The sequence below is a fragment of the Bidens hawaiensis genome, unplaced genomic scaffold (assembly GCF_021521415.1).
Source record: "Bidens hawaiensis isolate Kalapana, Puna unplaced genomic scaffold, B.hawaiensis_p1.1 tig00029548_1, whole genome shotgun sequence".
In the NCBI taxonomy this organism is placed as follows: domain Eukaryota; kingdom Viridiplantae; phylum Streptophyta; class Magnoliopsida; order Asterales; family Asteraceae; genus Bidens; species Bidens hawaiensis.
In genome coordinates this window covers 125,533-197,621 of record NW_027494886.1, presented here as the reverse complement: position 1 = coordinate 197,621, position 72,089 = coordinate 125,533, and the positions used below count along the sequence as shown (strand labels likewise).

Here is a 72,089-nt window from a genome sequence, read left to right as displayed (position 1 = left end):
TTTGCCCCGTCGAGTATCGCTATGGGACGCAAAATCAGAATATTCCTTTTAAGCCCTGGAGGTTTAGATTTTGACATTTTTGGTCCCTTGACTTTTGAACTTGGCAACTTTGATCCAAAATTTTCACGATGTTACAAAAACAATTTTTGATGAACCATTCGTTGATCAATGCTCTATTTTTGTTATCATATAATAGTGAAATTACTTATTCTTTTGGTTTTTAAACTTTCATATTTTAATATTAAAAAAGTCACTATTAATTTGTGGGCACAATAAAAAAATCACTTTCATATTTCAATATACTTTACATATATATGAATAGAAAAATGGTGGGAATTTAGAAATGATGAAAGAGTAATTTTAAAAGGAATTAAAAATAATTTATTAGTAGTCATGTATGGAAGGAAGATTTAAAAAGGAATAATAGAAGGTTAAATATAGTAGTTATTACATAACTAATATTAAATATTAGTTTTTTAAGAATATTCCATAAATAAATTGTCCTTATATGTGCCCTTAGGGCATATATTTGAAAATCCCTTTAACCAAATCTAATTCCAAAATAAATTGATCCATTAATTAAAAACATGGTCTTTTAACCATTTTATTAACCCAAATCCAAGTTCCAATTTTTTAAAAAATAAGTCATTTCTTATCTGACCTGACTCGATATTTAACAAATATGAATGTGATCGGCATTTAGCTCGACATTTAACAAATCCGATTGGGGATAATAGAGTCTAATTGGGGATAATAGAGTCCAATTGGGTATAACAAAGTCCAATTGGGCATAATAGAGTCCAATTAGGTATAACAAAGTCCAATTGGGGATAATAGAGTCCAATTGGGTATAACAAAAAGTCCAAGTGTGTATAACAAACTCTAATTGGGGATAATAGAGTCCAGTTGGGAATAACAATGTCCAATTGGGGATAACAGAGTCTAATTGGGGATAACAAAGTCCAATTGGGTGTAATAGAGTCCAATTGGGATAACAGAGTCCAATTAGGGATAACAGTGTACAACTGGGGATAAAAGTGTCCAATTGGGGATAAGAGAGTCCAATTGAGGATAATAGAGTCCACTTTGGATAACAGAGCCCAATTATGGATAACGGATCCCAATGGGGTATAACAGAGTCCAATTAGGGATAACAGGTTCCAATGGGGTATAACATAGTTCAATTGGGGATAACAGTGTCCAATTGGGGATAACAAAGTCCAAATTGGTATAATCGAGTACAAACTGGTATAACATAGTCCAATTGGGTATAATGATGGTCGGTTAATTTGTATATGTTTTAGTTCGTTTATTATTTAGTTTTAATTGTTTATTCTAGAACTTTCGATACTTCATACGTGTGTTATTGGATTTCAGGTCACAGGTGTTAAAGTACTTAATATGGACCTGTTGAGACACAGAATGAAGACCCGGGATGTCCGGCACGCGAAACGATGATTATTATTAAAGATTGCTGGTAACAAGACCCATCGCGGTACGCGATGGGCTTGCTAAGGACCCATCGCGTACCGCGATGGGAGATTAAGTGATGTTGACTTTCTGGTCAATCGCGTACCGCGATGGGGGGTGCAGACGGGAAAATTAGGTTATATCATATTATTCATCAACAAATAACCCTAACTCGGTTTTGACGAAGAGAAGGCGATTCCAGCAGCTCCAAGAGGCGATTTCCACCATTATAGCTTGTGCCAAGACCTTCCGCATGATCCATGTCGAAGATTCAATGATGTCAAGGCTCGGCTAATCTCCTAGAATCACACCCGGGATGTATAGTTTGTAATCTTTACAGTTTTTCTCATGTGATTAAGAACACTTGTGTATAATTATTGATGATTGATATATGATTATTGATGTTTGGTATTTATGTGTGTTCGGTCGGTTTAGGTTTACGTTGGTCTAAACGATCTGTTACTAGTTGCTAGATAATTAATCATATAACTGTTTGGTTAGATTGAATACGATAAAACATACAATTGCCCTTAACTGAGTCACACTGGTAAGCACTGTTTGATAACCAGTGCCGTATTTAAAGTGATTGTTGATGTCTAAGGTTTTGTCTGATTGATCAGTTTTCAGTTAATCGTTAATAATTAATTTGTTAGGTTGCATGAGATAACTGTTGGTTACTTACTTGAATTCCCGGGTGTGATTTGTTTTGTTAACTGCTTAAAACTCGTTTACTTGTCCGTTGCTTAGTTCTCTAAATTCATTTCAATTGCTTGTGTGATCAGCACTAAATACTAGTTACTTCATAATATTAAATTTGTACACGAATTACATTTACCACATACTCCTTGTGATACAATACCCTACTTGCTCTAACTATTTAGTTTAATTTGGTTTTTGATAGACTCAAACGATGGTCATCAAAATGGCGCCGTTGCCGGAGAGTTAGTGCGCTTAGTGTTTCGTGTTATTTGATTTTTGTGTTTATTTTAATATTATTCTTAATTTTTGTTTTCAATTTTTAGTTTAAATTTTATTTTTCTTTATTTTACGAGGGTTGTGTTAGTTGTGCAGATAACAGGTTTATGCGCACCCGCCATTCGGGCCGACAGTCTCCGTTAATTTACGAGCCCGAAATCGAGAGGTTAGCTCGGCAGAACCGAGTACAAAACAGAAATTCAGAAATGGAATACCAGAACTAGAACCAGAACCAAAACGAAAACCAGAACCAGAACAATAACCAAAACCGAGACCCACTCCCACAAAATAACGCGTTTCACCCAGACAACATACCAGACCCACTAAACTTCAATAACCAAAATGACCAGAATCACTCGGCCCGTGCTTCCAGAACCCGACATCGAAACCGCAACCTAAATCGAAACCTAAACTTAAACTTAAACTTTGACCAAGCCGGACCATCAGCTCCAAATAATAAACCCAATCACAGAGTTCGGATAAGTATTGATTATGTTCAACCGAGTATTCTGACAGAATATGAAGAAGAGGGGGGAAATAATAATGATGGGAACGAGGGTTTTGAAGTTGAGGATGAGGTAGGTGGGTTAGGAGAAATCGGGCGGTTGAGCCCGAGAACGAGGTTGTGGAGCCGGAAGAAGTGGGTGATGATAATGGGGATGAAGAGGTAGAAGGGCCAGTTAATCGAAGACGGGCTGAAGCAGTTAACAGAAATGAAAGGGGTCGAGATAGGGTGAATCGGGCGGAAAGGCCCGAAAGAGTTCGTGGTATTCAGGTTAACCGGGGCGGTTTGGGAAACCCCAGGGGGCCTAGGAGGAATTATATGGCCTCGGTTCAGGGTGTTAATAGTCGGTTCAGACCGGCTATTTCGGATGGAGCATCCCCGTTGGTCTTACAAGAACGAGTGCCGAGACAACCGACTTTTAAGTCTCGACCGTCATACATCAACATCGTACCTCATTTTCACGGTATGGCTTCTGAAGACCCGTATTCTCATTTGACTGACTTTTCAGCTATCTGCGGGTCGATTGGGGATGGTACTTATGATCAAGATGAGGTTTGGTTGTGGTTGTTCCAGTTTTCATTAAAAGACAAGGCAAAGAACTGGTTTAACTCGCTACCGATGCACAGTGTCGGGAACTGGGCCGAGATGCGACAGTTGTTTTTAAATGAGTATTATTCGCAATCAAAGACAAGCGAAGCCCGAATGGAGATCCAAAACTTTTCACAGTTATCGGGTGAATTATTTCACGAAGCCTTTACCAGGTATAAAGATATGATCAGAAAATGCCCACATCATCAAATCGATCTGTGGGAACTTGTGAAGTGTTTTGTTGATGGTTTGACATACGAGGATCGAAATCATCTTAAGGCCTCGTTTAATGGTCAGTTGCTAAATCAACCGGAAGAGGATGATTGGGATTTCTTGGAACTTATGTGTGAAGATTCAAAGGAAGAAGCAGCAGGTGAGAGACGAAGACATGGTACTTCTTCCAGGTCAGTAAAGTCAGTCACGAGTGAGTCTGAAAGAATTGCTGAGTTAGAACGTGAACTGGCTGGGTACAGAAATGGTAAGAAGAAAGAAGTCGGGAAAGTTGGAGTGAAATTCCCGGTTTGTGAAGATTGTGGTAAGCTAGGGCATAAGGCAAAAAATTGCCCCGAATTTTCTGATGACGAGGAGGATGAACCCGAAGAAGTTAATTATGCTTACGGGGATTCCAATGGTCAAGGGTTGAATTCAAATACCTATCACCCGGGCCTGAGGAATCACCCGAACTTTCGTTACGGGAAGGCGTCTACACAGTTGAACCCGAACTTTCAAGGATCGAGCCAGAATAGGTCGCAGGGTAATTACCGTCAGGGCGGTTACCAGCAGCAGCAAGGTTCGTTTGATCAGAAACGGGGGTATAACAGAGACGGTAACCGGGGTGGAAATTCATCGATAAATCAGGACCAGCAGAGGGGGTCCTCGGGAAATGCGGATGAGTCTGTGCACTCAAAGTTGGATTCATTGATGAAGATTATGGCAGATCATAAGGCTAAAACGAAGAAACAGTTTGAGTTACATGATAAGTCAGCAGAGGCAATGTCAAAGCAGATTGGTCAGCTCGCAGTAGATATGGCAAAGTTGCAAAAGAGCACAGGTCAACTCCCGAGCGATACTACAGTCAACCCGAACCATTATTGCTCAAGCTCTAAGAAGGGAAACAATGTGCACATCAATGCTATAAGTCTTTTACCTCATTTTGAAATTACTGTTGTTGAAGTTAATTCACCACCACAGTTTGTTGAGGGGGTGGTGGAAGATGTTAGTGGTAAGAATGATTGTGTCGGTCAAAATGAATCAATTTTCCAAAATGAATCAGAACCAAAAACATATAAAATGTCTTTTGGTGAAAATTGCACATGTGAAAATTATTTAAATGGTAAATTGACCAACACGAGAGATGAGGAGGTAGAGAATAATACCACCTCAAGTAAACTCCAAGACCCAGGAGTGCCGCTTTTATCAATTCAAATTGGAAATTTTAAAACTGATCAGGCACTTCTAGATCTTGGAGCATGTGTTAGTATCATGCCCGGTAGTTTATATGATCAGTATGAATTTGGCCCATTAGAAAGGGTAAACACCACTGTGGTGTTGGCGGACCAAACTCGTACACTTCCTCGGGGCATGGTGACTAATGTGATGGTTCAGGTGGAGGAATTCTTCTACCCAGTTGACTTTCTTGTACTTGACTATGCTAAACGTGTGAATAATACACAACCGCAAGTCATATTGGGTAGGTCATTCCTTGCCACGGCACATGCGGTAATTGATTGTGCTAGTCATTCAATCCTTGCCATGTGACATTCTCATGCTAGCTCCGTATACATAATTACATGCGTGCATACTAAAAGTCAGCTACGCTGAGTGAGTTGTAGTTAATTAGGAAACTTACCATACAGCCATTTCATGCATTTATATATACATATGTGTCCGAAGACACATAGTCGTTCATCTAACTTGCTCACCTCAACGCTAACCTCTTTACTGCCCCTACATCTTAGCCACTTAATTATGGAAGCACATTAAGGCTTGCCCTCCCACGTACTTACGTATTGACACTTATTTAACGAAGGCACTTAGAGGCTTGCCCTCCCACGTACTATCATTGTGCAATTTAATAATGAAGACACTTATAAGCTTACCCTACCACGTACTATCGTCATGTCTCTTACACTTTTACCAACTTGTTACCACTTCTACCACACTTTAACTCGACGTGCCTACAACACCCTTCTTATAATAAACAAGTCACAACATAACATTCATACACACTGATTATTACTTGCCATTCATTCTCTTTGGCGATACGTGCAATATCCGAAGATCGTTCACGCACCGACAAACATTACTTTCCCTATCTACACGTGCAATATCCAAAAATCGCTCACGCATCGCCACACATCCATTCATAACATCTATATATATATATAACATTATAGCATACACTTACCACTTAATGTAAGTGTATTCACATTTCACATGAGTATGCACACAGCCCCGAAAACATAACAAGGAAGTAGAGCTAGAAACTCACCTGAATGCGGTTACGCTCGCCGTTAACGGTTATTCCTTTCTTGAGCTGTGCACGGCTAACTGCATATCAATTAACAAGCATCACTTATGTACTCCTAATTATATTATACTTCCGTTTTATAAACGTTACCTTTACTTATTAATTAATTACTTATCTTCATATATCATATAAGTTCATATATATCGTTTACGTATGTATACGCTGTTTATATTTGTTTATTTGGAAAATCATTTTAACGTGTAAGTCCTTATTGGCGTGTAAGTCATCCAGCGTATAAGTCGTCTAGCACGTAAGTCTTACATATACGTCTTATATACATATACGGGCATTCGTACATATTCGCCCACATACATATACGTTTATATATTTACACGGTACTTGCATATATATATGTTTATATACATACACGCTACATATATACATATACGTTTATATACATACACGATGTATGCATACATATACGCTACATATATACATATACGTTTATATACATACACGGTGCATGCATACATATACGCTACATATATACATATACGTTTATATACATACACGCTACATATATACATATACGTTTATATGCATACACGGTGCATGCATACATATACGCTACATGTATACATATACATTTATATACTTATACGGTCTCTTCTACTTATGCGTTGCTTAGACATATACGGTTACCACACTTATACGCTAACATCATACACGTCCAAACATATGCGCCCGTATAACTCGTTTCGTTCCAAACAACTCGTTTGCGTTCAAGTTTAAATTTTTCTCACATAATAAGGTCCGACTTACTATCCCACCAAGTTTCATGTAAAACCGACTTCGTTTACCCGTCCTTTTCACGAACCGAACACTACTCGTTTTACCCGAAACGAACCAACAACCCGTTTACTATCAAGTTCATTACTTTATCAATAATAATGACCCGATCTATCATCCTACCAATTTTCATGTAAATATGTACACGAAAACTAAACCTTTTTAACAAAAACATACATTTGAGGTTTTTGTCTAAAATCACTCGAGAACCTAAAGCCATATCAAACGAACTCCGATTTTAGTGATTCAAGCTGCCACGGAACCGTCTCGCCCAGATCTACAAAGCCATCAGCTCTCCTTCGCCGGAAACCGCCGCTACAGTCGCCGGAACAGCTGAACAGTCGTCGGAATCTTCACTTTTGAGCGGCTACGGTTTTTATGATAAAAACCGGACTTCCCAACCTCTGATCGAAGATCTAATCTGTTGAATTCTTCATTTGTATATCATAAACACTCAGTTAAAATTTGAGACCGATCCGACGGTTAGATCTCCGGGAATCTTTGTGTCTTTTTGGGTGGTTTTCTCAAAAACGGGAATTGGAGAAGTGTGTGTTTTTTATGGTGTAGGCTATGGTGTAGATATGTGTGAAAATGGAAAGGATTAGGGTTTTAAGGGATATTTATATTCCTTTAAGCCCATGGACCTTAGGCCCATCTTTCTTTTTTGGTCAATAATTAATCACATCTAATTAGCCTACTTATCATTCCATCCTTATTATTGTATTATTTCTCTATTAACTCAAGTAAATTTTTTCACCGAAATTAAATAATATATTAAATATTATTCTTAGAAATTTCGGGATGTCACAAGAGTCTAATTGGACTCTGTTATCCCCAATTGGACTTTGTTATACCTATTTGGACTTTATTATCCCCAATCGGACTCTGTTATCCCTGATTAGACACTATTATCCCCAATTGGACTCTATTATCCCTATTTATATTTGTTAATTTAAATAATTTTAACTGCTATGATTTTGTTTTATTTGTTTTAGTGATTAAAAATTCGAAACCTCGGTTACATAATACTAGGGGTGGCAATCTTGACCCAAACCATTTCAAATTGGTCAGTTTGGGTTGTTTTAAAAATGATAATGGTCGGTTTGGGTCATAGATTTTAATAAGATGTGTCAAAATGAGTCACTTGAAATTCCACCTTCTTATTTTTTGGTCTAAATTGGTTGACAAATTTAAAGAGATGGGTTGATGTGGTTTAGTGTCTTAAAGAAAAAGAATGTTCGGGTTGAAACGGGTTTTGGATTGAAACGTGTTCGGTTTGGATTGGAACGAGTTCGATTTTGGATTGGAACGAGTTCGGTTTAGGTTTTGGCTCGGATCAGGTTTCAAGCCAACAAGATTTTTCGCACTTAACGAGTTGGGTTTTGGTTTCATATGTTTCTTTTTGGACGATTTCTTATTTATTAAATTTTTGAATTTTTTTCTGAGGAGTTTTCTGTTAAAATTAAAAACCCTAAAATAATATTCAAAACTAATAATAAAAAAATCATAAATCAAAATATAAATCAAAAATTAAAAAATTAAAAAAACTAAAACGTTTCCTTTGTTGTCCTCGTTAAAAAAAAAAAAAAAAAAAAAAAAAAAAAAAAAAAAAAACTCGACCCTAACCCGTTCCGACCCATGACCCGTTTCGACCCAACCCATTTGACACCTCTAATACGACTATATGTCCTTGCCAACACGGACATGGCCCGTTCGATTCGTTTACATCCCTAATCCCCAATTGGACTTTGTTATACCCAAACCCATCTCATTAGCAATTTATAAACACATCACACGTAGGTTCCAAATCTAAACCTATGTGAGAAATACAAAGTAAGGTATGTATTATTTCCTTCTTTTTTATTAGTAGAATAATTATGTTGTTCGATTAGTTGAAAAGAATAATTACTTGGTTGGTTTAATTATGAGTAGAATAATTATGTTGTTCGATTAGTTGAAAAGAAAGTAACTACAGAACTTCATACCTAAATAAATTATGTGAATTTGTTTACACTGGTGATTTCAAATATGGACAAGTTTTGGATGACAATGAATAGAAACAGAAAGTTTTATATCGATGGAGTTCTAAGTTTTATAGATTATGCAGTTAGCAATTTAAATAAATCGAGCAATAAGACAATAAAAAAAATCTGTGTCCATGTCAGACTTGTTTAAACCACATATCACTCAGTCTAGACGATGTGAAACATCACTTATTCAAACATGGTATAGATCAAAACTATACCATATGGTCTATGCAAGGAGAAAAGGATGAGCCCAAAATTAGTTATCCGGTTTTGGAAGACAACTATGATATGCACACAACCGATTTTACATCGGAATTACCAATTGAGGCCGCCCAAACAGTAAATATGGTTGAAGCTACAGAAGAAACCTTCACGGATGACCGTGATTATGCAAAGTTCGTAAAACTAATTGAAGATGTTGAGAAGCCACTTTACAAAGGTTGTCCCGACTTCACGACGTTGTTTACGCTGGTACAACTTTTCAACGTGAAGAGCAAGTACAGAGTTTCGGATAAATGCTTTACAAAATTCATTCTTGTCTTTAAGAATATGCAACCAGAAAGTAATAAAATAGCTAGTACTACATATGAGGTTAAGAGAACATTCAAAGCAACGCGGTCATGTTATAACAAAATACACGCTTGTATTAAGGACTGCATTCTTTACAAGGGACTGTACGAAAAATATGAAGTATATCCCACTTGTGGAAAATCAAGATGGAAGGTGGATGATATTAAAATAGTAACATACAATAAAATTCCAGCAAAAGTATTATGGTACTTTCCCATAATTCCACGGCTTAAACGACTTTTTCAGTCACTGATGTGCTAGAAACAGTCAATTAAATATTAACTAAACTAAACAAGTAATAAAAACTAGACTTAAGACTCAACTACACAAAAGACCGGCAAGTGAACCGGTCAATTGTACTAAAGCTAAGTAAGTCCGGAATATCGAACCCACAGGACTCTGTAAATTACTTTAATTAACTAATTAGACTCGACTTACGACACGACTATTTATTATTAATATTTAAAGGGGGGTTTTTAAACTAGGATTTAATTAAGAAAGCAAATAAACAAGTAAACAAGAAATAAGCAATTAAACACAAGATCGAAACCAATCAGAGAAGGAATCTACCTAGGTAAGAATCCCATGCATCAACAATCATCAAGCAATTGACAAATAACATGATATGGAAACTGATTTCTAAACGTATTCATCTAACAAACCCTAAAGGACCCTCAATCGTATCAAGTAAAATCCTAAAGAATGAATATTAGATTATTAAGCAATCAGTTGTATTGATTTCCTCACGGTTATCAAATATGGTTAATTAATAGTATCTAAAGCAAGCAATCTTACAAAACACAAAACTCTAGATAACTTGATAAACTAAAATGACATCATGAACAAGGATCAACACATTAAGCAAGAATATTGTCACTACTATCCTAGCATGCAATTGACCAAGACACATGAACAACCCCTCACCTTACAACTATTGGAATTTAGCAAAACATTTAAAACCCTAACCAACTATCAACAAGCTTCTATGATCTAATAGGCCTATTCAACCATAATAATCAAGACACCAAGTAATTGATTAAACATAAACCCTAAATCTAAGAACACAATCAATAGATAAAAGATCCATGCGAAGCAATAGTTAACAATCAATCAAGATAATAAATACTTATACGCATCATGAAAACAAAACCAAGTCTTTACTATTAAATAACGAAATCCATAATCAAACAATTATCCAAAGCAAGAATCATGCATCAAACATGTTCATCAAACCTAGGTAGACATGAAGTCTAGCCTAGCATAGTTATAATCAAAGAACTAAACCAAAGAACAAAAGGAAACATCATGAGAGATAATGAACAAGAACAAAGATAAAGAACGAAAGAACCCGTCTTAATCGATTCTTGAACACCCGTATGAAAGCTCGATGATCTCCCTTGATTCCTAGCTCCAAAAACACCTTCAACTTGGCTCTAACCTCTCCAAAATCGGCTGGAATAATTGTGTCTTCGGCTAGGGACATAATGATGTTATATAAGCAAATATCGGGCTTGGGCTTGCAAAAACGCGCAAACCAGTAGGCCTAGGCGCCGCGCGGCCCCACCCTAGGCATTTGCCTTGCGTGCGGCGGCTTGCTTTTTTTTGCTGACCAGAAGGCCTAGGCGCCCCGCGACCACCTTGGCCCTTTGCCTTCGCGGGGCACGGCGCCCATATGAGTAGCCTATGATTTTTTGCTTGTTATTTGTTATTAAATCACCTTAGATCTCTTTCTTGAACATAAAGTAACGTTAAGAACCTTCTAGATCATTTTTTCCTTGACTTTCAAACCACCATCTACATGAAAACAAATCGAAACGCTAAGTGGAATAATCATGTAGTCATTAACGAACAAAACGAACTCAAACTTCGCATGAAAAGATAGAAAGAATTAAGGCTTAACATTCAAGACACCAAACGATATAAAACATGTAAATATATGAAATACTTGACTCAAAACCTAAATTAATAAAAGATAAACCGAAACACGAACTAAAACGAACTCAAAATATTAAATAAACATAACTTTACAAGGGATCCAAGATGTATAAATAGACGTATATCAGTCACCAACGACTGCACAACATTTGAGATGGCACACGGAAAGAATAAAGGACAGTGTTTCACGTCACCCGGCGGATTCACCCGCATGGGCCTATAGATGACTGATATGAATTCATTAAACAAGATCCAAGAAGTTTACGGCTAGGCATTGCAGTTGATGGGGTGAATGTTAATAGGGGAAATCGACACCACAGTTGTGCATGTGGTTACGATATGAGGTACGTACGTATACTACATATATCATAACGGCCTTAATAGTTAAATATTTATTATATTTGATCGCGTGGAATTGAAGTTCACCTTTGTAGTATATATGTATCAGGTTGAGAGAGAGTTAGCGGAATCACGAGAAAGTATATCAGTGTAAGGCCCCGATACCGGTGCCTCACTTTGGACGTCGGATTTACTCATAAACACAGTTCTACAAATCATAGTTAATCAAAACTTTTCGCGGAAATGTTAACTTCAATCATTCATTACAAAAACATTCAAACTTGCTTTTTAAACATATCATAAAAATCATATTTTAAACATCATTTCTTCCATCTTCGGATGCCAGCCGTTCAATCCATGCCATGTGTCATCCTCATGCTAACTCATTAAACATATTTACCCGCGTGCATACTAAAAGTCAGCTACGCTGAGTGAGTTCTAGTTAATCAGGCGACGTACAATATATTCCCATACATTCACGTATACGTATCCGAAGATACATATTCGTACTTATACTGAACTTCATTCCTGACACTTTATAATTATCCATAGGAGGACCATTGCATAATATCTATTACAATTACTATTATCCATAGAAGTAACAACTTGTATCATCCATAGATAGATCTATATAAACTATCCGTAGAAGGATCCCTAGATATTATCCATATGAGGATCCTTAAACATCACCCATAGAAGGGACCCTATATACTTTCCATAGAAGGACCACTACATATTATCCATAGAAGGAGCCCTATACTTGATCCATAAAAGGAACCATATATATTGTTCATAGAAGGTACTCCATAGAAGGAACCCTATACCTGATCCATATAAGGAACCATATATATTATACATAGAAGGTACTCCATAGAAGGAACGACTCAATTATATAATATCCGTGTAAGGAACGCTAATAAGGTTCACGGTCCTTATTTACTCTATCACATATCGAGTCTGTAAGGCCCCGTCACCGGTGCCGTACATTTCATGTCGGGTTTACTCATAAACAGAGTTCTACAAATCAGAGTTAATTAAAACTTTTCGCGGAAATGTTAACTTCAATCATTTGTTACAAAACATAAAAACTTGTCTTTAAAACGTATCATAATACATTATCTTTAAAACATCATTTCTTCCGTCTTTAGATGCCAGTCGTTCAATCCTTGCCATGTGCCATCCTCATGCTAGCTCCTTATACATATTTACCTGCGTGCATACTAAAAGTCAGCTACGCTGAGTGAGTCTAGTTAATCAGAAAACTTACCATACAACCATTTCATGCATTTATATATACATATGTGTCCGAAGACTCATAGTCGTTCATCTAACCTGCTCACCTCACCGCTAACCTCTTTACTGCCCCTACATCTTAGCCACTTAATTACAGAAGCACACTGAGGCTTGCCCTCCCACATACTTACGTATTGCCACTTATTTAACAAAGGCACGTAGAGGCTTGCCCTCCCACGTACTATCGTTGTGCCACTTAATAACGAAGACACGTATAGGCTTACCCTACCACGTACTATCGTCATGCCACTTACACCCTTACCAACTTGCTACCACTTCTACAACACTCTAACTCGACTTGCCTTCAACACACTTCTTATAATAAACAAGTCACAACATAATTTCCATACACATTGCTTATTACCTGGCGATCATTCTCTTTGGCGATACGTGCAATATCCGAAGATCGTTCACGCACTGACAAACATTACTTCCCCTGTCTACACGTGTAATATCCGAAGATCGTTCATGCATCGACATACATCCATTCATAATATCTATATCTATATATCTATATATATATATATATATATATCATATCAAACATTATAGCATACACTTACCACTTAAGGTAAGTGTATTCACACTTTACATCGAGTATGCACACAACCCCGAAAACATAACAAGGAAGTGGGGCTAGAAACTCACTTGATTGCGGTTATGTTTGCTGTTAATGGTTATCCCTTTCTTTAACTGTGCGCGACTAAATGTATAACAATTACATGTATCAATTAACTATCACTACCCATTTCGCGTTTCAAGTTTAATTATAACCCTCAACGAACGGGTGTCCAGGGGCAGCGCCCCTGGCTGGGGTCGAGTTGCCAAGTCAGCTTGGAAAAATTATATTTCCATTAACTGTCTTAACACATTTTTCATTAGAATTCTAATTTATTACTTAATTTGCTAACTCAAAAGGTTCGAGGGCTTCTTTGTAATTAATCCATTTTATTGTAACAACAGGACCTTTCTGCCATTCCTTCATAGTATAATTCGTTAGCCAGTTCCCAAATGCTAATTTGTTATTCAGTTCTTTAATGAATGGGAATTCTATAATGAACTTGTCTTTTATAACGAACTGGCCTTTATGACGAATTGACCATTATAACGAATTGGACCCTTATAACGAATGACCCTTCTGTAACGAATGAGGGTTCATTCATTATATCTGTAGGAACCCATTACGGATCTAGCCGCTAATACGATACAACGATTATATACAAGATCTAAACATTAAATTATTACTTTATTGATAAATATGTGATGAATACATTATGGTGGATGGAAATAACTTATGGAGAGCATAATTTAGATCTAGATCTCTCTCTAAATATGTACATACTAATTATGAGCATGGAACCACCTATTTATAGGCCACATGCTCCATTTACAATAAATAAACAATTTAGACTATGTATAACTTATTCGAATGCTACAGACAACCATTTCGTGCACTAACAGACACCCCCTTTCCGTAGCTATCGAATAATTTAATCTTGAATATTTTAACTGCAAATAACCAGTCACAGAACCGTGCACTAACAGACACCCCCTTGACTGATGATTTTCGGGCATGTGCAGACAGACAATCTTTAAATTTTTTTTAGCAAACCAACAACTTGTAGCTTCTCATATCAGATCACCCCCTCAATGTGAGCAACTCTTGGAGATCATCCCGATCATCCATTGGCGTATGATATGGTTCAATCTTTCAACAAACAGCAACAAGTCATCAGCTATCCGGCAGCACCGGTAAAGAAAAACATATCTTTACGTTTAACCTCGTCACACATCTTCATGAACAACTCGATCATTCAACATCTTTCACTTCGGTTTTCCCTCTCTTGATAACGTGTATCCAAATATACTCTTTGAAGCTCTTCCACATCTCGTTCGCAAAGATGCACTAATGTTTGGGCATCATAAGATTCAGAGTTCCAACCTTCATTAATAACCCTCAAATGATCAAATTCTTCACTCCAATGATAAGACTCGTATATTCTTCAATAAGATCATCTCGTTCGAGAATCGTCCCCCTCAACATAAGTAATCCGCCATTTACTCGTAGCCAACATAGTCTGGATCAAGTCCCTCAGAAAGAAGTAAACGAACAGACACTCGTATCCCACATAGTCAGGTTTCAATCTTTGAACAAATCAATCACCAATCGAAGAACAACTGCAGTCTTGAACTCAGTTAAACGCAACTTTTCAAACGCGAATTACCACCCGAATTGCAGTAATTTTTCAAGAAACCTTGCAAATGTAGGAAGATACAAGCCAAATAATCTCAAATGAAAATCTCCCCCTTTTCTTGACAAATTCGGCAAGGTCTTAAATAATCTTCAAGATTCTCAAACTAACACACTCCTCCTTTTATTACACGAGATCTCCCCCTCGGCCAGTCGAAACGCATAAACAGTCAGCAGAAAAATATATTACCAAAATTTGCACGAAGAGTCTCCAATACATTGGAACATCCCAGAAAAATTTCGATAAAGAAAATTTTTCCCGATTTTCCCGCCAAAAATTCACCGAAAATTTTCGAAAAATAAATTTTTAACGACAAAATTTTCAAGAATGAAAACTCACTTACGAGGAGTATTCAGGAAAAAATTCGGGCAAGAAAATTTTTCCCGCCATTTTACTCTTTTTTTTTAACGAATTGCCTCTCTAATTCGTTATATATATACACCCCATTCGTTACATTAGTTCGTGCTCTCCAATTCGTTATAAATTAAACTGCAATTCGTTAACCAATCACCATTCGTTATACACTTAACGAATCAACTCAATTCGTTATAAATTACCAACTCCAATTCTTTATAACAGTTACACGAATGGCCTCCCATTCGTTAAGATTTCACTTCGTTATAACAGTTAACGAATCACCTTGATTCGTTATCAATACCTTAACGAATCACCTTCACGAAATAACTTAACGAATTGCCTTAATTCGTTATCTTTAACTTAACGAATCAGCTTCACAAATTGCCTTAATTCATTATCTTTAACTTAACGAATCAACTTCACGAATTGCCTTAATTCGTTATCTTTAACTTAGCGAATCTCCTTAACGAACTAATTTAATTCGTTATAAATTACCTTAACGAATTAACATTAATTCGTTAAATATTCCTTAACGAATTAGCTACATTGACCATGAATCGCTACAGTAACGAATCAGGTTGTTGGATCTGTAACTGCTTCACCGGAAAAGTTGTTACATCACCGAAAAAGCTCAGATCTGGCTGGAATCTGGATTTTTTTGAACTTCATCCATGGTGAAATCATCAAAACACCATAAATTACCATGAAAATCACACCGAACCCTCAGTTTTTCACCACGATTCCGAATCCAACAACAATTTACCTTAACAATTACTTATTCATCTCCAAATAACTTAACCCATAACATGCTCTTCAATGTTGAGAATTTCAATTCACCATAATTAACCACCAAAATTCACAGGAACATGTGAATTTCAATTCTAAACACGAATCCATCATCCAATTAACTTAACACTCACTAAATCTTCATAAACCGAATCAAACCATAACCATGCTCTTCTATGGCATATCACTCAATACACCATAACTTAACACCAAATTACACAGGAAGCTTTATCTTCCATCAATAAAGACGAATTCATAAACAAATCCACCAATAACACACTAATTTACTCCAGATCTGACCAAAACCCGAAGAACACGAAGAACACGAAAAATTCAGATTCATACCTTAATCGAAGAATCGAGAGCAGCTCCTGCTCTGATACCAATTGTAGAAACCCGTTACGGATCTAGCCGCTAATACGATAAAACGATTATATACAAGATCTAAACGTTAAATTATTACTTTATTGATAAATATGTGATGAATACATTATGGTGGATGGAAATAACTTATGGAGAGCATAATTTAGATCTAGATCTCTCTCTAAATATGTACATACTAATTATGAGCATGGAACCACCTATTTATAGGCCACATGCTCCATTTACAATAAATAAACAATCTAGACTATATATAACTTATTCGAATGCTACAGACAACCATTTCGTGCACTAACAAACACCCCCTTTTCAGTAGCTATCGAATAATTTAATCTTGAATACTTTAACTGCAAATCACCAGTCACAGAACCGTGCACTAACAATATCTCCATTAACGGATTACTTAATGACTGGCATAACGAACTACTTCTAATTCGTTACCTCTTCTTAACGACTTTACATAACGAATCAGCCTAACGAATGAGAGCTCATTCGTTAACTCTCCATAACGAATTAATTCTCCGTAACCAATTGCCTAACGAATTCGTAACACACGCGCCTAGGGTTAGGTCAGTTCGTTAGGGAACACTCTCTGACATCCTTACCTCGTATGCCGCCTTTTCGGCGCCGTCTTTCCGGCGCCACCGTGCCGGAAAACCGGGCGGTGGCCGGAAAAACGTATTTTACCCTACCGTTTTTCACTAGTTTTCGTCCCGTTCGATCCAGATCTGAACTAGGGTGACCCCTAAGCTTATCTTTTGATTGGTTTATACCCGATTTCATCTGGATCTCGTGACTTTAACGGTTTAGGGTGTCGGATCGTCGTTTCGCGAATAGATCTAGCGGGTTTAGATCCATACAATATCATACTATCATTACCTCGGGTCAGAATCGATTCTTCTTCTTGGGTTCGGTTAGAGAAAGAGAGAAATATGGGAGAGGGCTTAAGTGTGTGTTTTGGATGGTGTATGGAATATGTGAAAATGAATGGATTAATGGTGATTATGGTTTATATATTATGGGTCATGGGCTTAAGCCCATGGTCTTTCCTTTAATAACCCAAGTCCATCACCCATATTACTTAACCCAACACAAGCTCATCTCATAATAACTCACATTTTACTTTATTAACCGACACGAGAAACAAGAATTATATTATTATCCATCTACTATATCAATTTTATTCTTCCGAAGTAAATAATATATTAAATATTATTTATAGAAATTTTGGGATGTTGCAGAGTCTAGGTCCAATAGTAGTTTAGAGGGATTTGCCATCCTAACTTACTATGCTGGACGTAGATCTCACATACCTTTCGTGTACCTGCTTACACATACCTCACATATACGAACACTCTAGGTGTTCTTCACATCATTCATCTAACAATCATAATCTTGGACGATACGTGCAATATCTGAAGATCATTCACGTACCGACAGGCATTCGTCCATTCATACATTCTATTGCATATATCATATATAGCATACACTTACCACTTAAGCTAAGTGTATTAACATTCACATTGAGTATGCACACAGCCCCGAAATCATAACAAGGAAGTGGGGCTAGAAAGTCACCTGTCTTCGGTTTCTTTCTGAGTTAATAGTGATTCCTTTCTTCAATTGAGCACGACTAACTGAATATCAATTACACATATCAATTTCCTAATCATATACTCTTCCTTTAGGTTGCACCAGAAATGGTTAAGTCTGTTCTATTCTAATAGCCTTGTATTCAAATACCTTTGTATTCGAAAGGCATGTAATTAGAATACATTCGTATTCTAATGGCATGTGATTAGAATACGTTCGTGTTAGCATTCAACTTGTATTATAATACCTTTGTATTCGATTGGCATGTGATTAGAATACATTTGTGTTAGCATTCAACTTGTATTAGAATACCTGTGTATTCGATTGGCATGTGATTAGAATACATTTGTATTCTAATGCCATGTGTTTAGACTACATTTGTGTTAGCATTATATGTAACACCCCGGCTAAAGCGGAAACACCTGAGTGTGACGTACAGATTGCCCAAAACACATGTGACACTATTAAGTGACAATATTATCATTAATTGATTTAAACATCAAGTACACAAGTTTGTAACAAGAAATACATGGAAAATTACAAGAACAATTTCACAACATATCCATTTATTGATATACCCTAAGTTATAAAGTCTTCTTCATGTGTCAACTTCGAATAGATGTACCTGTAGCATATATATAAAATAATGTCAACTATATGAATAGTTGGTGAGTTCACAAGTTTTGATATAAGTACATAAAAATCCACAATTTCATGAACAAGTGTAAATGAGCAAGTAAGGTCATTTCTAGTTGGGATTGTGCACCAATGTACTCGGATAATAGAGCAAATAAGTGTCCTTTCCGTTGGTAACAACCAACGTACTCGGATCGGGGGTCCATTCCACTCATAACATCGAGGTTCTGAGTGCAAAGGGGGGCGTGTGATCATACTTAATGAGGAAATCATTAGCACGTAATCTTTGAGAAATTAAGCAAATCAACACACAAGTCCATGTAACGAATTGTAGTTTGTAAATAATGAATAAACGAAATCATAATGTTGATAGGATATATATGCTACCCCCAAAATATGTGAAAGCGTTAAAAAGGGGGTGTGAGAAACTCACCTTTGATATTGGAGACAACTTGAAACAAATAACCGAAAGCGAGTTAACAAACGAAGCAATTGAATCTCACGAAACTATAAATAATAACGAAGATACAAAAAAATCAATGACTTGTAACCAGAATTATAAAGTTAATTAACTTATGGTAAATGGGGACTTGGGGATTTTTAATGAGTTTAACAAAAATGAATAAATTTAATATAAATCATTTGATGTTTATTAGTTTAAGAATGATTTGTAGACAAATAATTATAACTTATTAATATAAGATTAAATAATAATATTAATAACAATTTATGATTAAACATTTGTTTCCAAGTAACATAATTAATTAATTAATTATCATAAATAGTAGTTATGTTATAATAAAATAAACAATAATTAATTTACTCATCTATTTTTATTTTTTGAACAACCAAATACATTATTATTTACAAACCATCTATAGTGGGTATTGAACCCATGGCCACCACTTTGAAACTAAACCACCTTTGCCACCACACCAAATGATGTGGGGTAATTACTCAATTATTAATTCAAAGATATGAAATATGTTATATTTATTGTAAAATATTTTAAATAAAAGAAATTTTATACATAATCTTATTTAAAAGAAAGTTTATAAGTTATGATGATCAACGAATCATAAGATTTAGATAAATATATATTCATGTTTGTTCTTGCGAAATAACTAGGCTTGATCCAAGATTTAGAAAAATCAAAGGGTTCACCTTAGATATCCATGATCATAATGATTCTTAAAACCAAAATATAATATTTTTATGACAAAAGTAACATGATCATGAAGAACAACTTATGAACAAGTATGAACATTCAAGATAAAAACAAAAGCTATAAAATGCTTGAAATAGTAACAACTTACTTGTTAGTGCTCTTAAACTTAAGAAAAGAATGGATTGAAGTGTGAAAATAATGGATGATTTATTCTCCTTTTATATTGAAAATATAGAGTTGTTATGTTTTAAAGAAATTATGAAAATTAATCATATTTAATATAATTAAAACATAAATTAAAAATTGTTTAATAGGGTATTCAAAAGGTTTGACTATTTTAATAAATTTTATTGAATTAAAACATTTATTAGTTATTATTAATTAAGTAACATATGAAAAGATGATGATAATAATAAAATTAATAATAATAATAATAATAATAAAAATATAAAAGTAGTAGTTGTAGTTAAATAATAATTATAGTAGATTGCATGGGACATGTACTTAAATATTTGATCTTGATTATGAATGTTTTAAATGAGTATGTAATACTACAAAGGTGGTGAAATGTATAATTGCATAGAAATGGTCACATAAATACATTAATGAAAATTGAGATTAATTAATAATATTATAAAAATATATAATATATAAATTTAAATAGAAACAAAACCGGAAATTTAAAACGGGTCGAGTTTTCGGGTTTGAAAAGTAACGAATGTTACATTATAACACACAGCTTGTATTCGAATGGCATGTGATTAGAATACATTTGTATTTGAATGACATATGATTAGAATACATTTGTGTTAGCATACATTTGTATTCTAATGACATGTGATTAGAATACATTTTGTTAAGATTCAACTTGTATTCGAATGGTATGAAATTAGAATACCTTTGTATTCGAATGGCATGTGATTAGAATACATTTGTGTTCTAATGGCATGTGTTTAGAATAAATTTATGTTAGCATTATAGCACACAACTTGTATTCGAATGGCATGTGATTAGAATACATACATTTGTGCTAGCATAAATTTGTATGCTAATGGCATGTGATTAGAATACAATTTGTATTCTAATGGCATGTAATAGGCCTTGTATTTTCCTTCTGTCTTTTTCTCTTTCAGGTATTCGAATAGGGCACTTGTCCCATTTGAATACACCCACTGATGGGTTAGTGTTGACACTTTTATTATTATTATTATTATTATTATTATTATTATTATTATTATTATTATTATTATTATTATTATTATTATTATTATTATTATTATTATCATCCAGCCTCTCATTATAGCACCATATCACTCCTTAAGCATTACCATATCTTCCTTAGCCTAAGATCTAGTCCGGGTGTCCATAATGCTTGAACCTTTATCGATCCCAAACCCTTTTTTGCTTGATCTAGGGTTTTTACATGAACCGTACCTACTAACGAGTCCACTAAATCCATTTTTTAACATAAAGTTTACATTTTTATGTTATAACAATATCCGATTTGCCTTATTACCAAGTCTTAGGGCAAATCTTTCTTAAAAACATAATCTTTACGTGTAAAGAACATACCATTAAACGCTTTTAGGCTACGGTTAGCTTTGGTATGCAACAATAGGCTTGTATCTTGCTTGTATAGTCAAGATCTATCAAGATCCAAGCTTGGTTCTTGGTCTTGAACCTTGGTTGATTGATAGAGGGTGTAGGCTATGGTGTAGAGATGGATAAGAATGAAAAGGATTAGGGTTTAAGTGGTATTTATACTCCCTTAAGCCCATGGACCTTAGGCCATCTTTCCTTTTTGGTCCATAATTAATTCCATCGAATTAGCCTATTCCACCTATCCTTAAAATTTTATTATTTCTCTACTACTTCAAGTAAACTTTTCCATCATAAATAATAATAATAATATATAAAATATTATTCTTGGAAATTCCGGGATGTTACAATTAGAGATCGTAAGGTGGATTACATATGGACCAAATAGAAACGTATTGAGCTACGAAGTCTATGACATCAACGGTTTACATTTCGTACAAAAACTCGAGAAGGTAAAGTGCACCACAACTGTGGGGTTAGTGTAGTAGCAAATGACTTGCACATTTCTAGAGAAGGAAAAACCTACACCGAGACAACCTATTATGGGGTTTTACAGGACATATGGGTACTTGATTACCATTTTAGAAAAATCCTGTGTTCAAGTGTGACTGGGTTGACAAAAAAACGGGGTAAAGAAAGACGACCTTGGGTACACATTGGTTGAACTTGGTAGATTAGGACACAAGAATGATCCTTTCATATTGGGCTCACAAGCACAACAAGTTTTTTATGTGACAGACCAGCGCGATAAAAACATGTCAATAGTAATCAAGAATCCTCCAACAACTTATACGCATGCGTACGAAGATGAGGAGTTTAGTATGGTGATTAGTTATGAGAATGAAAATGTATTACCCCCTGTAGACAAAAAAGATTTGGGGAAGGAATCCCGAGATGACTATTACCGCAAAGACGGTCGGGATTTAATTATACGTACTAAGGTATGCATTTCTTTCTTGATAATCTACTGATGCATTTGTTAAATCTGAAACGTTAAGTTGTCAACATGTACATTTGTACAAGTGTAGCTAACGCTTATATTTGATTGTATCAGGCACAAGTGGACCCTTTTTTTATTATCACGACAACATCATTTCAAGAATCAATAGATCATCAGGAAGACGTCGATCATTGGCTCGCATCGTTACTTAATATTAGACTGGTATAATATAGTTGTAATATATTATGTAATATATTCTCATTATTTGTTGAATCTCATTATTAATTATTATGTAAATATGCTTAAATTTGACTTTGGAAAGAAATGGTATATTAAGCTATTTATAAAGCTGATTGGAAGATATATGAACTAGATCATCATGGCTAGATTTTCGGCTTGCAAGGTCGCCGTAATTACCTATCATGTACACATTAACCTAAGTGATTTGATTTATATCATAATTACCTAGGAAGTATAAAAGGCAATATTTAATTGACAATAATATCTTGTTTTCTTCCTATAAAAGATAATATTTTATGGAATTTGAACCATAAAATACTAACACTAACACAAAGACATCATTAGTATTAATTTTTAGTTATCACTATTAAAATGAAAGATTGCCATATTAGACTTATACCAAACATATAATAAAGTTAGGTGATTATTTTACCTTAACAACATCAGGCCAACCATTAACATAAATTAATACCATATCAAAGCTAAATTTCATGCATATAATTAATAAGTATAAGATACAAAAAGTTAATATCTTACGACATTTAAGTGATTAGAATATATATTCTTATATAAACATAAAATATCTAAACAAAATAGATCGTGAACAATGAGTGGTCTTGACTCCAGTTGAAACTGACCTTCACCCCCACATCCAACAAGTTCTCGTCCAGAAAATCGCCCCACTTACGAACCTTGTAACGACGCGACTGACATTCTGGCGAGCAAATGTTTCAAAAACCTCCCCTAAATCACCAAGTCTAAACTTCAGTTTGAAGTTCCTCGACTGGATGTCGAATCGGTTCACAAATGCAACAAGTAGTTTCTGCAATATTGAAACAAAATTTCAAGTATAAATTAGCTTATTATACAATAATGTTTTATTGAAATTATAGTAAATAAGAGAATAATTATATGTAAAACTAAAGTAAAACATATAACTGATCGCTTAACTAAAATTTGTAATCAAAATTTAGTATAAATAACTTACCAGAGAACCCTTAAGCACCCTCTTGAAGGTGTAATTGAATTCCAACCCTTGAACATTCATGTATTCTTCTAGAGTAAATCTAAAAGTACATGCATGCATATCAAATAGTTTGATCAAACTTTAAAAAATCAAAATTGGATTCATATAATAGATTGTATAATTAATAACCCTAATTCATTTATTAACTACATTCATTACGCAAAACACGAATAGAAAGATGACGAAATCGTGCATGGTTGCATACACTGGTTATTTATAAATCAAACGTGTAAAGCATGAAATACCTTGGTTAACCATTCGAAGAAAACATTGTATGCTACCAGGAAAGGTTGGTACCCATTCTATAAAGATTTGTACGAGGTCTACCTTACCTTATTGAGCACTCAAGCTTTGATTGAGATTGGTGATGCAATTGTTGTGGAGTCGAAGATTGTGGATATAGATAGTAGATTTAAAAAATGAACATTAGATATCCAAAGCAAAAGGCAAGAACTAACCAAAGTATGTGAATAGGTAGAGATGAAAGCATTGGGTAGACCATGTTTGAGAAACTAAGTCTGAGTGAAGATAAGGAGTACCGTATTAGGGTAGTGGTGTTTAAAGTGGATTCAATTGGTAACATATGCAACAAGTCGGGACAAGTAGACATACACACCTTATCATGGCTTACCAACCTTATACTGAATTGAAGGCAATAGGTCGTACCGCCGGGGCATGGATTCCAATCGATCATTCCTTAGAAAAATAAGAAAACTCATATCTTTGATATAGAGTATACATTTGTTTTGAATGACAAACTTTTATAAGAATCTGCTACAACTTATATGTCAGTGTTGAATATCGTTCATGTGTTTGTATTTAGAGAGAGAGAGAGAGAGATGAATGTGCATCGGTAACACAAAGATGACTTTTTAGGCAGTCAAAATGAATTTTTGAAGCTATTATACTGCTTTGAAAGTTTCTTCTTAGAAAGAAAAAAAAAGAATTTGTTAGCCCTAAAGTTTATTTAAAATATAATTTAAGGGCTATAGATACTGAACATGTAACTAATGTTTTGGAAAACGAATTAATTTAACAACTAAATTGAAGTTAATAGCTGTTCTATATCTAATCAGGTAAAAGATTTGATACAATAATGACTTATCATACATTACGTATGAGACAACCTACGCCCTTGATTTTAAAAAATACATGGTGGTAAAATTTTAAATTCGTACAAATCCTTTTACGTCATAATTAACCGTTGTAATCATTTAGCATATTAGTTTGAAGCTATGAATGTTGATTTAATATGTTAATTTTGTTACTACAATTTTCTAAACTAAGTAGGTATGCAAAGCCTAGAATCAAACATGTGAGTTTAGAAGTTGAAAAAAGAAAAAAAAAAAAAAAGAAAGGAAATGGGATGTATTGTTCTTCTACCCGATGTATGTTATCATAAACCAATTAGGTGCTATTATTTGCCAATGTTCATGTTGATCACTTGCCAAGGCAGCGTAGGTTACGCTGACCTGCAAGCAGCTAATGTGTTGGAGGTTCACTTAAAAACTTGAAAATCTCAACCCGTGTATAGCATGTTATTTATATGCGATCTTTTTATTATAATATGTAATTCCGTTTTCTCATTCACAAAGAAAGCAACCCCATTATATAGGGTAGAAATCATAAACCTATACAAACTATAATAGGTAACTAGATAAACTTAAATCAAATACATATTTATCATATCAAATGATATCTCATCTAATACTCCCCCGTAATTTGAGCGTTTAAGGAATGAACGTTTAAACTATCCCGGAACTCTTGAAATATCTGACGTGGTAACCCTTTCGTAAAGATATCGACATATTGGGAAGAAGACGGGACATGTAAGACCCGAACGTGATCAAGTTGTACCTTCTCCAGAACAAAGTGGATATCAATCTTCACATGCTTGGTTAATTGATGTTGAACTGGATTATGAGCCAAGTAGACCGCGGAAACATTGTCACAGTACACGATTGTGGCTCGAGCAAGAGGCACGTGAAGCTCAAGAAGAAGATTCCGAATCCAGGTTGTCTCGGCCACCGCGTTGGCGACGCCGTCATACTCTGCTTCCGCGCTAGAACGAGAAATGGTAGCCTGACGCTTAGAAGACAACGAAATTAAATTATCGCCCAAAAAGACACAGTAACCCGAGGTGGATCGTAGTGAATCGGGACATCCAGCCCAATCTGCGTCAGAGTAGGCGGTTAAAGTGGCGACCGCCGACCTGACGATACGTAAACCGTGACCAGCGGTGCTGCATATATACCATATAATTCGTTTCATAAACCCAAGGTGAGAGTCACGAAGAGCGTGCATAAACAAGCAAACCTGTTGTACAGCATAAGTAATGTCTGGCCTAGTAAATGTGAGATACTGTAAAGCCCCGGCTAAGGCACGATAAGTGTGCCATCGGGAAGAAGGGTTCCCTCGGTTGCGCTAAGTTTGGACGTGGTGTCAACGTGTGTCGCACATGGTTTACAATTAATCATACCAGCGCGTTCAATAATCTCCCGCGTGTATGTGGCCTGAGATAGAAACAACCCGTTGTCATCGCGTGTAACGGTAACCCCAAGAAAGTGATGTAAATTACCGAGATCGGTCATAGCAAATTCTCGTGATAGAGTGGCAATAATTGTGTCAAGTAGACCTATATGAGAAGCTGTTAACACGATGTCATCGACATAAAGGAGAAGGTATGCGTGGTGCACTCCGTGGTTGTAGATAAATAGCGATTGGTCACAAGTACTACGACGAAACCCATGAGTAGTAATAAATGTAGAGAAGCGAGTATACCATGCTCGAGGTGCATGTTTCAATCCATATAAGGACCTTTTTAATCGACATACATGAGTCGGGGCAGTCCAATCAACGAACCTCGGGGGTTGGTGCATGAACACCGTTTCTTGTAAATCCCCGTGTAAGAAAGCATTTTTAACATCCAACTGGTGTATCGGCCATGACCGAGAAATAGCCAAACTTAAAATTGTTCGTATAGTTCCCGGTTTGACAACTGGACTAAATGTTTCATCACAGTCAACGCCAATAGTTTGGTATTTGCCATTAACTACCAATCGTGCTTTGTATCTTTCTAATGTTCCATCGGATTTAAATTTATGTCGAAATAGCCACATACATCTGATAACCGGGTGATCGGCCGGTGGTGGGACTAACTCCCATGTGTTGTTTTCCTGTAAAGCCCGAAATTCGTTGTTCATGGCTTCGCGCCAATTCGGATCCGAACGGGCAATTTGGTAGCTTTTGGGAATGGGAGAGATAGGCAGGGTGGTGTGGAGGTTTAATCTAGTGATCGGTTTTGTTATCCCGACACGAGCGCAGGTTGTCATTGGATGGGTGGTGTGTGGGGGGAGGGTTGTATTAGTGTGAGAGGTGGCTTGGGGTGAAGGGATTGGCATGTGGACAGATGGGCTAGAAGGATCGGTGCAAGGAATGGAAACAGAAGGTGTAGGTAAGGGTGTATGGGATGGAAAAACCATAGGCGGAATGTGTTGAGAGGATAGTGGCTCTTCGAGAAATTCATAAGTGTCAGGACTGAGCGGTTCGGAGAACGGAAAAGAGTTTTCGTCGAAGACAACATGTCTAGAGATAATATTTTTTCCCGTGGCGGGATCATAGCAGCGATAGTCGCGGTGGTCTGGTGGGTATCCAAGGAAAACACACTTAACAGAGCGTGGTTGGAATTTATGGGAGTTGGTGGCAGATGTATTCGGGTAGCATGTACAACCAAAAACACGAAGGTGGTCATAGGTTGGGTGGCTAAGGTATAAAGCAAAGTGAGGGGTGGAAAGGTTAAGACGTGTGGTGGGTAGTATGTTATGGAGGTAGACAGCCGTGTGAAGAGCTTCAACCCAAAAAAGTGGAGGTAAGTGGGCATGGTTAAGCAAGGTACGGACAATATCATTTAGGCAGCGTATCATTCGTTCGGCACGACGATTTTGTTGGGAGGTTTGAGGGCAAGAAAAACGGAGAGCTAATCCGTGTGTGTTGAGAAAAGTTTTTGAATTCGTTATTGTCAAATTCACCGCCAAGGTCACACTGAAAGGATTTGATTTTGATATTGAATTGGGTTAAGATAAATTGGTGGAATTTGGTAAAGTTGGTAAAAGTTTCAGATTTAAATTTTAACGGGTAGACCCATACAAAGTGTGAAAAATTATCAATTAGAACCATATAATATTTATAACTCATTTTACTAGTGATTGGTGAGGTCCATAAATCACAATGAATAATGTCAAATGGGGCAAACATAATTGAAGTTGAATCATAAAATGGTAATCGTTTATGTTTAGATATTTGACATGAATGACATAAATGTAAATTGGATTGTTTATGACAAAAAATAAAACAACGAGAATGTGATAAGACATGATATGATCGCCCGGGTGACCGAGTCGATTGTGCCATTGATCGGTGTTGGTGTTGACGAAGGCTGACAGAAAAACTGATGCGGTGAATGGATAGAGCTCCCCCGTACTATCGTGGCAGGAAAGCGTTGCTCCAGTCTTGAAATCCTTCACAGTAAAACCGAAAGGGTCAAATTACGTAGAAATCCAATTATCAGTATTAAATTTTCAGACAGAAAGTAAATTTTTAATAATGGATGGTGCGTAAAGGATGTTATTTAACTTATAGGTTTGGTTTTGGGTTGGGTAAGTGGTGTTGCCGGTTCCTCGAATAGGGACGTGATTGCCATTACCAACAAAAATTGAGTTTACATGAGAATTTGACAAACATGAAGAAAGTTTACCTGGGTCCGAAGTGAGATGCATGATGCCCCGGAGTCCATATACCAATCTGGGTCAACTATATTTGAGGTGGACTGTTTCATACCGTTAATGCTTACTTGACCCAAAGCATAGGTGAGAGCATTTGCATAAGTGTTTGAGAAACCAGCAAACTCAAAATTAGAACTGTGTTGTGGTCAGTTTGATAGCGGTGCGGTGGGCTGCCAAGGCTGTTGCTGTTGTGGGCCATGAGTTGGGCTTGCAAAATTTGTTGCCCCGTTAGTCATTTGTTGAGGTTGAGAGTCGGGCCCAACCTGCCCAGACCATGGATGGGAATTGGGTTGTCCCCACTGTTGGGCCTTGGAATGTTGTTGTGTTGGATATGGGCTGGGTGGTGGGAACCAATTGCTATTGGGCCATTGATTATTGTTGTTGGGTCCTGATTGAGTGTTAGACCAATTTGTAGAATTGGAATTGTTAGGGTACGAATTTTGATTTCCTTGGAATGAGCCGCGTCCTCGGCCTCGTTGATTCCGACCTCGTCCACGGTAAACATAGCCACGACCTCCACCTCGATAGCTTGTTGAGTTATTAAATTGGCGTTGATTAAAATTACCATTATTATTACCTTGGTAGTGATCACCTCCGGAAGCCATCAAAGCCGATTGGTGTTGTCTAGCGGCTTGTCTCTTTTGTTCAAGGTCAATCTTGGTGATGGCTTCGTCCCACGTGGGTGTTGACTGATTAATAATGGCTGCGACTACATGGTATTCACGCGGTAATCCATTAACCAGTTATAGAACCAGTCGTGATTCACTAACTGGTTGATCAACATCGCCTAATTGTTCGGCTATGTCTTTCAATTTTTGACAATAATCCTCCATGGATGTGCATGCCGTCAACAACAGATTTGAAAAGTGTTGTTCTAACGCAGCAGCCCGGGCACGTTTGTTATTTAAGTAAATACCTTCGAAGCGAAGCCAAGCCGCGTGAGCAGTGGTGTTGGTTTCAAGGATCCGGACCAAAATCTTTTCAGATATTGTATTGTAGATCCACTATAGGACGAGTGAATCAAGTCCGGACCATTCTGCATAGTCGTCGGAATCCGCGGTAGGAGATTCGACATCGTCGATGTACTCCAAAACTTTGTAAGCTTTGGCGTGTAACCGGAATAACTTCTTCCAAGATGAGTATGTGATGTTGGTTCCGTCTAAGGTTTTGATCTTTGTTTGGATGTTGGTTACAGAGTACGCGGGGTGTAAAGGCTTGTGTTTGGATGAATCAGATGATTCTCCATCGGTTGGTTTGGATTTGTCTCCCATGGTCGATCGAAACCGAGAAGGAAAGAAGAAAGAAAAAAACGACGGCCTTGTTTTAGGATCTAGAGTTAGGCTTTGATACCATATTATAATATGTAATTCCGTTTTCTCATTCACAAAGAAAGCAACCCCATTATATAGGGTAGAAATCATAAACCTATACAAACTATAATAGGTAACTAGATAAACTTAAATCAAATACATACTTATCATATCAAATAATATCTCATCTAATACTTATATGTTGGTAATATTAATTATGGTCTTGTAATTCCTTAGGTGAAACCCAGGAGTGAAAATTGGGAAGTTGAAAATGAAGCACTTGTCAAACAGATTATGTAGAAACCGGTTTGAACCGATTGAAATCATAGGTTTGAAACCAGTTTGTAATTTTCTCCATAAAAACCAATTCCAAACCGGTTAACTGAACCGAAACCGGTCAAAACTCGAACCGAAACTGACCGTAACGTGATAAGAAACCGGTTTCAACACGAACCGAAACCAATTGTAAACTGATTTTGAGTTTGAAACCGATTTGTGCACCTCTAGCTAAGATCGTCTTGAACACACATCATTTAGTAAGTCAATAAAAGAAAAGTTTGTTAAAAATGAACGTATACCCATAAAAGTTCTAATTTTTTGTGTCATTATTGTTCTATATAAAACATATTTTCAATAAAAAAATATTATTATTATACTTTAGTTTAAAAGACGCGTCGCCGCCACAATTCATTTTGAGATTATTGTAATTAATATGTTAAGTTTATGAAATTATTTTTCTGGATTTAGTTTCGTTACTCTAACGAACATAACCAGTCACGATCGAATCCGCATCGTCTTGTTGTCACAGTGCCAAAATTTTACCGACCAAACAAACGCTTTTTCAAACGTGCTATTTCTTTCAACATAACTTATACAAGTACCATCAGTATCCTAAACATTTACTAATTTACTTTCAAATTTTATACTAAGATTATAACAAACCTAACTGATACCAATCAAATTCGTGTCCGTCAATCAAGATTATGATTATTATTTGTATTTGTATTTGTATATGATTAGTCTTCATAAATACAAGATAACAATCATCAAAACTATTTCCCATAACATAACATCATACATATATTCATAATATATAAAGTTTCAATTAATAATCAATCAACCCTCTGATACCCATATTATTATTCATTTTCCTCTCACCACCATCATATTCATATCATGTCCACCACCGGCGGCGAGTCTAGGGTTTCCATTCCGACCAACATCCGCCACGTCATCCACCAACTCAGCAAAACACAAACCCACAAACACAGCGACCAGTTCCTTTACACAACCCTGAAGGACTCCGCCATGGACCCCACCGAAGCCACCCGCCGTCTGGACATGGTCCACCACATCCAAGAGATCGCAGGAAAGCACAGCGTTGAGGATGTCTACACAATGCTTAAGGACTGTAATCTTGATGCTAATGAAGCTGCTCAGAGGCTATTGTATATTGGTACATAATAATAATATTATTATTATTTATTTAACCCTTTTTGGTTTCTGGGTTTTGTGCTTGTGGAGTTTGATTAATTAAGGGTTTTGGTTTGATGGGTCTGAAGTTATTGTTTAAGTTATTATTTGTCTGCATATACTCTTTTTTTGTGATTATTATTATTATTATTATTATTATTATTATTATTGTTGTTGTGTGAAATGTTTTTAACTATGTTAATTATCGGGTTGGGTTCATGTATATGTGTGTGACTGACTACATTTGTATTTTTCACTCATTTTACAAACAAGAATGTTGTGACTTGTGAGAATCTTGTTTACTTTAGTCTGTGAAAACTGATTATTATCTTTACGGCATACTCTTATTGTTGTGTGAAATGTTTTTTTTTTAAATTTATTAATGGTTGTTGATGTTAACACTAGGACCTGGTATGGGATGTGTTCAATATTCTTGCTTCTTTTATGGTTGAAAGCCGGTTGTTCTACGAGACTTTCCTGTTAATAATGGTATCTGTATGTGATTTGGTTTATCCAGTTGTATATATGTGTTTGACTACGTTTGTATTTTTATTCATTTTACAAACAAGATGTTAGTAAAGTGTTAAATGTTGTGGCTTGTGAGAATCTTGCTTAGTTTATTCTGTGAAAAGTGATGGTTTTTGTTTTGCTTTTGCAGATACTTTCCATGTGGTTAAAAAGAAACATGACCGGAGGAAAACCGTAAGTTGCGCAGCTGTGATTTCTCTCACATGTCTATTTTATTATAGCTTTGATTAATGTACAAGTTGCAATTTTAATGAAGGAAAGGTTTTTTAGTTTTCGTGATGGCATGACAATTCATTAGTTGTTTCTGCAATTTTGTTTAGATAAGCAATGAGGGTTTTCGAGAGAATATGCAGACACGGGGTAATCAATGGAGGGGAGATAAGGGTGGGCGAGGGGCTTTCTACTCATCTAAAGTTTTTGAGGGTATGATTACTATCTTACACTAAAATATCTTTCATTTTTGTATGCTATATTGGATAGTATTTCAACTGTATGTAATGCCACATATAATAGTGGTTCACATTTCAACTGCATATGGCAATATATACATGCAATAAACATACATGGGGCAACATAAATGAGATGTTGATCATGGAAGTATCCTCTTTGTTAAACATTTATAAAGTATTTTTATTTATATTTTAAAATTTTATTTACACTTTAGATTATTAAAATTATGTTGTGTTGTCATTTTAGATGTTGGAGGTGGGAGGAATTCGAGTTCAGGGAAGGAACATGGTGCTAGTAATCGCGTAGAGAGGGTTTTGAGGCCACCCTTGCAAGGTCAAACTGGAAAAGAAAACAATGTAGTACATGTGTCAAAGTAAGTTTCGTCTCAATTGCCAATGTTTATATATAAATTTTAATTTGTTTAGTGCTCTTTATGGGTCGCAAGATAGGCAAATTGTGTAATGGGTCCAAATGGATTGAAAACAATTGTTTGCCTTTTATCTAATTTTAATTTAGTTACAACTAATTTACTCATTTGACATCATACTTTTTACAGTTCTCGTGCCAAGGCCAATGGTACACCGGCTCTATCTAATGGGAATCACAACCATAAACATGCATCTGAATCCCCTGCAGGTACTGTCAATGTTTACTTACTAACGAATCATATTTAATACAGTTCCCAATTTCACTAACTTCTTGGCTTTTTATTAATACTCTGGTGCTTTTAGATGTCGCGTCCTCTGCTTTAGATCATGCTATGGTTTCATCTCAGAACACAAAACACATATGCGCTGTGGGTACAATAAAATGTGAGATTGTGAAACGTAGTGGTTCTAATGAATCAAATGCAATAAGTCCAGCTGGCACGAAGTTATGTGCTGATCAGTTAGGCACTGCTACCATACCTGTTATCGCAGAAGCTGCAGATGCTGGCCTAAAATCTACTGTAGCCGAAAAGAAACAGATCTCAGAATCTTTGCAGCCTGTTTTGTTGCCAACCCCAGACAGTTCACAGGTTGTTAATCCTATTCAGGATAATCAGCTGCCTGTTCAGTTATCAAACGAGCCTCTAAAAGGTAATTGTTTCTTTGTTTTTGTTTTTTATGTAGGAAGCTCATGCTTTGTAATAGATGTTAACATATTTTTATATTTTCTGCATTTGTAAATACAAGTTCAGTTTCTGAAGAAGAGCCTGAATTGGCTCTATCGACTCCAAAACATGACGTGATGGTGGGAAAACCGACTTTATCTTCTCACCAAGCTGTTATTTTCCCTGATCATTTACAAGTCCCTGAAAATTATAAATGTCAGTTCATATTTGGAAGTTTAGATGCTACTGATGATGATTGCAAATCTATTTCTGTGACTGAGTCAACTCAACAAAATGAAGCTGTAAAAGAACCTACTTTGAGATAGATCAGATGCTTGGTTTTCTTTCTTGAACTTTTTTGCTTCTATTATCTTTATTAAAATGTATTTAAAATTTTCAACTTTTTTTGGTGGCAGCAACGGAAACGCTTCAACGGTATCTCAAGAAGGTGAAATTAAAGATCGTATTTTTGAAGATGTATTTCGTTCAGAAGTTAATAATATATCATCTGATTCTTCTGCTATAATAGCCGAGCAGACAAAGGTGGATATAGCCCCCCCTCCCCCTTCATCTGGATTCCAGAATCTTCCGGTTCTTCCAACAACTAGGGACTATTATAGCTATATGCCACCCCTGATGGGCCCACATTATGTACAACTTGATGTACCTGACGTACAGCAGGCAAGTTTCTTCTAGAACTTCAATATTGCAGTTATTAGGTTTTTAAGGTTATTTTTCTATGTTTTTAAGGTTATCCACTTATGGTTTTTATTTTTAAGGTTATCCACTTAGGTTGTTATTTTTTGAAGGTATTCACTTGTGTTTTTAAGGTTATCCACTTAGGTTTTTCAGGTTATTCACTTAAGTTTTTAAGGCTACCTACTTATGTTTTGTGGCAACTTTTAATGTATGCAGAATGGGAACTCGCAAGCTGTAACTGCAGCGGGTCAACCGTCTGTGACACAACCTGCAATGGCGGGTCAGGGTTCTGTAGCATTATCTCCACCTTTGTTTCCTTATTTCAGACCATATCCAAACTACATTCCGTATAATCCATATTTCCCACATATGTATTTGCCACAAACCGCTCACTTGTTGAACCATGGTGTGTTCCCTCAGCCGCCACCACCTGCCGCCAATGCCCATCATTTGCAGGCGGCAGCAGCTGCCGTGAAAACACCCACCCCTTCACAAAACAATCATGAAAGCAATGAAGATATTACATCAGAAGCAAATGATGACGGTAGTGTTTCAACGGTTCAACAGACTCAACAGGATTGTTTTTTGTTAGTTATAACTTATTTTATTTAATTATTTTTTTTATCAAGTTAATTTTGTTTATATGCATTAAATCGCAGGTTGAAGATTTACAAGCTCGGGCTCACGCACCGGTTCATGATTTACATAACATGTTGCCAAATTATTTCTATACCTACCCTCAAGGACAACACATGGCTGCCTTTTCACACTTACAAGCTGCCGCACTTTATCATTCTTTGACCGGTCAATCCACCATACCACCGCCACTTATGTATCAACCACCACCCACTGGTGCCACAATTGAACCACATCAACAACCACATGCACCACAGGTTATCCATCAAGACACGGCGTTAATGAACACAGGGACTGGTTGACATTAAGTTTTGCTTCATGGTCAAGTATCTTTTTGGAAGGAGAAAATAGAATATATTTTGCCTGTGACCCAATTTGTATATATACAAAGTTTGGGCCATTGTGATTTTTAAAAAACCCTAGAGCATATTTTTAGGTTATTGGACATCTCTTTTTTTTTTTTTACTAAATGAAGGTAGGAGGAATTTATGAGGGAAATTGTGCTTGTGAAACATATGAAAGTTTTCTAGTGAGAATGGGATGTTAGAACTTGAAAGGCTCGATTATCGTCATATCATACACCGTTAACGGTTGTCTTTTCATTTTGATCGTCGAGTATTTGCTTTGAAGTCTGAATATTTGTGTCTTGAGTCTTGTTTATGTTAAGCGATGTGTAAACCGACATCCCACAAATTGCAACAAATGCCCCACAAATGCTTGCGTATCCGGGATCCGACTTGAAGAGCAAGTATCCCCCAAGAAGGATGACACAAGTCTTGAATTGGCCTAACACAACATGTGATGTTGCTGATGTTGCTCTGCATTAATAGTAAGGATTAATGAGTTGACTTGGTTTTGGAATTGTGTTTTGAGTTGACTCGGACGATTTGCTTACCCGAGAGCTAAGGCTCCAGACCATTGCAGGAGGAAGCCCAGGAGTGCAGAGATGAGAATTGCAGTGGTGTTGTTGAGGTTCCATCTGAAGGATAATGCTCCTGGTGGGTCCAACCATGGCATCAAAGCTACCAAGAAGAATATGGTTATTGGGGTGGTCTTCCACATCAACCTATCAAGTGAAAATCTTGCGTATTTAACCACATGAATTAAACATTTAGTTATGATTATTGACCCACAAGGTCAACCGGTCTAATCTGTTTAATAAACGGGCAATGTTCGGTTCAACATATTGAACCACATGAATTAAACAAGTTGACATGTGACTTGCTTATCCTGGTTAACATGTTTACAACTTGATTAGTCCTTTTAACACCTTTGGACAAATGAGTTAAATGGGTAATGTTAGGGTTACATTGTTTTAAGTGTTAACTAGTTTTTCCGTTTTTTTACATGAATAAATATAGGTCGTGTTTCGTTTGGAATATAATGACCCGCGAACTTACAAACCCGATTGTTTTCACACCCTAGCCTAAAGTATCACATATTATATTACTTTATTTTTTAGAGAATAAAATCATGCATGATCAAGTTTCGTCATGACTGTTGAACAAGTTATGAGCATTGATCCAATTAGGCTCGTTCTTTTATCTCTTTCTTTTTAGTCAACGATAAAGTTTAGTTATTTTAAATAAATTTTCTTCAGTTCTCATACTTTAATAATAATGAAATATTAATCATTCTTAAATTTTGGTTAACAAAGTTGAAATATTTTCAAATAACATAATTTGTTTGTGACATTTAAAAGTATTTGAGAAATATGCAACATAAAAGTTGTCCTTGTTATAGTCAGACTTTATATAACTTATGATATTTTCTGACCAAGCCTGGTGGGCTTGGTCCTACAACTTTTACGTGGATATATGTTACCACTTACGCTAAAGCAGTCCAATTTCTAGTCTGTTGAAGATTTGACCACAATATTTTGTTTATGGCACTCGGGATAATCCATGCAATTGCTATACACACACCAAATGTATTGAATTCAAGATCCGTCACTGTTGCAACCGCTACACCTACCGAAACAACCACTAGCGCTAGTACCTGGCAGTTGGTTACTGTTTTTAGTTATATATATGATGAAAAGGCTCAATAAAGTTGCACATACTATTTGTTTTAAGAGAATAATCCAAGTAGTTCTTTTGTGTAAACCTTGTAAAAAGAAACAATCTTTCTGAAAAGAATGAACTCCGCAATAACAATGGTGGGAGTAACAGCGATTTTAGCCATTTGGTAGAAACCTACACTGCACATTTTGCAAACAAAACAACACATAATTTGTTAAGAGTTGATTGGATGTTTGAAACCCAATGATGAGTCCAAGGCATTTATCTCTATCGCACGACAAAGCCAATATATTTCAAGATTTTAAGTCACCGTCAACTTTTTTGACCAGAAAAAGTTAACTTTTTGGACCAGAAAAAAATCAACGGTGACATAAAATCTTGAAATCATTTATTAAAAAATTAAAGTTTTTTTTTTTGTAATGTTATAATAGTAACCTGTTGTGCTTGAGACTGGTATTGGCCAAGCCAGAAGCAAAAGCCATGACTGCACCCAAAGCAAAAAGTGACGAGAATGGTGTCGTTTTGGCAGGAGGAGATGGTGGCAAGAGGGAGAGAGCCTTGAGAATGACGAGTAACAACCAAGCGGATGTGTAATGAATCAAAGTTAAAAGGATCGGGTAATTAAACCCGACTTTCCCCATTACCTGTAATAATAACAAAACCAAAATATGAAATGTACATATTTTTTACTACAAAATTACATAAAGTTTAGAATTTAGAGTTTCGACTGACCAGTTTATTTCCCATGATGATTCCAACGGAAACCATGAAATTGAAGGTTAACGCGATGACAGGGCCACATAATCTTTGTTGTTGACGTTTGGCTCCTTCTGATGTCCGAAGTTCATTGTAGAGTGATCCTCTAAGTTCTTCTAACGCGCGTGCTAACATTTAAACATAAAGTTAGTCTTGATATATAACTTTTAGATTAAAGAAATGACTCAATACAATATTTATAAGACTTTAAAGAAACATATGAGTTAAGATCAAAATGTTGATTTAAACTGAACTTGTTAAAACAAGTTGTTAGGACCCTATAGGTATTAATTATCGAATTCCATTGTTGATCGGAGTTGTTAAATTCGTATTTAGAGTAATTTGATAAAAGTAGATGTGTAGACTGTAATAGAAAATGGTCTAACTTAAAACGTACATTACTTTTGATTTATATCAAGTTATCGTGTCCATAAAATATGGACGTAAATCGTATTTACAATATTCAACCCAAAAAACACAAACAACTACAAAAATATAATCAATACCAAAGTTTAGATAAATCAAACCTGCTTCCCCTGCATCACTATCTTTTCTTTTCAAGAACGATTTTCGACCAAGAACCGAGCTAATCAATTCCATTCCACTAAACATCATGAATTTTGGAATGCAATTTCTGAAACCCAAGTTCACATTTTAAGACTTAAAATAGATGCAACTTTCAAAAATTGATGTCAATTTCAAGATTGGGAGAATGTGTAGCAGAATGAAGCAGAGGTTTTGTTTTATACTTCCAACTAAGTTAAAAAAAAATTAAATGATGATTTGCATTTGATTGTTATTTACTCAACTATTATTATAATCTACACTTTTTTATTTTTATTTTTGTTGTTTTAGAAAAGAAGCAATTGATTTCTTACACACCACGTCTAAAGTTCCTGCGTAGTTGACATATTATTGTCGAATGTTCGAGTAGAGTTGTCATCCTTAGGTTGAACCGAATCAGACCTAAAAAGATATTAAAGTAAATGATTAACTCATAATTTTATATTATCTTTTCTTTTTATTTTGAAAAATATGGCCCGCTTAACACCTCAATTTATAAACATCCTTGTAATTTGTAACTAAAAGATTTGAACTCTGCATTTTTGTCCCGCTTTGTACATCTCACGTTATGAGTTGATACCCTCAATTTTTCAAAATAATTTTGCGGGTTCAGCCTAACATAAACCCGAAAGTTTGACACAGACCCAAAACTGAAAAAAGTTTAAAGCATGTGAACCTAAACACGTCACGCTTATTTTCAGGTTGACTCGAAAGCTTTTTTACTTTTGTTTTTTCACATATTAATACTTTAAATTTACATTTTCATAACAAAGAAATACAAACTTACGTAAAACAATTGCATCTCAATTACAAAATTTTGTGTCAATTTCATTTTTAGATTTAAAATTTGATATTAGATACCCGACACTTATTACATCCTAAAATATTTTTAAAAACTGAAATACAAAATAAATAGGTTAAACAAGTAAACCCGCGAGCCCGACGGGTCCAATCCAAACGCGACCCGTTTGGCTAAACATGATAGCGGGTTCAACGACCCCGAACCCCCGTTTATGTCAAACCAAAATTCAAAGATATCATGTTAGGTTCTTGTCGGGTAATAAATTTAGACCCATATTCATAAACCACTGAAAAAGACTTTAAACTTGAAGCAAACAACTTTATTTGTTTGTTAATTTATTTATTTTATGAGCACTGATTGAATGAGTAGTTTGAGCACATAGAGGGCGGATCTTGATTCATTGTTATTCGTGGGTTTTTGAGAGTTTGGTTTTGAGGGAATTAAGGATGTAATTTATGTTTCTTTTATTCTTAAGCCAACAGCATCATGGGCGAATGTTTAGCAACAACGTAGTTAGTGGTTCAACTTAGAATTTTCAACTAATACCAACCAAATTGGATCTTGAACACTCATAGCAATTGTTACCTTATTCAATTACCATGGTATCTTTCATATAATAAATCAAATAAAAACCTAGTATTTCATATTAATAAAATGAAAAGTTTAAACTTAATAGCAATGGCAACATACAACCAACAGAAATTTATGTGGTGTCACAATGATTTGGATTTTGGATATTAGAATGTTAGAATATCTACTCTTTGGTTAGCCTTCTTAGTTTTTAACAAATTCACATTGTATCAACACATTTTTGTTCCATAAAATCATAAGATCAAACAAAATCCAGATATTAACAATCACGATATGGCTGCTAACAACGTCTAGGCGTCTGGCAAATTTCTAAGACGACAAATCATGAGAGAGGCACATCAAAGAAAAGACGGGCTCATACATAGTATAAAGGTTAGGATGTCGAATCTAGAAGGCATTTGGCTAAGAATTATCTAAGGAACTGAAATGTCAAATGTAAATGTAACCTATGACGCGGTTACAAAATTAAACCTTTTTAGTGGTGGTGGCGGCACGCTGATGGTGATTTCAATTCCTTTAGTTGTAGTTGAATTCTTTCCCAGTATTGAGGGACTACGGTTTCCTTTGAATGAAGAAAATTCGAAGGAATTCATTCCAGTTCCATTACAATGTTTATAGTGAACCAAACGGGCCCTTAAGGAGGATTACCCAAACGAGATTCAAGGTATTCGTTTTCTTTTCTGATGGCATCAAGATCGGCTTGTAGTTTGTCCATGTTTAAACTTCGAGTAGCAATACTTGAAAGCTTAGTTTCAAGATCTGTTTGTTCTCTACGAGTTCTATCAGTTGCAAGGATTTTATCAGAAATTTCTTGAAAACTCTCGTGGATGGTAGTCAGCAAAATGTGAGCTTGCTCTCCTACTTGATCCTTCCTCGCTTCCCTACAAAAGTAAGATTATTTTTAGTACATCGTACAATGCTTGGCAGAAATTACTAGTTCAGCTTCAAAACTGGCATCTTAAGATATCATTTTTCAAGAAAAAATGAAAAATGGGAGGTTCAGCCGGGCTGTGTCAAAATGGGCAATTTACTCAGTTGGCTTGACCAAAAATACTCTGTTAACAAAAGTTATACTATATGCTTTTATAAATCATTAGTGTCAGTTATGATTACCACATTTCATAAAATGATTTGAGAGGCTTTTTATGCATTAGAAGTACACTACATTTCGACCCGGCTGATCCAATTAGGTTGACATGAAACATTTGACAACGTTTTTAAAATCATATTGTTTCAATGGTATTATAAATATGATTATTAAAATTATACTATTTCAATGGTAAACTAAATATTTTTGATAAAATGATTTAAGAGGTTATATGCATAAAAAATAGGAGGCCTTTTATACTGTCTGGCCCGTTTGGGCTGACTCGGACCACTGTTTCTCCTATAAAAAGATTTGTTTAATAATTGATACACCTTTACTGTACTAAAAATACACTTTTGAGTTTTGACTCATTTGACCCATTTGAGAAACCGTTTACTTTTTGGCTACTCTTAATCTCTAATTGTTTGTCCCATTAAGAGGTAAAACGCAACCAAAATTAATCCATTTATATATTAAAAAGCCAAAATTGCCAATCTCTAGCTATAATATAATATATGTCGCAACTGAAAAAAGTTTGAAATTCTACAACTACATAGTTACATATGAATGATGTAGTTAACGCCTTAACGGTGTTTACCTTAGAAGTGTTTCATCTACCACCGCATAAGTTCGATGTAGGCGCTCTTGAATCATGTTGCTCTCCAATTGAAGATCTCGGGTATCTTTTAAAATACGCTCTATGTCAATATCTTGTTTTCGGCTGTTTTTAGTAATCTCTTTAATTCGCTCAATGTAAGATCTTCTAGTCGCCATTTTGGGCAGTCTCTCAACTTCTGCTGCCAAATTGGAAAGTTCCTTTTCTCTGAGTTAATAAAACAAAGCATATGAGCCCATTGAACATTTGAATTAAAGCGAGCAATCTGTATGTGTTAAAACACTTTAACAATACTTTTTACCTTTGATTTGTTTCAGACAATGTAGACTCCAAATCCTGCTCAACTTTTTTCCACTGTTGATGTTTTTCTTGAGACTCTGGATGTTTTGCACATAACGCTTCTTCATAGTTTCTTTTCTTTTCTTGTAAAGGATTTATCAAGGCTTTCCTGTCATATGTAATATATATTAATCTAATTTAGATTTAAAGATACAGAATATGACATTTAGTTTTTCAAACGATTACCATTTTGACTCTATTTCTGCTAAATTGTGCCTCTTTGCATCTATTTGCTTGGTGAGCTGTGTAATGTAGGATTCCAAAGGAGTTTGTTCATCACAAGCCATTTTCATTGCTGCTTTCAACAAATCATGTTTCTCTTCTAATTGTTGTAACACCAATGATTTTGTTTTCATTTCATCCGAACACACATTTTCTTGATTTATTGGAACTTCTGTCTTGTCACTCGTCTGTAAATAGTAAACAAATGGCATTCATCAAAAACAAATATCCAATCATTTTACTCCAACTAGAAAAAAGAAATTGCATCGTTCTGAACTGCTTTGCACTAAGATAACACAAAAAATTGCAATTGTATACTTGCCTGAGATGATATATCTTGAAGAGACATAGTTGACTGGCCAAGTTTTTGTTCACCATCTTCATGAGTAGCATCTGCTAAACCTTTGCCAGTTTCCATACTATTAGTTTCTGAATTCCCGCTTCTATCACCATTATCAGTGACAACATCTTCAGCACACTGAATTGAATGTGATGCCACTTCATCAGTTCTCAGTTTCAGGTCTTCAACTTGAGTATGCAAGTCCTGTCCCTCGTCATCAGCATCCTTGATAGATATCTCCCAACTATCAACATTTATCGTTGCAGTGGCATTATTATCCTTTGTTTCAGGTGATACTGCAGTTCGAGATGATTCAGAGAGCCTCCCAACCAAAAATCTAATCAACTTATACATGTCTTCTTCAGATGGATACAGGAACTGCCCTAAGCAAGATATATATTCTGTTTCTAAGAACAATTTCACAACAATAACTATACAATAGGTGAATGTGAATCTAATTTCATCACTGAGATTCATCATAACTAGCTTCTTCGACTAATCATTCACATGATTTTTAGTCCTAAAATGCAAACTGATGTGAATTGTGAATCGTATTCATGAGCTTTAATGCAGTTAAACATGGCAATCAAACTAACCTAACTATGAACTTAACCAAATCTATCACATTATTATTCAATCAACAATCAAATTGTATTTAACAAATCTGAAGTTCCTTTCACCCGAGCACATGCTGACATACAATTTATTACTCCTAAAATGCTAACTGATATCACATGTGAATCAATTTCATAAGTTTCGTGCAGTTACACTTACACCTTGCAATCAGTTTAACCTAGTTATGAATTTAATTTAATCTATCACGTGAATACTCAATCAACTATCTAACTGAAATTAACAAAACGGAAGTCGTAAGACCTGAGTACAAGTTGACATAAGATTATTACTCCCAAAATGCAAACTGAAACAACTTGTGAAACGCTTTGATGAGCCTTAATGCAGTTACACGTCGCAATCAGATTAACCTCATTATGTTCTTAACCTAAATACATAATCTCTCACATGATTATTCAATCAACGATCGAACTGGATTCAACAAATCAAAAGTTCAAAACACCTGAGTTAGTACATGTTGACATACGATTATTACACCTAAAATGCAAAATGATATGAACTGTGAATTGTTTTTATGAGCTTTAATGCAGTTACACATGGCAATCAGATCCTATGCAGTCAATCTCGGTTATCGGTGTGAAATATCGGTCAGAATATCGGCGATATTGACTGATATTTGACCAATATTCCCGATATCAGTGTTTTAAGTCTTAATTTCAACTTTTAATGTTTAATGTTGGTGTTTTGAGTATTAATCAGTTCCTACTTGCTAAAATTGTTAATATTTTGCAAGTTGCAAAAGGACAATTTGTTAATAGTAGGAGAATATACTGAATCATCACTCGTCAGTGTTAAAGTGCTATATATATAAATTCTGCGTGATATTAAAATTACCGATATCTCAAATATCAGTCCTGGACCGATATCCGATTAACCTAAATATGAAATTAACCTTTCAGATTAACCTAGTCATGAATTTAACCTAATCTCTGACATCATCATTCAATCAACAATCAAATTAAATTTAACATATCTAAAGTTCCTATCACCTGAGTACATATTAGCATAACATAACATTATCACTCCTAAATCTCAAACTGATACAAATTATAAATCAATTTCACATCGCAATCAAATTAACCTAATTACGTAACAAAACGATACAGCAAAGATAATAATAATATTATTACCTTATGGAAGCTCATATCGCCGATATAACCTAGGTCTTTAACAGAAGCTGCGAGATCAGTGCACACGATGAACCGATCGGCCATAGATTCCGGTAACGTGACCGGAAACGACTCCTCGGAGTTGGATATTATACGAAGCGAGTGAGCACAGATTGATACCAAGGCTTCCGGCGTTAGATCTTCAACGGATGAAGCTTCGTTTGGGATCAGAACTCCGAGTTTAGTTAGTGAGGTTAATAATAATAATATCTCTTGTGATTCTTCCATTGATTAATTGATTGATTACACACACTCAAGCTTTCAGTAATGGAGTCGTCTTGTTTCCATCGTTACTTGATGTTGTTACTGTGATGTGTTTTGGCTCCACGACGTCGTGTGGATATTTTGATATTGGCAATCTCAGTCCCTGTACTTTGCAGAAGTGCTAGCATGCACCCTTACGTTTTCTTTGGTTCCTCTTCGTCATAACATTCCCGGCTCAACTCTATCATCTCTTTCTCTATAATTACACTAAAAGACATTGCATTTCTTTCTCTGCCGGATATATAATTAGAATAAATAAATAGGATTTGGTTTGTTTATAACTATTTTTAACTATGTTAAATATCTAACTATCTATATAATTGCCTATCATAAAATCTTATGTGTCGTCAGGGTCGTCCCCGAGAATGATAAAAAAAACTTTAGGCCTCGTGCGAAAATTTTTTTGGACCTTCTCATAATATAAACTCTTCGATTACATATCAAAAAACCTACCATCCAAATATAATTGTTACAAAATAAACAAAACTAAAATAATATATCAAAAGATAGAAGTTAATTAAGCGAATTTTTGGGACTCACATAAAGATATGGGAAGACATAAATAAACAAATTATAAGTAACACAAATTAAAGATACAACCATTCGATACAAGTGATTAACAAATTACCATAAAGTCCTAAACTAATAAAGTCCTAAACGATACAAATTATCTTTCTTAACCTAACATAAAGTCCTAAACTAATGGATTTCAACAAAATCAATCCAATCAATTAATAAAATCAAAGGCCCAAGTTGCAGAACAGCCGGAAAACCGTCACAACGGAGTTCAATTGCTGCCAGAAAAACTCCATACGTCCTCCCTACACCGACGCTACAACCTGAAACCGCTCACTGGCGGCACTCACGTACGGGGTATGCAAACGGAGACGCCGACACCAGAGATAGTTATAGGCGTCGGTGATTACGGTGATAAAGATAGCGGACTCCGACGATTACGGTGATAAAGAGAGCGGACGCCGGCGAGCACGTCGTTAATGGTGGAATATCTTATTATTTTGAAGGTGAACAATGGAATTTGGTTGGTTTGAAGTTTTAGCTTCAGTATTGAGTTGCTTAAATAGAGATTTCTAGTTTTGCTCATCATGATTGATTAAAGCTTCTACGATACTCTTTGAGAACAGTTTCTTTATTGTGATCGACATTAAAGTGATAAGGTTACTGTTGTAGAAATTTCTGCTATCTAACCATTAGTTTGCAATGATAGTGTTACTGTTACACGTGCTAAACCTTTAGTGGCAGAAAACGTCGAATTAATCAGTCACCTTTTCTATAAAGTGTTTGGAATCTTGATAACAGTCAAAATACTTTAGATAAGGCTAGATATCATAGGCACCATCCTGTTGTCCTACTATCAATTCTTTTATCACATAATTTTCTTTACAGACATTTCGTTGTATTAGATGTATTGGAAAGTATTCCAATGGTTTATTTATACGATTATAATTAAGGTCTAAGCCTTGAAATATGTATGTTCTGTATTCATACGTCTTGTATATATATATATATATATATATATATATATATATCTTTATATTTTTAACATGATTCTTAAATCCAATTATTCTATAACGACATAAACAACGACACTACGGGAACCATTTAGTACAAGATTAGTAAGATGTTGGTTAACAACAATGGCCAGTTGTGGTTAACTAGACAAAATACCTTTCTTGTCCTAACTACTTCCGTTCATGACTTTATTTATGTTAGTATTTAAGCAATTATACACATATTTGCACATACACCTATTTTATTATTCGAATCCCTAGAAATTTAGCTAGCATATATTCTTTTCCATACTTTACTTACAGTAACCTACATAACTTTACTTACGTTAGTTGAGAAATATACATATATACATATATTTCAAGGTAGGGATACCCCCTTTTAATATAAATAATCAAGTAAATAATTTCATAATAACAATACTTATTCACTTGGATCGACGCCTAGGTATTATTAAATGACTAAATAATTTAAAGTTACCGTCTGGCGTGCAGCTACTCGCGGTGGGCATACTGGTCTCTTTTCTTAAAGTTCGAGTCCAAGCATTCGGGGATGCTCGGATCCCTCGAACCATGGCTCTGATACCAACTTGTAAGACCCCAACTCCCGGTGGTCCCACAGTTGGTACTCATACACGATATTTACAAAAATGCTTAAACTTAAACAGCTTGTTCCATTAAAATAATAATTCAGAGTATAGGTTCAGCGGAAAATTATTAAAACAAATTCCCAAAATCAAATTGAAATGTATTTAATAAAACATTAAGAGAGAATGTTTAATTTTATTGAAACTTCCGACTAAGTATACCTTCAACCGACCGAGTAGTCTCGAGCACGTCCAAGCGGTAAGCATCCTCCTCTTAACCTAAAACTCACACTAACATGTACACAAAGTCAGCTTAAGCTGAGTGAGTTCAAGTTTAAATAAATAACATCTTTAATAATAATAGATTTTCATTCCTCAGAAGCCACAGTATGCTACGGTGGCTACCGTAAGCTACGGTAGCCCCTGCAGAAAAACCATATCGACAATAATAATAGGTAATTATTCTTATATATAAACATCTCTATACATGCTTTCCTATATATATATATATATATATATATATATAACATTCAATAATAACATTCAGGGCCGAGAAAACGTACAACCCCAACACGTAACATTCCATCAACGCGTGCAAACACGAAGTACGCATGCGTAACATCCGTAATCGATAACGACTACATCATTCGCCAATTATTGGCCATTCAATAATATATATACATACACATCCATACATCATTCAATATTATCATTTCAAGGCCTATCCTATATAAATAAGCCTATGCAAAATAATTTAAACGGTTCTTCAAGCAAAATCGTTTAAGTGTACATGCTAGCCCAAAAACTTAAAAAGAGTTAAAAGGGGCATCATGAAACTCACCTGACACGAGGCACGGATTCACCACGAGCTAGAGAATCCCTAAGTATCCTTACAACTCAAACATCTGTCGGTTTACAAACAATCATTACTAACGACACCGAAAGGACTCGTTTATCCTATGAGACGTTCTAACATGGTTCGAGTTACCTAAAGCCTCGACCTCATCAAACTCATTCATAACAGCTCCCGGGCCTTACTTATACCCACACGATTCTTAGATACTCTCGGGAACAAAGAATTCTCAATTTGCCCCCGGAAGCACTATGTGATACTAACACGCGCGTTTAAGAGTCGGTTAGGCTATTAACATCCAACTCAGCCCCATGTGGACCCAATATGATGAATTCACAATCAACAAGTCCACACGACGCTACACGAGTCAAATGGGTTGGTAACTCGCAAGTACAAAGCACTAATTATTCAATAAACGCGAATTCACGTTGTACCGACCCGTTTGAGTAACCGACAACCAATTCACTCCCATCACCTTTAAAATCAATTTCTTACAGTACATTAATCATACCGAGACTATAACATTTGAATTGGTTGTTAGTTCCCTCAAACAACGCGCTATACATCACAATTCACAAACTAGTCAACCGAATATTAGTTTTCAATCTACAACTAGTTGACCAATCAAACGAACATCAACGGACATAATCTTAAAGTATGTTATGCTAGACATACCTAGGAAGATTATGGAGTGAAAACCTCAATCACCTCAGCCTCGAAACATCTCAAATAGACAGCCACCCGGTGAGATTAAAAGAAGCAGTTTACGATCGATACGCGAGGCATAAAGATGGTTTATGGTGTATAGTACTAGAGAGCACATGAGACTAACCTTGGATTGAATCTTTGTGCTATAATTATGGCTGCAAGGAAAGAAAAAGATGTGATGAGCTGCTCCTAGTTGCCCGATCAATTAAAGAAGGAAAAAGGAGGAGTAGGTGGGGGACAAGATGAGTGGAAGAGTTGTTGAATCATGGAGGAGTTGTTCTTCTCGCTGACTGGTTGATTAGGTAGGGAAGAAAGGAATGAGAGCAGGTGAAAGACAAGGGCATGTGGAGTGGTTGAATGATTCAACCAGAACCATTCGTATATAAAATCCAATTTTTACACAATAGCCCTCCTAATCAAAGAATATGGCAACTTGAGAGGAAAATCAAATGATTTAACGAACCAGGATAACGAGAAGGAAATTAACGGGTGTTACACTCCCGTAACACGGGAGGAATAAACTAGTGTTATATATATATCTTAAATCTTAGATTCTCAAGCCACCAGATTGCTTTATTCTTAAATGAAAGCTTCTAATGCATTTGACCAGAATTCATAGGTATGGGTCTCATCAAACCCAAATAGCCCTTAAACGGGTTATAACATCTCATTATATTAAAAGTTAATCTTATCAAATATTTTATATGAAAATCCTATAAATAGGGATATACTAAATATTAATATCAATTTTTAAAAAAAGATATTTTTAAAATTAAAAACAATTTTATAGTAAAAAAAAATAAATAAGCGGATCATGGGTCTCACTAAACCCAGTTAGCTTTTAAACTGGTATAACATCTCATTTATTTATTAAACCCTTTATCATCAAATACTGAGTATATTATTAACTTCCTTATAATAAAATTAAAATTAAAAAATTATATAAATATTATAAATGAATAATGTAAAACAACACATGAGAATGTAAATTAATTAAAATATATGTTGGGTGCAAACAAAAAAAGGAAAAAGAAAAAAAAAGAAAAACTATAGAACCAAGAATCTTAATCTTAAATATATATAAACGAAACATTTAAAAGCTCTCTGGTTTGTTTATCACATTCTCTCAAGTCACCAGATTGTTTTATTTGTAAATGAAGATTTCTCATGCATTTGACCCGAATTCACGGGTACGTGTATCACAAAACCCAAATAACCTTAAACGGGGTATAACATCTCATTTTATTAAAAATTAATCTCACCAGATATTTGATATGAAAATCCTATTATATACTAAAAATTAATATCCAATTTTTTTAAAGAAAACTATATTATTTATATTAAAAACAATTTTATAGTAAAAAAACAAAATAAAATAAAATAAGCGGGGTCATAGGTCTCACCAAACTCATAGCTTTTAAACGGGTTATAACATATCATTTATTTGTGAAACACTTTCATTATCAAAACCCTAAATAAATTATTAACTTTCTTACATTAAATAAAATTAAAATCCAAAAAAATATAAATATTAGACACGGAAAAGAAGCACAACCCCCGTAATACGGGGGAGAAAAACTAGTATATATATATATATAATGTCATTTTTCCCTTTACTTGCCTTGTAAGATTAAGATAAGGGCGCAAGTACTCGCTTCAATCTATTTCTTTATCTCCCCGTGAATCGTATGTTTATAATATTATGGACAATATTTTCGTAACTCCAATTAGGGATGATGAGCCCGTACTGTACCGGTACCGAACCGAAAATCCCGATCCCGAATTTCGCTAACTCTTGGTACCGGTACCGGTACCGAAATATTCGGTTCGGTACCGATACCGGGATTATACCGGTACCGAAGGTAAAAAATCGGGAAATACCGATACCGTACCGATCCCGAAACTTAAAACTTTGGTACCGATTCGGTACCGACGGTACCAAATCGGTACCGATTTCGGTACCGGTACCGATTTTGCTCATCCCTAACTCCAATCGATTTAATCAATTTTTTTATATCTTTATTATTATAGTTTTCTCTCTACCCCACTCACAACCAATTTAATAAATATGAAAAATACATACTAAAAAATAAATATGCGCAAACAAAGTTTCCTCAAAGTTACAAAAAAATCACTATTTTTCTTTCTCCACCCTATAACTTACAATCACAACCACTCACAATCTCACACTATAATTTGCAAATTTTCCTCACATGATTATAGGGGATGTGTTGAGAATGCTCTTACGAGCCTCATACAAAGCTGTGTCCAGTGTTGCAAAAATCCCGACTACGCGACACGATTAATCGCTAGTTCCCACTTCACTGATTAATTTTGGGCTAATCGGTTAATTAATCAGTCAATGGTCAAATCTAGCCAAAATCCGGATTAATCGTCTTTTTGCGATGAGGTTCTGGTCAAAACCAACGGTTTACGGTGGGATTCCGACCAAAATCAGCAGTTTCCAGTGAGATTCCAACAAAAATCAGTGGTTTCCAGAGACATTTCAACCAATTTCCAGCCAAAATGTGTTTGTGTACATATAAAACTAAAAAATACATTTAAAAATGTGTGGTGTATATATAAAACTAAAATTATACATTAAAATACGATCCGATTAATCTCGATTAATTGCTAGTCTCCACCCCATCGTCCGACTAGCGATTTTACAACACTGGCTGTGCCCCTTCAATATGCCAGTATATATATAGAGTTATAAATTGAGTTTGTATGTATCTGAGAAGCAAAGGGTCCTATCTAAAGCTAGGCTGATGTTTATAAATCCTATATGGACTCGTCACCCTTACTTGATAATCAACTTCTGGACAAATTGATAATACTGCCAAACTCTATGAACATAACTACCCTAGCGTATTAGTTTGTTAAAATCACCCGTTGAAATTTTCTAAACAAATTTCTTACTATATTAGTTTTTATATAATTTTAAAGAAATGGTGTACGCTACCATTGAGCGCTCCCAACGACATGTCGCATGACCAACATGAGGAAGGTAAATCACTTGTTTTAATGAAATTAAAAATACATTAAAACAAAAACTAGTGAATTAGTAGATTATTCTACTAAGAACGAACCAATAAAACTAAACAAAACAAGAAAATGTTGTAGATACGATTTAGATTAACGTGTATGCAGGTTTTAGGTAATCGGGCTGAGTATCACCTAACGTCAAAATTGTCAATAACATCCCAAATGTTTAAAGTTTGCCATTCCTAAATTGAACAACAATCTCATCGGGTTTATGCACATTTTTATGAAAACCTTGCTTCTCTTTAAATAATACTTACGTTTTCTTTAACAAATGTTCTTATAAATTTTAATCTAAAATTAATATATTTTATTTTTATATTTGTGAAAACCATGTTCTTGACATGTTAAACTTACACTTAAGGTAGTTGGTCAGAATGTGGCACCAAGGTTGTGTCACACCAACAAATTCGCAAGTCTTTCTCAATATAAATTTACATGTCCAACACCAGAATCAAAAAGACTGTATAGGTTTGATCTAGGTTTGTTTTAGTTGAGCAAAACTTTGATCTAAAAACCTGATTAAACAATACTCAATCGCATGATCGTTAATTCTGCTACACAATGGGTTCCAAGTACCAAGATGAAATCGAAGACTTGTCAACGTCGTCTCCTCCATTGAGTGCAATGCAGGTTACAAACAACAATGGAGTTGTTCATAGCTTTGATATAAATGCTCAAACTTGCCATAGAAACCGATCAAGCTCTCAAATCGATATTCAAGAAGATACTTGTTGCTCCATTAAAGATCGCCCGCTTCCCATTTTCCTCAAGGTAATGCTAACAGTTATAGATATTTCGTTTGTAAGATATTTGGTCTGGAAAAAGGATGACGTGTCACTTTTACAGAAATCGTAATTCAAAATATAACTCTATAAATGCTTAAAACGTTTATAACATGTTGTTTGGGTTCGGTTTTTTTCTAGTTTTCTCGTTTGGGCTTGAAATTTTTTAGCCGAAAAAAGTAGCCCAAAGTCATGAATTTGGCCCCAAAACTTTTTGTTGATTAATAATTAACCGATTATTACATGTTTGGCCTTAAATTTTTGGTCTACACCATTTATTAGAGTTCTTTATACATTACTTAACATTCAAAGATAAAATTTACAATCCATTTATGGGTTTGGTTATAATGTCGGGTTGTTTTTACAGTTCGGTTCTTTCAATTTTTGATACATGCAAAATCGAAAGTGAGGCTGAACTGGAAATTCGGTTTTTGAAAAACATAAAACCAAACCATCGGTTTTGGGTTGGTTTGGGTATTTTGGTTCGGTTCTCTTGATTATTTAGTTACGGATCGGTTGGTTTGATTTGATGCACACCCCTAGTTTAAAGATATAGAGTTTAAGGTGAAAATGAGCAAAGCAACACCCGGGAATCCAGTGAAAGCGGTTATGTCAAAGGTGGCTTCAAACGCCGAACAAGACAACTATAAGCAGATTTTGAAGGGCATAACAGGAAGCATTGGCCCGGGTGAGATCCTCGCTTTAATGGGTCCTTCTGGAAGTGGCAAAACAACCCTTTTGAAAGTTATAGGTGGAAGATTGTGCGAAAATATTAAAGGAAATGTCACATATAATGATGTTACATATAGTCCAGCTCTTAAAAGAAGGTAAGATATGTTCATGTATGTTGTTCCATAATGTCACATATAATGATGCTTATTTTTACTAATTGATGTATAGGATTGGATTTGTTACACAAGATGATGTGCTCTACCCGCAGTTAACGGTCGAAGAAACATTAATATTTGCTGCGTTTTTAAGGCTTTCGAGCAGCATGAGTCAAAAGCAGAAATATGAAAGAGTTGAGGTCATTCTTAAGGAACTAGGATTAGAAAGGTTAGTTTACAATTCTTGTATAAAGATAATATTAAAGCAAGTTTCATGCATATTAATGTTTTCCTTACTAACTGTTTTCTATTGGTTTAAAATAAAAAAAGATGTCGAAAAACACGAGTAGGAGGAGGATTCATAGGTGGGATATCCGGGGGCGAACGGAAAAGAACGAGTATAGGATATGAGATCCTGGTTGATCCTTCATTGCTATTACTTGACGAACCGACTTCTGGCCTTGATTCCACGTCAGCAAACAAACTCATTCAGATTTTAAGAGAAAATGCTAAGGTAAATAAACCTTGAAAACAAATCAAGAACAAGATTGTAAATTTTAAATTGATATATGTTGTTAAAAGGTGTTTGTTTTTCTTATAACAATTTAGGTTGGGAGGACAATTGTGACAACGATCCACCAACCGTCCAGTAAAGTGTTTCATATGTTTGACAAGATATTATTAATATCCGAAGGACATCCTATGTACTATGGAAAGGCAAGAGAATCAATGAGCTATTTTATGTCTTTAAGGTTCATCCCAGATATAGCCATGAACCCTGCAGAGTTTTTGCTAGATTTAGCAACGGGCCAAGTGAATGACATTACCGCCCCTGATGATATCGTGGCTCCTAAAGGCACTTTTGAATACGAAAGGGCCGTCATCAGGGTAAAAACATCTTTTATCTTCATTTTTGTTATCTTGTAATCGAAGTTTTGATTAATTATTTCTTACTGCATACATTTTGTGCTATACTATGAAAGTAGTATGTACAAAACAGGTACAAGATAGAGCTAGAAGGTAAAGAGAAAGATGCAATTCAAAGAACGGGAAAGGCACCCGAACATCTTAGATTAGCAACTCAAGTGAAAAAAGATTGGACGATAAGTTGGTGGGAACAGTTTTTAATATTGTTCAAGAGAACATATAGAGAAAGATGGAGAGATTATTTTGATATGTTAAGAATCATTCAATCTCTTGGAGTTGCAGTCTTGTTAGGCCTTTTATGGTGGAAATCTAGCTATGCGAACGAGGCTCGCCTACGAGATCAGGTCGCATTACACCTGTTTACTTATAAATTGATCAACTAACATTATGTTTTGTCTCTTTGACATGTTACACAACCTATATCCGATCCATCCATTAGTTATGAAATCACGATCATTTTTTATATCGTTTTAATTTCTGTACTGATGCAGATTGGGTTGTTGTTCTATGTGTGTATCTTTTGGACATCTTCATCAATATTTGGAGCTGTGTACGTGTTCCCGTTTGAGAAGTTTATGCTTGTAAAAGAAAGAAAAGCTGATATGTATCGGTTAAGTGCGTACTATGTGTGCAGCACATTATGTGACATGATCGCACACGTTACTTACCCAACGATTTTCATGTCCATTTTGTATTTCATGGTTGGATTCAAGAAAACTTTACAATGTTTCTTTACGACATTGTCGGTGATCTTACTAATAGCCATAACTAGCCAAGTAAGTCTAAAATCTACATCCATTTTTTGACATTTAAGAATTAAAAATAACGGATGAAATATCTTGTTTTTTCATATAATTAGGGTGCCGGTGAAATGTTCGGGGCTGCAGTGATGAGCATTAGACGGGCAGGCAATGTTGCTTCGTTAATACTAATGTTGTTTCTTCTTACCGGAGGTTACTATGTTCAGGTAACCAGTAAAAGAGTCAAATTTTCATCTAGTAAAAATATTACTTATATCTTGTAATTTTGGTTGCAGCATATACCAGCATTCATGCAATGGCTAAAGTATATATCATTCATGTACCACGGGTTCCGGCTGCTACTAAAAGTGCAATACACGGGTGATGAGTTATACGAGTGTGAAAGCATAGGCGGATGTAGACCGTTGCAGAGTTCACCATCATTCGATACAGTAAACTTAAAAGGAGGGTGGAAAGAAGTGTGGATGCTGCTAGGAATGGGGGTGGTGTATCGCTTGTTGGCGTATATTTGTCTTCGAAGAAAGATCAGCCAATGCATCATTTGATTAATTAATATCCGGAATAATTTTTTGTTCAAGATTATATCATTGTGTAGTATAATCATAAAACTTACATATGCATCTTTGGTTTTACTTGAAGAAATTCTCCTGTCCTTCATAGACCTTATAATTCGAAAAAACGATTCTACTTTTGGTTGATTTGAACAACCCGAACTATGAAAAATAAAATAATATAAATATAGTGCTCGGATCAAATACAAATAGAATTAATGTGCAAGGCGTGTGAATTATAGGAAAAAAAGGACGCAATGGCAAAAGTTTAAATAACACAATGCGGTTTCTGTAACGTAACTGATTACTTGATATTTACTATATTACACAGAGTAATTACTCTTGTTATGCTAACAATTATGTTACTATAGCAAGATTTTATATATTTATGGTATTGTATTGCCTCCACGTGGATTTTGCTCCTTGTTTCGTACCATTCGCACGATAAACTCTTAAATATTCTGGCGTAGTCGATTCAAAAATCGCAATTCAAGAACCAAAGTCAGATGATAGCCCGATCTGCCAACTGAACTTTGATTCGTAAATCAAACTCAGTTCGATCCTAGTTTCGGTTTTTCGTATCCAATAGTAATAAAGATGACTACTTACATGCTTACAACAACCTGTCCCTTTTAATTCCTAAGTAAATCATGCTTTTGATCTATGTTGTTTAGTAAAAAAAGAAAAGGTTTAGTCACTTACCCCTCCCTTATTAGTATATAAACTAAACTTATTAATACTTATATTAAGTATAGGGGCTTATTGTAATTATTGTAATTAGTAGGGTTAATATGTAATTATTTAGTCTATAAATAGGGATGATGTCAGACAATTTAACATAACGTATCAGTATATTCAATCGCATATTTTCAGTATTCTAATTCAAGAATCAGTTTGTGTATGTCATCTTGTTCTAATTCAATTGTGTATTGTGTGATTTGTTCGCTGATTACCAACAGTGGCATCAGAGCCAAGGTTTTTATCGATTTTGGAATTCTGTTGTGGACGTCCTAGGTTTAATCGATCCATTGTGGGAATCTGTGAGATAATCAATCGATCAGGGGTTGTGATCAATTATATTCCAATCAAGGGCTGGTTAAGATCAATAGAAGTGATTAATCAATTATTGTTAGAAAAGAAATTTCAATCAAGGCCATCGACATCTTTTAATTGAATCTAAAATTAAAATTTGTCTTACACTGATTCAGAAAAATCAAATCAGATAGTGTTCGATTGAGTTTCTGATTGGTCTAAGGGTGTATTGTTGTTGAACTATTGATTTGGAATCCAAGTATTGGTTACTTGATTGATTAAACAAAATGGGAATACGTTTGATTGCCCCTGGGTTTATAGCATTAGTCTAAGGGTGATTGCCCCTTATTTGTTTGATTGGGTTCATAGCATTGGTCTAAGGGTGATTACCCCTGGGTTCAGACAAAATCCGAATTGGTATTTAAAGGAAATAGAGGTTCTTGAAAATTTTGTTTCAAGAAAGGGCTGGATTTGTTCTAGAAAAACATTGGTAAAAAAGGTTAAAGAATAGTTGGTTTGATTTGTTTGGAAACCGAAAAACCCGTGTATTGTTGTCGGTAGAGACGAACAATTGGTTTTGATTTGCCTTGCAACCGAAAACCCGGATACTATTCTTGGTCGAAGCGGTTAGATAAACCAGTATACCGTTTGTGGTTTGAATAGTCGGCTTAGGCAACGGATAAACCCGTGTACTGTTGTTGGTTGAGACAAACAGTTGGTTTTGGCTTGCCTTGATAAACCCGTGTACGATTCTTGGGAGAAAACGGTTTGGTTTTATTAACATTGTGATCGGAAATCCCGTATACCGTTGTTGAAATAGTTGGTTTAAAAAAAAAACCCGTTCACTATTTCTGGGATTAACAGTTGGTTTGTTTATAACCCGAAACTGTTTGGATTAAAGTTGACAACAAATTTTTCTAAATTTGTAATAGTCAAGTTATCAAGATTGGGAAAAAGAAAACTCGTAAAATGGTTGAGTCCAAGGATAAAGAAGTTGTGACTTCAAAGGAAGGAGGGACATCAATGAGTTTTCAATGCCCTGTGTTAAACTCCACAAATTACACCATTTGGGCTATAAAGATCAGATCGATCTTTAACGTCCACGGAATTTGGGAAGCTATCGAACCAAAAGAGGGCAGCGAATTTGATGAGAAAAAAGATAATACTGCAATTGCATTACTATTCCAAGCGATTCCAGAAAACACGGTATTGCAAATTGCTAATTTTACTTCGGCCAAAGAAATTTGGGACGCATTAAAGGTTCGACATGTTGGAGTTGATAAAGTTAAAGAAGCGCGTTTAGAAACACTCGAGTCAGATTTTGAGTCTCTAAAAATGGGTGTTGACGAGTCGCTTGATGTGTATGCCGGGAAAATAAGTGAGATTGCATCACAAGCGAGCAATCTCGGGCATACTATGAATGACAAGAAACTGGTCCGAAAGCTACTCAGTTCTGTGCCAGAAAAATTCATACAGATTGTTGCTGCGATCGAGCAGTTTGTGGATCTTGGTGCAATGCCATTCCAAGAAGCCGTTGGAAGGTTAAAGGCTTTCGAAGAACGCACCAAGAAGAAAAACAAGGAGGTAGACATGCATGACAGACTTCTGTTCACTAAAGAAGAAGGAAAAGAGAAAGTAAAGGAACAAAAGTGTGAACATTGCGGTCATGAAAGTTCAAAGCAAGAAAACAAAGAACGTGGTCGAGGCAAGTATGGGAAGACTTGGAAGAATAAACAAGGAAATCAAGCCCAGCTAGGCAAGGGTCACATAAAATGTTTCAAGTGTAATGAACGTGGACATTTCAGTCATGAATGTCCAAAATGGAAAACAAGGCAGGAGGCAAACTTGATCCGCGATGAAGATGACGAACCAACGCTACTGTGATGGCAACCGGATCTTGAAGAAACGAAGACCTCACTTAAACCAAGTTTAGTTTAAGGGGGAGTATTAGTATATAAACTAAACTTATTAATATTTATATTAAGTATAGGGGTCTTATTGTAATTATTGTAATTAGTAGGGTTAATATGTAATTATTTAGTCTATAAATAGGGATGATGTCAGACAATTTAACATAACGTATCAGTATATTCAATCGCATATTTTCAGTATTCTAATTCAAGAATCAGTTTGTGTATATCATCTTGTTCTTATTCAATTGTGTATTGTGTGATTTGATCGTTGATTACCAACATCCCTTTCCTTTCATTATTTTCATTCAACTTTCTTATATTTTTATTTAAAAAAGGTTGTGACATAAAACTAACTAAAATAACACAAATGAGATTTAGTGGTGTGGTATTTGCCTCATTAAAGATAATGTGATAGGTTCAAATTATTACAATTCAAGATTAAAGAAGAGATATTATACGATCACACACCCTTTGTGCGTGTGAAGGCACTTGCCATACACCAACCATATGAGTCGTATAGGTTTCATGCGACTTGTATGGTAGGTGTTTGAATAGGTTAAAGGGTATGTGATTTTAGTTGGAAAAATATACTGATAAAAGCTTTAGTTCATGAGGGAAGTCCAATTCATCTTACAAGTTTGGTGGAGGAAATAAAGGTGTTGAGTTCTCTTTGAATCAAGAATACGTTGAAAAGAAGAGGTTTGACTTAAGAAGATTGGTGTCGGTTTAATGTTTAACGGGGTTGAAGTTACACGTGTCTTTATTTTGTTTCTGGTGGTTGTAGTTAATTTACTCTGTTACTTTATTAAGATACATTATATTAGGGCAGTAATAAATTACTAACAACGTTAAGAAAGTCAAAGTTTGCGGACACGGAAAGTACAAAGTACATCTCCAGCTCCTATCTTCAGTTTTGTATGTATGAGTCAACTTCATCATATCAATATCTCACCTGCTATAATAATAATAATAACAACAATAATAATATTAACATTTATGGAACTCATCCCATCTTCCGATCCCAAGTCCACCACACCACCGTGGCAGGACATGTTCCGATCAGCCTCCACCGCAAACCCGACCCGGACCCATCCCCTCCACCCGAACCCAAACCCAAACCCAAACCCACCCCTGATCCAATTCCAACCCAAACCCAACCATCTACATCGCCATGGCTCACGCCGGCTTCGCTTTCGCCTTTTTCGTCCTTTTCGCTCTCTCCAAATTACTCCAAGACTTCCTCAGACCCATCCTCTGGGCTGTCCTGTGCTCTATCCCCCTTAGAGGCATCCAACAAACCCTTGTCTTGTTTTGGACCCAGCCTCTACAATCCGGTGTCATCGATACCTTGTTCGCGGTACCCGCATTGGTATACCATGTTTTTATAACCACCCTTGTTGAGATCAAACACACATTGTTCAGATTAATCCGTCGAAAGAAGAACAACCCGAATGTGAATTATTCGGATACTAGGAAACGGGAGCGAAGCTGGTTTTCGATATTATTGAGATGGCTGGTGTCATTTTGGGTTTTTGTAATGGTTTATGAGCAGTTTGGTGGTGTTGGAGCTGTGGGTTTGTTGGGGTTGGGGTTTATGTTTATTTCGAGTAATGTCAAGTCCACCGCGTCCGTGGTGTCGTTTCGTGGTCGGGTTTGTTTTCGGACGGCGTTCCTGACGAAAGGGATTTTGAAACGATTGGAAACGATTGTGGCGTTTGGGTTGATTTTTGGGATGATTGTGGGGTCGGTCACGGTTACTGTGTTTTTCTCGTATAAGATTGGTGTTGAGGGGAAGAACGTGGTTTATTCGATTAAGTCTCGTGTTGAGGAGAGTAATTATACGGAGAGGATTGGGTTACGGCAGTGGATGGATGAGAATGATGTCCCGGGAATGGTGGATCGTTACATGACGCAGTTTTATGAAACGGTGTATGAACAGATTGATAGTTTGGCTGTGCAGTATAATGTGACGGAAATCGTTCACGAAATGAAACAGTTGATCGCACCAAGTTTGAACCCGATAAACTCTTCTGTGTCGTCTACTGTGTTGGCAACCACGAACCCGTACACTGAGAAGATATTAAGTTTGAAACGGATAGTTAGTAATCGTGAATGGTCAGCTATTTATCCGGAAGTTAATGTTATGTTAAACGAGGCGCGTATTAGCAGAGAGGATGTTATTGAAAAGGCTAAATCGATTGCGTTTCAAGGGAAAGACATTATTCAACGCGTGCTTGCGAGTAGTAAGTCAGTTGTTGGTGGTAGCACGAAGCTTGTGTTCATAATAATTGGATCAATAGTTTCGGGGGCTGCAGGTTTATTTAACTTTATATCTCAATCGATGGTTTTCGTATGGGTTTTATACTCGTTAATAACATCGGATTCGGGTGGGGTTACTGAACAAGTTATGCTTTTGATTCCAATTTCAAGATCCACTAGAACGCGGTGTGTTGAGGTACTTGATAAAGCTATTTCGGGTGTACTTTTGGCTACGGTTGAGATTGAATTCTTTCAAGGGTGTTTAACTTGGCTTTTGTTTAGATTGTTTAATATTCATTTCGTGTATACGTCGACGTTGGTTGCGTTTATTAACCCGTTGTTACCATTATTTCCTTATTTTTTTTCGACAATTCCAGCAGCATTGCAACTGGTGCTCGAAGGTAGATACATAGTTGCTATTTGTTTGTCGGTTGTTCATCTTGTGCTTTAAGACTATGGGACTACTGAAATTCAAGAAGATATACCGGGTCATAGCGCGTATCTTACCGGGCTTAGCATCATTAGTGGAGTGGCATTGTCTCCATCTGCTTTGGAGGTAATTAAGATTAGCTGATGTGACAAAAATGGGCAGGTCGGGTTAGGATGACCCGGATTTTTGTCCCGGTTTTTATGTTTTTAGTAAATACATGACGTGTTAAATATAATCTAAGATTTCGATAGGTTTGTAAATGAACTGAAGGAACTTGAATGGGGCATATTTGTTAACATTTATTTAACTTTAACCGAACAATCGAACACAAAACGAACAAGGTTTTCATGTTTGTGTTCGTTTGTTAAGAAGATGAGCGTGTTCATGTTCATTTGTTAAAAATATAAACAAACGCTTCACGAATGAACATAATTGAACAAACATAACCGAGGGAATGCCAATTCAAAGAAAACATGAATATCAATATGTTGAGTGTAATATGTAATGCGCAATATTTTAATTTCATATAAGTAGACTAAACTAGAATGAAGCGTAAATGATTGAACCAAATATATAAAACATACACGAACAACCTTAAAAAACGGAAACTAATAAACGTAAATGATAGTAAACAACCGAATATAAGTGAGTGTAAATGAACAAACGTTCACGAACATAAATGGACAAATGAGACATGTGTTCGTGTTTGTTTGTTTAACTAAATGAAGAAAAACATTTGTTCATATTCGTTCGTTTATAAAAAAAACGAACATAAACAAACTTCCCTAGGAAGGTTGACCGTTGACCCGTATATATGAAAGCGGGTTAAAAACGGCACCACTAAATTATCCAGTTCTCTACTTCATAGTTCATATATTTGACATGATTCGGTTATTTATTGTTGAGTTTGTCATGATGCAGGGAGCGATATTGGGGCCGTTGATTACAACTGTGCTTATTGCTCTAAAGAATTTGTATATAGAATATGTTTTGGATGAACCAAAAGAAGAGAAACAAGAGTAAAGATGTATGGCTATTTATGGTCCATTTGCAGGAGAATTCTTTGTATGTGTTGTGATTATATTCATGTATATTAGCAGGAGCAATGTGTCAGATTTCTATATATGTGATGCTATACTGCTATGTACTTATTCTTTGTAAAGTTTGTATTATTTGAAGCAATTGATACTTCATAATTAATTAATTATACATATTTATTATAAGAAACTGCTGTTTTGCAACTTATGCCGTGTCTAACATCACATTGGTGGGTCCAAACACAACACGAACCCAAAAATTCGTGTAAGACACGTTAACCTAAACACGACCGATTTGACCCATTTTTTTTATTGTTTACACATATTAATACTTTAATTTACATTTTTACAACAAAAATATATATATATATATATATATATATATATATAAATTTATATAAAACAATAACATTTTAAACATATTAGTTTTAATTTTGGCAAAAAAATACAACCAATTTGATTTATTACATAAAAAAACATTATAATATATAAGCTAAAACACAAATTGATTAAACAGATCAACCCACGAACTTGACCCGGGCGTGCTTATACTTAAACCCGCAAATATACCCCCCAATTTTCACGATTTGAGAGCTAAGAATATCAAGTGGCATACTCATCATGATACAACGTCCAACTTTAGATTTCAAACAAGGAACAAATCTAGATAAACAATTGAATAAGAATGTGTTGCATGATAAACCCATCCTATAAATTTGAGAAATAATAATGTAAATTACCTTGAATCGATTGTCGGAAGTGGCATTGTTCCCATCATTTTTGTATGTTTTTTTTGAAGAATTTGGTTAATGGTTTGTATGAAATGAATATTTAGAGGAGAAGAGGTATATATGGTTCATGCGAGAAGTAAAGTTACAGCGAGAAGTGTGAGAAGTCAATCTGGACAACTCATTTTATTTTCAAACTTGAATCATTAAAAATATATGAAAAGGATATTAAAGTAATATAAATGTATTCTCTCTCACATTAATATGTATAATTAAACCAATGCAAGTTACACTTCTAACTAATATAATTAATCTAATTACAATAACTAAAAAGATTTAAAAATTAATAAATTCATAAAACAATAAATTAATCTTTACATTTTTTTACCTTATCTCTTGAATTCACCCTACACAACTAAAATTTTTTCCTATACCTCTGCAAAATTTTCCTACATATCTTTAATTTTTTCGTACACGTCTAAATTTGTTTCCTACACATTTTCAATTTCTTCATACGCATGTTTTTTGTCCTACACATCTTTAAATGTTTCCTACTTATATATAATTTCTTCCTACACATCTTAATTTCTTTCCTACACATATTTAATTTTCTTATACACAACATATTTTTTTCCAACACATCTAGAATTTTGCTGTATACTTTTTTCTTTGGTCCTACACACCTTCAATTTTTCCTACGTAAATTTAGTTTCTTCCTACACATCTTCAAGTTTTTTCCCTACACATGTTTAATTTTCTGATACACATCTTATATTTTTTCTTACACATCTTTTTTCTTCTCATACACATCTTATTTCTTTTCCTATACATTTTCAGTTTCTTCGTACACAATTTTTTCCATCTTACACATATTCAATTTTTTTTTTCAAAATAGAAATCGATGATGAAGATACTATTTTGCTTAAATGTTATAAATTAAAAACTTTTTATTGGTGAAAAAAACAACAAATTTAAATCTTACAATAACATATAATAAAATAAATAAAGTGTAACTTACAAATCATAAATTTTTGAACTTTTATTTAGAGATAGATGGAATAAATTAAATAATGTATTATTTTTTCTACCAATACTATCCTTTTCTTATTTATTTTAATGTCTTTCAAGTTTAATTAATTACAATAAATGCAATATTGTTTCAACCACTTATTAATAATCTAATGGTTGAGATCATTTCTCGCACTTCTCGCTATAAAATCACTTCTGAAATGAACCTAATCCTATATATATATATATTGTTTTAATTAGTTTTGTTATATATTTTTTAAATTTGATGATCATTCAACGGTCAGATTGATTAAAATAATACAAAAAGGGATTAATATTCATCGCCCCCTATCGCCCCTATTGTCCTGGGGGGGTGTTTCCATCCGAATCGCCCCTTCTCGCCCACTACACTCGCACTTAGCTAACCTAAAACCTTGTGCTTTTAAAAATCCTATTTTATCAATTGATTATTATTTACTCAACTAACTCATAGATCATATAAACGTAGTTCGGTCTTACCACTTTCATCCCTAAAATACTGCGAGCCACCAACAGTGGAGTTATACCTCGTTGTAAAAGCGCGCTGAAAAGTTACTCCAGTCGTCTTCTTTACAACCACTGCCGCCTCTGGGAGGTGGCGACAGAGGCGATGACGATAGTGTGTAACATCTTACTTTTGATATTAATGAATAAAAATAAATTTCGTTTATTAAATGGAGAGTTAAAAAAAACTAGTTAAGTTGAATAAATAATAGAGTATGGGCTTGGCTAGTAAAGGATGGAATAAGGGATGGTGATGGGCCTTAGGTCCATGGGCTTAAGGGTATATAAACCCCTTAAACCTCCCTAAAACCCTAAAACCCTCATTTTTATCCTCTAGCCCCCCCTACACACTCAAAAACACACAAAAACACTCCTTAAACCCTACAACTCATACCCGAAACAAGGAAGGAAGATTTGTGTTAGATATTTGATTATACAAGCAAGACACGAGTCTAGAGTCGCATATTAAAGCTAGCCGTAGCTCAAAGTGAACCTAAAAGGTACGTTTAGCGTAATGATTAGGTTTTTAAGGTCTGTTTGCCCTAAGGGTTGGTACGAAGGCAAATCGGGCATCCTTATGCAACAAAAATGTAAACTTGATGTTAAGAGTAGACTTAATGAACTCGTTAGCATGCTGTAACATCCCGAAATTTCAAGATAATATTAATTATATTACTTAATGTTAGAGAGAAAGTTTACCCGGGTTATTAGGAAATAAATAACAGAATAGGAGTTGGTATGAATCGGGCTAGTGTTGGGTAATGGATGCGGGTTGTGGACTTGGATTATTTGAGATGGGTTAAATGAGAATGGGATTTAAGGGATATAAATATCCCCTAAACCCAAAATATCTTCATTCTCACCCTACACCCTAAAACTCCTAACACACACATACACACACATTCTAACCGATCAAGATTCGAAGCCGAGATCCGAGATTTTGTTGATAGATCTGAGTTGGTAAGGTAAGAACAAATCCTCCAAAGCTAATATTACTGAAAATGGTTAGGATTGGATGGGTTAACCGGACCCGAAACCCAAACTGCCCAAATCGGACCCCTAAAACGTCGATTTTAGGCCGATTTGATGGTTGGGATTTGTAGGCGCCGATCATACGATTCCGTGGGTACCAAAATCGAGTTATTTGGATAAGAAACGAAGGATTTATGGGCAAACAGATCTGCAGCGCGATAACTTCGCCTGCAAGATTAAGTTCGCCTGATGAACTTCGCCTTCAAGCGTAACTTCGCCTTCAAGCTTAAGTTCGCCTAAGGATAACTTCGCCTGAAGCCAAGTTCGCCTAAGGTTTAACTTCGCCTGAAGCCAAGTTCGCCTAAGGTTTAACTTCGCCTGAAGCCAAGTTCGCCTAAGGATAACTTCGCCTGAAGCCAAGTTCGCCTAAGGATAACTTCGCCTGAAGCCAAGTTCGCCTAAGGATAACTTCGCCTGAAGCCAAGTTCGCCTAAGGTTTAACTTCGCCTGAAGCCAAGTTCGCCTAAGGTTTAACTTCGCCTGAAGTGAAGTTCGCCTAAGGTTTAACTTCGCCTGAAGTGAAGTTCGTTTAGAAAATAAATTAAAAGCGATAAGTTAAAGTAAGCTAATACTAGGCCACCAGATTAGATCAGACGAGTATTGATACGTGTAATTTGTACAGTCAGCCGAGCTCAGGTAGAGAAGGGATTTACAGCTATCAGAAAAAGGAGCAGAGTTCAGGTGAGTTTCTAGCCCCATTCCTTGTTATGTTTTCGGGGCTGTGTGCATACTTGATGTGTTGTTAATACATTTATCCTAAGTGATAAGTGTATGCCATATGTGATATATGTGATATGTATGAATGATTGCTTGGTGGTACGTGAACGATCTTCGGATATTCCACGTACTGTTAGGTTGTAACGTTATAAATATGGTAAGTATGATATGTATGTTTATGTGTATGAACGTAATAAAGTTAATAAACGAAGGAAATGACGGTTGTATGGTTGTATGGTTACGAAAAGGGTACCGAGCCCTAATAATACTCGAGGTATGATGTATGGTTGTATGGTAACGAAGAGGGAATCGAACCCTACTAATATTCGAAAACAAGGGACCAGACCCTTATAATATCTGTGATGTTAGGGACCAGACCCTTATAATATCTGTGATGTTAGGGACCAGACCCTTATAATATCTGTGATGTTAGGGACCAGACCCTTATAACATCTGTGATGTTAGGGACCAGACCCTTACAATATCTGTGAGGATAGGGACCAGACCCTTATAATATCTGTGATGTTAGGGACCAGACCCTTATAATATCTGTGATGTTAGGGACCAGACCCTTATAATATCTGTGATGTTAGGGACCAGACCCTTATAATATCTGTGATGTTAGGGACCAGACCCTTACAATATCTGTGAGGATAGGGACCAGACCCTCATAATATCTGTGATGTTAGGGACCAGACCCTTATAATATCTGTGATGTTAGGGACCAGACCCTTATAATATCTGTGAGGTTATAGGGCGAAAGGCTCTTTAAAACGTATGATTATGAATGTAAAGAAAGTATGTAAGTAAGAAAGAAAGTATGTAAGTAAGAATGAAGGTATTAGTACTTATGTGTGTACGAAAGAAAGTTATGAGGTTAAGTACGTATGTATGTAATAAGGTATTGTATGGTATTGTATGATTAACTAGAACTCACTCAGCGTAGCTGACTTTTAGTATGCACGCAGGTGAGTAGGATGAGACAGCTGGCTTGAGTGGGGGACACATGGCAGAAGACTAAAGCCTGGCATCTGAAGATCTGATATGTTTTATAAGTTATGTTTTGATTTTGAAAGACAAGAGGAATGTTTTAAGACATGATTATGAATTGATATGTAATGTTTTATGAAAGTTTTATATTCCGCGTAAAGTTTTTAATTAACTCTGATATTTAGAACTGTGTTTATGAGTAAATCCGACGCTAAAGTAGGGCCACCGGGTTCGGGGCCTTACACATGCACGGTTCATGTAATAATCCAAGATCTAGCTAAACGGGTCGAAATCAATAAAGGTTTAAACTTTATTGTTAAACGAGCTAGATCTTAGTCAAAGATGGAAATGAAACGTTTAAAATATGAGATAATACTAAAATATGAGAATGGGTGTTAAAATACGTAGAAACAGTGATAATAATATGCTACAGTGGTATTCGAATGAAAAGTAATCGAGTGATAAGGGTTTTGAAGAAAGTGTATTCGAATGGGAAGCGTTCGATCAGAAAGAGGATAAAGTGAAATCATATGAATCAAGTTCTTACGAAAACCTCTGATTTATCAAGTAATCGAATCGAATGTGGAAAAGTATTCGGATCGAATGACCATTCGATTAGAAATGAACCATTCGAATAAAAAGTTCATTCGAATAGAACCTGCCATTCGAATAAACTGAGGATTCGATTAGAATAGCCCAGATTTAAAATTTTCTAATAAACTTTTAGTAAAGGACTGTTAATGTAAATAAAATTTTTCCAAGCTGACCTGGCAGCTTGACCCTAGCCAGGGGCTCTGCCCCTTGGATCCTACCAAGGCTGCCTCCCCTAGACCCCGCTGCTAAGGGCGCTGCCCCCGGACCCCTGTAGCTAGGGGCTACAATAACTTAGAAGTATGAAATAGTTAGAAATAGTTAATTGATACTTGTAATTATTATACAGTTATCCGTGCACAGCTAAAGAGGGGTATTACTATAAATTCAGAAAGAAGCAGGATCCATGTGAGTTTCTAGCCCCATTTCTTGTTATGTTTTCGGGGCTGTGTGCATACTCAATGTGATTAGTTAATACACTTACCTTAAGTGGTTTATGTATGATATTTGTTAGTATGATATATGAAGTATGAATGATGTATGTATGCTAATGCAAAGATTGAAAGTATGTTTGAAAGTTATAATTATAAAGATAAAGAAAGGTAAGGTATGGTTGTATGGTAGTAAAAGGAACCGAACCCTAATAATTTTCGAGGCAAGAGGGAACCGGAACCTAATAATATTCGGGCAAGAAGGAACCGGACCCTAATAATATTCGAGGCAAGAGGGAACCGAACCCAAATAATACTTGAGGCAAGAGGGAACCAGACCCTAATAATATTCGAGGCAAGAGGGAACCGGACCCTAATAAAATTAGAGGAAAAAAGGGAACCGGGCCCTAACAATACTTGAGGAAAGTAGGGCGAAATGCTCTTTAAAACGTATAAGTATGAATATGAAAGAAAGAAAGTATGAAAGTATGTAAGTATAATAGAATGAAAGTATGAAGGTTTGAAAGTATGAATGAAAGTATGTATATATGTATGAATGAAGTATAAAGAAAGTAACATGTGTCCACGGATACATATAAGTAAGGTAGTGAACGTATTGTATGATTAACGAGAACTCACTCAGCGTAGCTGACTTTTAGTATGCACGCATGTGAGTAGAATGAGACAGCTGGCCTGAAGAGGGGCATATGCATGGCAAGGGGTTAAAGAGACTGGCATATGAAGGCTTGATTTTATAATGTTTTAAATTAAGACATGTTTATTATGGTCCAAAATTCTAAAGACTTATGTAATGAATGTTTATCTTTTATCTATTCCGCGAAAGTTTTATTTAACTATAATATTTAGAATTGTGTTTATGAGTAAATCCAACACCAAAGTAGGGTACCGGGATCGGGGCCTTATATAGTGGGAGGTGAAGACGACGACCGTGGGAGGTGATGGCGACGACGATTGTCAGGTGGAGAGGGAGATGAGATAGCTTAGGAACAACCGGAGTGGTGAGTGGTGAAAATACCATATTGCCCCTCAAAGTAACAGTGATTTATAGTGTTAATTGACGGAGGGATTCAAGCCGACGTGCTTTGAAACCATAAGGACTCAATCGGGTCATTGTAAGTCCAAGGGGCTAAAAGCGCCCCCCTCCTGTAAAGCACAAGGACGCAAATATGAATTCTCTCTTTAAAATTAAATAACAAATATACAATGATTAAAAATAAATTCTCATGACAATTGTCTTCGACACGATTTTAGCATATGTCTTGTATGACGAAATCGTGTTAGTTCGGTTTTTGCATGTATTGTAAAGTAACTAGGCAATTCAATCATACAGTTTAACAAAAAAAAAAGAATAATAAAAAAATAAAAGAATTAGGTTGTATATAGAAATCTTGACTATAAAATGACTATAGAAAAAACATTTTTCATTATGTACTTTTGACCCATTGTTACATGAATACCATGTCAACCCATTATCTAGTTGTTCCCACCTATGTACATAATCAAATCATAGCCCACAGCAATATAACTTAGTAACCCTATTGACATTCTATCCAACTTTGGAGGAAGTACTACTTCACACCTTACAAATTGACACCATAATTTGGTTAAAAACCAACATTACATTATGTGTTGCAAATTTGTAAAAGCAACACGTATATAGTACCCTAAAGTTATTCTTTTCTTTCTGTGTCTTTATATGTTCCTTCAAGCTATTTGCTTTGACAAAATTACATTATGTATCACACCATAAATCAGGACATTTTCGCTTTCTCTTTCTTCATGTGTACCCTTCCTATCACTAGCATCCTTGCTATCATTTGTATCATTATCATCATCATCATTATAGACTTTAATGACATCTCTTGTGATATTAAATGCAAATTCTTCTTATCACACCATACATCGGGACATCTTTGCATTCCCTATCTTCATCTCTACCTCTATTGACAAGTTTACCATGTTGTTTATTTAAATGAATTCTTCATCATATATAGTATCATTATAGAGGACTTGATTACCACATTGTTCTAGTTTATGTATCCCATGGTTTCTTTTCTTAGCTTCGATTTAAATTTGATGTTATAGAAGTAGGGTAGTGAAAAGATCCAAATACCCATATAAGGATGCTGCGGGTAATCTAGGACTTCCTCATAAGCTACCCGCATAACTTAAGCCAGAGGAAAATCAAAGGAAAACTCCAGAGGTTATCTGCGGGTCGATCGGGACTCCCTCAGAAGTCATCCGCAGGGTGTTCCCTTCATGCGCAAAGATGGCTAGAGAGTTACGTCAGCAAATAAGTTGTAATCAACTTCCTTCTAGAAGATTTACGAAAATCCTTTCTTGGAAAGCACGTGATGTAAATTAAGAGAGGACAGCTGGCAAGGCTGTTATAACCGTGCACATGGTCAGTTGTCTCGCCCTATCATATGTGGACACGTGTCAAGTTTGTTACAAAGAGTATTTTATATAAGGGGACAACTGTACCAATAATATTCCCCCTAACCACCAGCTATAAATACTCTCTCTATCATCACAAGGTATGAATTCACACTCCACATATTATATCTATCATTTAAAGTACTTTCTCTCTAAGAACGGTACTTATTCTCATGCCGGAGAGTGGTTATGGGAAGACCCCCACATCCTTCCCATAACGAGCTCACGGTGTTATGTTTTGCAGGTTTCCGTCACCGGACTTTTTAAGCCGAGCTTATACTGTCGTGTGTTAGTTATTTAATCTGTATCCTGTGGAACCATTGGTCTAACCTATTCAGGCTTATATTCGTGTTTCTTCAGATGTCTTCCAATCCATGTTATGGACCCAGTCTAACCTCGTGGATAGTATCAAATTATGTATACTTGAAGATCATAACGCAACAACCAATGCTGTATAGTCAATTTATAAGACCTCATCAAGCAATCCATAATAATCAAACTCCACCTCACTCTAAAATTCTACCTCACACATACACCACTATTATCTGTGACCCGCTTGACTCATGTCTTTGGGTATAAAACGTGTACCAGTTTACAAAATATCTTGTATGTGACATAACAAAATAGGCATGTATACGTGCTAGAGTTTTTAATTGATCTCTTGAGTCGAAAAGCATGTGATCGAGCTAGAAATAAACAAGACATTAATTGATTAATTAATGAACACATATGGATTTGGGGCTTGGACTTATTGAAATTGGCATACTTACGTCTATGGTTAGCCAATTAGCGAATGTTGTTTTCTTGTATTCATCTATAAAAGGATCGATAGCATTTAAAATTTGTCTTGTACTGCATGTTATTCAAACAAAGTAACGAAAGTTGAACCTTCTTTATAGTCCAACAAAACATATATAATTAGTCTTCGGCAATGGCAGTTCGTTTTTAAAGTTTAATGAGTTTATTAGAAATCAGTCGGTAATTAGCAATGGACTGAATCTGGCAGTGGTATTGATTTGTGTAATAGTATTATATGTCTTATAACTCCAGAAGTAATATGTGGACATACAATGAATCGATTGTCATTGTCTATTAATTAATACTCGATTTGTTTAACTTGTTAGATCTTGTGTACATTTGACCAAAAGTATAACATATGGACATACGAGTGATTGTATCTAACATTTCTAGTACATGCTCATATTTGTATATATTGTTACTAGGTTATTGACCTGTGGGCGCCACGGGTGGAAATATAGAAATCGTCTAATAAACATATATAATTTTAATCGACAATATTGTCCGTTCTTGAAAGTAAGTTCATTGAACTTGTCTAAAATCGAAGGATATACAAAGTCTATTAAATCATATACTGGATATAATGAATTGTTAATTAAAATATCATCGGGAATTTGTACATTCATTCGTCGTCATTTGGACTCCCCAACATTCCCTTCACCTATATCCAATAGTTAATTCGCAAATTATTTTATCTCTTCAACATGTAAGGATTGACATCCAACTGTGAGCCTCGTATTTTTTTTTGATAGTTTATGTACGTTTCACTTTGACAAGATGTAGGAAGAACTACTTGAAGTGTAATTTAAAATAAACACGAACAAAAGTCTATACAATTTAATTATTTATTTAACAAAAGTATTATAAATTTAGTATTTACAACTCCCTAAATACTTCCTTGTATACAAGGTTTATACTTTAATATGTAGTATTTCGGTGTTGTCAAAGATTAATATAAAAAGGAATAAATTGGTTTTTTTGATAGCTGATAACTAAACACTTAGAAACATCAATTGGCTTATATGACTTGTTAACGATTCATAGAGCCATAACTTGTATACACTCTAATCTTGACTTGAACTTGTTATGACTTGAACTCAAGATGCTAATAACCCATATTAGCTCAAACATGTTCTAAATCATGACAAGAACTTGCACAACACTACATTTTGGCATGCC

General features: G+C 35.5%; 6 protein-coding genes across 6 annotated transcripts; 4 read left to right on the top strand and 2 right to left on the bottom strand.

Moving 5' to 3' along the window:
* The first annotated feature begins 31,267 nt into the window (after nt 1-31,267).
* Nucleotides 31,268-35,538, top strand: LOC143579007 (uncharacterized). Its single transcript, XM_077062425.1, has 10 exons — nt 31,268-31,547; nt 32,223-32,266; nt 32,413-32,515; nt 32,789-32,915; nt 33,099-33,178; nt 33,274-33,621; nt 33,723-33,955; nt 34,050-34,316; nt 34,551-34,925; nt 34,994-35,538. The coding sequence occupies exons 1-10, from the start codon at nt 31,268-31,270 to the stop codon at nt 35,270-35,272; spliced, it is 2,136 nt and encodes a 711-aa protein (XP_076918540.1). The 3' UTR covers nt 35,273-35,538.
* LOC143579009 (nucleotide-sugar uncharacterized transporter 2-like) lies at nt 35,300-37,869 on the bottom strand. The gene is made up of 6 exons (XM_077062427.1): nt 37,724-37,869; nt 37,427-37,635; nt 37,077-37,170; nt 36,802-36,968; nt 35,866-36,036; nt 35,300-35,788 (listed from the first exon to the last, which is right to left on the bottom strand). The coding sequence occupies exons 1-6, from the start codon at nt 37,757-37,759 to the stop codon at nt 35,545-35,547; spliced, it is 921 nt and encodes a 306-aa protein (XP_076918542.1). The 5' UTR covers nt 37,760-37,869; the 3' UTR covers nt 35,300-35,544.
* Nucleotides 37,870-40,261: 2,392 nt separating this feature from the next.
* Nucleotides 40,262-44,479, bottom strand: LOC143579010 (uncharacterized). The gene is made up of 6 exons (XM_077062428.1): nt 44,072-44,479; nt 42,267-42,686; nt 41,933-42,156; nt 41,709-41,855; nt 41,390-41,614; nt 40,262-40,585 (listed from the first exon to the last, which is right to left on the bottom strand). Exons 1-6 carry the CDS (start codon nt 44,336-44,338, stop codon nt 40,339-40,341), a joined length of 1,530 nt encoding a protein of 509 aa, XP_076918543.1. The 5' UTR covers nt 44,339-44,479; the 3' UTR covers nt 40,262-40,338.
* A 6,928-nt stretch (nt 44,480-51,407) lies between these two features.
* Nucleotides 51,408-54,938, top strand: LOC143579011 (ABC transporter G family member 26-like). Its single transcript, XM_077062429.1, has 9 exons — nt 51,408-51,867; nt 52,422-52,705; nt 52,779-52,934; nt 53,036-53,219; nt 53,315-53,593; nt 53,692-53,976; nt 54,124-54,408; nt 54,492-54,599; nt 54,669-54,938. The coding sequence occupies exons 1-9, from the start codon at nt 51,658-51,660 to the stop codon at nt 54,936-54,938; spliced, it is 2,061 nt and encodes a 686-aa protein (XP_076918544.1). The 5' UTR covers nt 51,408-51,657.
* A 2,007-nt stretch (nt 54,939-56,945) lies between these two features.
* On the top strand, nt 56,946-57,860 carry LOC143579006 (uncharacterized). Its single transcript, XM_077062424.1, has one exon. The coding sequence runs from the start codon at nt 56,946-56,948 to the stop codon at nt 57,858-57,860; it is 915 nt and encodes a 304-aa protein (XP_076918539.1).
* A 1,195-nt stretch (nt 57,861-59,055) lies between these two features.
* Nucleotides 59,056-61,756, top strand: LOC143579008 (uncharacterized). Its single transcript, XM_077062426.1, has 2 exons — nt 59,056-60,704; nt 61,500-61,756. Exon 1 carries the CDS (start codon nt 59,061-59,063, stop codon nt 60,597-60,599), a length of 1,539 nt encoding a protein of 512 aa, XP_076918541.1. The 5' UTR covers nt 59,056-59,060; the 3' UTR covers nt 60,600-60,704; nt 61,500-61,756.
* Nucleotides 61,757-72,089: the final 10,333 nt, after the last annotated feature.

What these genes read in the sequence shown, in the direction of transcription:
- LOC143579007 (XM_077062425.1), top strand. Translation starts at nt 31,268, where the DNA reads ATGTCCACCACCGGCGGCGAGTCTAGGGTTTCCATTCCGACCAACATC. An exon ending in TCAGAGGCTATTGTATATTG is followed by an intron (nt 31,548 to 32,222) that starts GTACATAATAAT and finishes TTGCTTTTGCAG; the next exon opens with ATACTTTCCATGTGGTTAAA. An exon ending in ATCAAACGAGCCTCTAAAAG is followed by an intron (nt 33,622 to 33,722) that starts GTAATTGTTTCT and finishes ATACAAGTTCAG; the next exon opens with TTTCTGAAGAAGAGCCTGAA.
- LOC143579009 (XM_077062427.1), bottom strand. Translation starts at nt 37,759, where the DNA reads ATGGTTTCCGTTGGAATCATCATGGGAAATAAACTG. An exon ending in TCATCATGGGAAATAAACTG is followed by an intron (nt 37,636 to 37,723) that starts GTCAGTCGAAAC and finishes TTATTATTACAG; the next exon opens with GTAATGGGGAAAGTCGGGTT. An exon ending in TCTGGAGCCTTAGCTCTCGG is followed by an intron (nt 35,789 to 35,865) that starts GTAAGCAAATCG and finishes CTATTAATGCAG; the next exon opens with AGCAACATCAGCAACATCAC.
- LOC143579010 (XM_077062428.1), bottom strand. Translation starts at nt 44,338, where the DNA reads ATGGAAGAATCACAAGAGATATTATTATTATTAACCTCACTAACTAAA. An exon ending in GTATACAATTGCAATTTTTT is followed by an intron (nt 42,157 to 42,266) that starts GTGTTATCTTAG and finishes TACTATTTACAG; the next exon opens with ACGAGTGACAAGACAGAAGT. An exon ending in TTGTCTGAAACAAATCAAAG is followed by an intron (nt 41,615 to 41,708) that starts GTAAAAAGTATT and finishes TTATTAACTCAG; the next exon opens with AGAAAAGGAACTTTCCAATT.
- LOC143579011 (XM_077062429.1), top strand. Translation starts at nt 51,658, where the DNA reads ATGGGTTCCAAGTACCAAGATGAAATCGAAGACTTGTCAACGTCGTCT. An exon ending in AGGCTCGCCTACGAGATCAG is followed by an intron (nt 53,977 to 54,123) that starts GTCGCATTACAC and finishes GTACTGATGCAG; the next exon opens with ATTGGGTTGTTGTTCTATGT. An exon ending in CCGGAGGTTACTATGTTCAG is followed by an intron (nt 54,600 to 54,668) that starts GTAACCAGTAAA and finishes TTTTGGTTGCAG; the next exon opens with CATATACCAGCATTCATGCA.
- LOC143579006 (XM_077062424.1), top strand. Translation starts at nt 56,946, where the DNA reads ATGGTTGAGTCCAAGGATAAAGAAGTTGTGACTTCAAAGGAAGGAGGG.
- LOC143579008 (XM_077062426.1), top strand. Translation starts at nt 59,061, where the DNA reads ATGGCTCACGCCGGCTTCGCTTTCGCCTTTTTCGTCCTTTTCGCTCTC.